This window comes from Tachypleus tridentatus, chromosome 8 (assembly GCF_004210375.1).
Source record: "Tachypleus tridentatus isolate NWPU-2018 chromosome 8, ASM421037v1, whole genome shotgun sequence".
Classification (NCBI taxonomy): Eukaryota; Metazoa; Arthropoda; class Merostomata; order Xiphosura; family Limulidae; genus Tachypleus; species Tachypleus tridentatus.
The window spans coordinates 34,957,834-35,008,369 of NC_134832.1; the positions used below are offsets into that span (position 1 = coordinate 34,957,834).

Here is a 50,536-nt window from a genome sequence, read left to right on the forward strand (position 1 = left end):
TTTAGAGTGCTTAAAACTGACATTTATTTAAGCTAACTTTCTATTTTTAGAAGGAATTTAAGGCACGAAGTTTATGAACATGATAAAACTTGTCAAAAACATGTAATGGAAATGTAATTGTAAACGAACTCTACAATGTCAAATATGCACAAAAAATAACATATGAAAATACCATGATGCATGATTTTTTTTACAGCTTACTATAAACTAAAATAATGAAAAATTAATTTAAGATAAAGATAAACTGGTATCACACAAAATAATAACGCTATATCAAATGTGGAAGAATTTGTATTGCTCTTTAAATTAAACTTTATACTTCTCCATTTCTCGAGCCAAGTAAATAAAGTACAAATCATTCGTTTAACTATAAAATATGAATGTACAAAACAAAACAAGAAATTGCTGCTGATTAGATACATTCGATCGTGTCTTCAAATAACTTCTGATGAATTAAATAAATTACTTTTTTTACAAATACCTTTCAAACTGGGTTGCAATTACGTGATCTAAGCCATCAGCTTATTATTACTTGTATCGGAACTATACATAAATATATACTATCGAGTTCTGCTGTTGTCTTAGCAATAAATTTGATTCTCAGAGCAAACATTAAATATTATACTGTAAATTCTGATAAAAAAGGAGTTAGTACACAGGACTACACACAAAAAGTACAATGAATTGTTAAAAAAAAGACACAAAACAAAAGCGCTTTCGAACAGTTGACTATTTTTCTCTCCTGAAGGAAAATAATGAGCTATTTAAAAGCGATCGAGTATTGGGTCGTTTTGAAAAATAAAAATATGATTGATCACCGTGACGGTCATTGTGATCTTGTCTATCGAATATAATTCTATTTTATGGGCAGGTAACATCCATTTGGCAATTATTTTCGGTTATTTCGTTGCCTGGCAAGCTTGTTTCGTTAGTACTAAAAAGAGTAACCGATTTCATCACACCTAGTTATTAAGATAATTAGAGGACATAATGTCAATATCTTAACTTTGTTTGTCAAAGCTTTTTTGAACTGTACATCGACTAATCCGCTCACAATCTCAGTCCTAGTAAGTAGAGATTTTCTTGTCGTATTCATTTGTAAATGTGGATAAAATAAGTAGTAAGGAATCTTTCTTTAGTGCGTTTTTATTTGCAGCTCGGAAAGATCAAAATCCTAGGTCAGAGGTCAATACTGATTACGGTTTATTGATTTCAAGGTTAAGTAGTTCTGTGTAATTAACTTAAACATGTGAGCTGTTGAAGAATTTATCATTCTCTAAATTAATATCACAAGTAGAGATTTATGTTGTTTTTTCTGTTTTGAATACATAGTTTAAAAAAGTGGAAAAACAATATTGTACGAAGTGTAGTTTGCAAAACCATATGTTTTGCTATGTGGGAATTACACAGATTCCAAAATATGCTGCAGTTAGAGTACGACCAGGCCGCTTTATCAAATACCGTCATCGAACACGTTCTTTCTTTCAGCCTTAGTGACAATATAATGTGACAGTTAATTCCACTTTTCGTTGGTATAAGAGTAGCTAAAAAGTTGACAGTGGATGCTGTTGACTAGTGGCTTTCCATCTAGTCTATCACTTCTATATTAGAGACGGCTAACTCATATGTTTACCTCGAGTAACTTTGCGTGAAGTTCAATAAATTAATAGAAGAATGTGAGATTTTGGCTGTAAAGAGAATTAACTCTTCCACAATTTTAAGTTATCATTCTATTATTCTACTCCAAAAATTATTACTTCTATATATATATGCGTTAGTACTGCAGTGGGAGGTCCAGAAATTTTAGGTGGATGGTTTACTGTCATCAGAAATTTTATTATGGACAATTAGAATTGCTAACCAGATATACAAACTGTATTTATAAACAAAATGCACTATTTAACATATATAATACAAAGCAGATATAATTTTTCAATAAAATTTGAATAAAATGATAAAATTACTATTTTACCTCTTGAAAAATACTTTGAAAGTTAAATATAAACTATGTATCACAGACAATGCACGCACATAAGACATGTATGATAAGGGGTTATTTTTATACTAGAAAATAATAAGCGATATATTTTAATAAAATATTAAATATGCTATGGATAACAGTGATAATGACCAAAGATTTCATAAAATCTTAAAAACACCTTTAAAAAGACAATACACCTGTATGTTTAAAAATACTGAAAAATAGTATTAAAACCATAAGGATATCATGAAAATAACCAAATCTAACAGAGCATTCATATAAACCATTTAACAACTCACTACACATAACAAACACTGATAATATCCCTTTATTCAACTTAAATCTAGAACATCAATTGTCCACAAAAACTGGTCATAACATTATTACAAAAATAGAAAAACTGTTCTAATACACGAATAAACCACCACGGAAAATTCAAGAGTCTGTCATTAGTATTAGTTCTGTATGTTCCCAAATAGCATTTTCCTTGGGTGTTTTCTTGTAAAGATCTTTATCATTATGCCAGTATATAACAGCCCCGAATAATGCGCACAAATAAGCCGAGTCCGTTTAAACGTTCCTTTTTCATTGTAGATTGCAACTATGTCTTCATGAGACCGGGTACACAGAGACTTCTCTTGTATTCACACCTTGTCACTCTCATACTTCAGTTATTTAGCATTACATAAAGATATGGAAAGCTTGGAATGCTCCTAATGTAGTGTTTAGTTTCTCTGTCCTTTCTTGTAGTTTCCTATTAGACCTTTAGTGTAACTCATGAAAAGTTTTACAGTCACCAAATAATTCAGGAGCTGGAACGACGTAACGATAACATAAAGTGTAGTAGCCGTATGAAGTTGTCTTCCTATTGTATTCTCTTGATTAAGACATACAGTTTTGGCTAAAATGTTTGTATACTGTACTATGTTAATGTTATTGTTTACATTGTATGGAGTAGTTACTGAGTAGTAACATAGAAGGTAGCGTATAATCAGATAAACATGTACTGGTAGTTATTTTGTTACTTGTAAGTTGTTTTGAGCAGTTGCTCATTAAAACACACATACACAGCTGTTTTGTATAAAACGGAGTACTTTTAGTGTGCTTTCTCAAAACAGGTTACACCTGTGTTCAGAAAATTTCTGTGTTCTTGGTGTAGTGTTAATGTTTTATCTCGTGTCAGAAGTTACAGGGCGTCAAAGTTTTCGACTCTGCAGAAATGGTATAAAGCAAAAAGACACAGTCAGAACAGTATGACTCCCCTCTCCCCCAGTGTACTTTATCCTGAATCCTCAACGTCGTCGGACTACCTGAAACGTTCTTCCAGAAAAGTCTACTAGTAGATGCAGAAAAACTACTGCCAGAGATGACCATTCTGATCTAATTAATAAAACATGTTTGAAGGAAGTTTTGCAACACCTTACAAAAGGAATGTCATGAACACATTCATTGCAGAGTGTCAAGAAGAACAGTGAAAAGGAAACTGACCAAACAAGGTTATTTAGTAAGAAAGAGAAGGTAACCGATACAAGGTAAAATACACCGCCATCACTATGTTACTTGGGCAAGCCAGCATTCTAACTTACAGTTAAGACACTGGCGACATGTCATCTTTTCAGATGATTCTGTGTTTGACTTGTTAAAACTGACAGTAGGGTTTGTTTCGTCGTTTACCTGGAGAACAGGTGTCTGATAAAATTGTTTGCTATTCTAATAAATCATTCAAGGTGTCCATATAACCTGTCTCATTATACATGTAGATGTTTAACGTAACATACATTTTCAGAGTCTATATATTCCATCTTAATAATAATGATCTTATTTGTTACAAAATATACAAACATTTTGGCTAAGACTGTATCGTAGAGTGAAGCGTTAATAGCAAAACATCTCAAAAACATTATGTTTCCCAATAGAATTTGTTCTATACTGTTCGATTAATTTATGCTTCCTCGTTTCAAAAATGCATGGAATCCATTTCATTAAGTTTTCATTGTGTTTGGAAGAACTGTCATTAAAGAGACAGACTTTCTAAGTTGTGTTCTTACAAGAATGTTACTGGCGCACCTACTTAATACTAGATTCAGACACCAGCTGTTGTAGTGTGTGTGTGTGTACAGAGGTTTAGTATAATTCTTAGACATTCTTGCTGCTGCTCCACTAATATGGACGGCTACATTTCTAATCCCATCACATGTCTGACCACGACATTCTTCTAAGTTCATGCCCAGATTCTGTAAAGTAAAAACTATCTCTGCCAGTTTCCTCTCAGTTGTATTTCTTCTTACATTTACAAACCCCATGAAAGCTTATTTTACCTGGTAAGCCGAATCACCGAATTTCAAACAAATATAGAACAACTTTTTTAAAAAAGCAGATACCGAATACTTCCTAATCCTTCCACAATTATTCCGTTATCACTTCATTTTGAATGGCTTGTGACTTGTAGATAGCATTTTTAAAGTATATTTTAAGCGCTTCTTAAGTTTTTCATTTTCAGATTCCATTCTGAAATATATCAAAGCTTGAAAGTTCTCTTGAAAGTTGTTGTTATCAATATTCCATCATCCCTATTGTGAGTGCTTAATGAAAGATCCAGTTTTCTACACATGACTACACATTGTACAACTAGTAACAATGATACTTGTGTAACTTTGCACGAAATTCCAAACAAACCAAACCATGCCTAATGTAAGAGTGGTGCTGAAAACGCCAAGATCAGTAGCATCAAAGAGGGCACAATATACACAAAAACATGGCCCGGCATGGCCAGGTGGGTTAAGGCGTTCGACTCGTAATCCAAGGGTCGTGGGTTCGAATCCCCGTCGCACCAAACATGCTTGCCCTTTCAACCGTGGGGGCGTTATAATGTGACAGTCAATCCCATTATTCGTTGGTAAAAGAGTAACCCAAAAGTTGGCGGTGAGTGGTGATGACTAGTTGCCTTCCCTCTTGTCTTACACTGCTAAATTAGGGACGGCTAGCGCAGATGGTCCTCAAGTAGCTTTGCGCAAAATTCAAAAAATAAACACAAAAACAACCATCGGCTACTGCTGAATAAACTAGTCCTTAATACCCTTCTAAGATCTCTAGAAAATTATGTTTCTACCACTGTACTTAGGTCTTACTAAGAATGTAATGCTTTCGCAGTAGAATATATTTTGTTTGATCTGGTAGTGTACATGGATATATGTTAACTGCATCAATGTATCTTGGTCTGTCTTTGACTATTGTGGATGTCGGAATTGACCTGCCAGATGAACAGCGAAGATTCTCCAACAATGATATCTCTCAGTCTCACATACCCTATTCTATAAGGCCAGAGCTCTGACGCTTCCAAGGAGGTCTAAACTCATTTGTTCTGGAAACTAATATTGCAAAATAATTTTAAACCATTTACAGTTATACTAACAATAAAAGATACCGAATTTTTCGTTATCTGAAAACAACTACAGTACACTTTTCAGGCACAAAAATCTTCTTACACATTAATATCTATGTATGTTCTCATTCCAGTACTTCCACACCCACTGTCTGGTCTACAGTATCCCGGTTTCGTGTTACAAAAATATAGGTAACAAATTAAATCCATTTAAAACAAATGGATATCAAATTTTTGTAAATTTAAGTTTTATTTTAAAATGACAATGTTAATATCTCGATACTATTATGTGTCTACTATTTTCTTTCCACCCAAATATTTTAATAATAAGATATATTCCAGCTTCTAATTAATTTTATTAATGTATCCGGACCGAATCTACACGTATTTTGCGAAAACGTAATTCTCATAAACTTAAAGATAGGGTTCAGTATTACTCGCCTTGTGAGCGAGAGGCTCTGTGTTCATATTAGACTACAATTTTCCCCTCTTTCTCGCAAAATGTGTAGTAATTCTTTCCCCATTTTCTGGTTTCTAAGAGCTAAGGACGTTTTTAATGGTATTTGTTCTAATAAAAAATGTTAGTTTTGACGGTTTTGCAGGCGATTTATTGTTGCTGAATGGAATACTTTATTCAGAATACTAGAAGCTACATTTTGAGGTGCATGCAGTTTCAAATTACAAAGAAGCTGGGTGTAAATTATCTCTAGTAGTTGACCTTAAGAAAGTATATTTTTGCAAGGACTACTTCCTTTAAATATTCAGCATCATATAGGTCTGCGATAGTTTTAATTTTCTTGAATTGTTTACATGTTATACACTAATTCCTGTACACCGAGCACAAAAACAATATTCATTTTGATCCATCTCGTACAGATTTTTCCAAAATTTCATAACGCAACACATAATAGAAACCCGTATTTTGAGACTAGAATACTTTTATGTCACATACACGCAAAATAAGGATGCATGAAGATGCATATTCATTTAACGTCAGTGTTCTTGCCTTTTCTTCAGTTTGTTTGAACTGTTGTTGGCAAACATAATAAAAATGTTCATTGTGGTAAAAGAAATAATAATTTGACCTAAGTAAGAGTTGTTTTTTTGTGATTCGCGATTTGTAAAAAATCCTTATGTGATAAAAAAATGAATATCATTTTCTATCTACATTTGCATAATTAAGTTATGGAAAACGCGTTATTAAAACCAAAATAATTTTTATGAAGTATAAATTCTCAGGCCTGTGTAATCAACCCATTATCCAAGGCGACTGATGCTGCCATCTGGTTGCCTAACCCTAAGGTAAGCAGTTCAACTATAAGGGTCTCTGACCGCTTGGTCCACCGTATGCGTAAAATATTGTTTAGATAAACAAAAAAAAAGCAGACAGTTAACCAGGAATTGTAGTTCAATAAATACACACCTTTGCATAACTATAGCAACCTGAAATGCCAAAAACCTAGTAAGGTAACGAGAACGCAAAAATGGCATATACATTAAACAGTACGTAAAGACTAATGAACTTCCCTGGTAATCGCATCTATTTTATAGTAATGTTAAGCAATCCAGATACTTGGAAGAAATAGTTTTTAAAGGAAAACAATTTCTTAACCGACAACACAAAATTAAAATTAATCAAGGTAGTTTGATACATTATAATATAACAACTGAAGCTTGTTTGAATCATATCTAAGTAAATCTACAGGTTTTCTTCCATTAGTGATTGCACTATTTACTAATGTTCAGTCCTCTTGTCTGTGAATAAATATTTTAAGATCCTCAACCACCTTCAATCATCGCATCTATAGATCTTCGACTGTTTTTAGATGGTAGATAGAAAACATCTATTACCATTATCTATAAACAAGACATATTGCTTTTGCGCAATATTCTTCCAGAAAATTCAAACATCTGCAACCATCTTTTGTTGGTCAGCCTATGCAATATTATAAATGTTATGTCATCCAGTCTATATAAATCAATATCCTCCAAGTATTTCTATAACATTTTGTTAATGTATCATTTCAGAAATTTCCGTTAATAATATTTGTAGGATTTTCTGTCGCACCTTTCTGCTATATATGTTCAACTATCCTCTGTGCATTTTACATTTAAATACTCAGCAGTGTTGGAGACTGTTCTTATTAAGATAAACCAAGTTAAATGTATAGTGAGGCCCAACATATGTAATATTAATTAAATTACTTTCTTAAGTGTACTTTGACAACAGAATATTTGAATGTTTAAAATACTATATGCATTTGATTGTGAAGGTGTTTATTTTTGTATATTTAATCTATGTAATTAAAAGAATAATGAGTGTCAGTTGCGTGAATGTGTGTTAGCTTGAATGGAAACCCAATATTCCTATTGGATAATTTTAAAGTGGTACTTTAACGTTTATACAATTCAAAACTATGAAGGTTATAACATTAACTTTGAATTCAATTACTTCAGTAATGTAAACAAACACGCAAAAAATCATATTAAGTTAGTTCTTTACAATTACATGTCAATACAATTTGAACAAGTGCCTACGAATCGACAATTAGGCCTAATTTTTAAATACCCTCTGTATGCGTAGGTTCAATAGCTACTGCCATAACTTCATTTATTCATTTTAGAAACTTAACAAATTTTGCTAAAGTAGATAATTACAGGTTTAAAATGATGTACAAATGTAATTTAGACACATATACACCCAAGAAATTTATAAAAAAGCAAAAGAAAAACATGATGACTTTTGATTTGGACACTTCTTGATACTGTATTTTAAAAATTCATTAGCTATAAATATTGTACGTTACCAAGTGTATTAAAACAAGCGCTTAAAAAATCGACAATTAGGCCTAAAGTTATTTGTGATAGTAAACTGGAATAAGTGAATAGGGACAAACTTTTTGATACCATAATTTTACAAATTCGCTGTTTAATAACGTCGCTTTATCGAATGTTCGACCAAGAAATAATCTCGAGATCTTATTCAAAAGTGACAATTATCCATAAAGACTAGATGTTTATATATAAAGACGTCTCCCGCTGGGACTGCGTTAAGTCTACGGATATACAACGCTAAAATCAGGGGTTCGATTCCCCCTCACGGGACACAGCAGGTAGACCGATGTGACTTTGCTATAATAAAACAACACACACACTCACATACAAAAAGAAAGAATGTGTACAGATGTATTTTGCTTACAGCCATCGTTTCACGTCTTTTCTATAAGTTTAAATACTGCACCTCAATAGTGTGCTTAGTAGTTTTCTATTTCATTCATGCCCAACTACATAATACAACAACAATATTATTAAATGATTTATCCATTTTAAGACATATGCCCTTCTTACATGTATAGTTTTACATTTAATAATATTTTTGGTTCATTCGGGGACACACGCTTCATATTCCGGAGGTCGAAGCTTTTATCTCGTCTATATCCGGCCCGGCATGGCCAAGCGTGTTAAGGCGCTTGACTCGTAATCCGAGGGTCGCGGGTTGGAATATCGGTCGCACCAAACATGCTCGCCCTCCAAGCCGTGGGGGCGTTATTATGTGACGGTCAATCCCACTATTCGTTGGTAAAAGAGTAACCCAAAAGTTGGCGGTGAGTGGTGATGACTTGCTGCCTTCCCTCTAGTCTTACACTGTTAAATTAGGGACGGCTAGAGCAGATAGCCCTCGAGTAGCTTTGCGCGAAATTAAAAAAACCAAAAACAATCGTCTATATCCCTTTTTCACTTCTTTTTTTCCAAAACAATGTTTCATTAGTTAATACTTTTACAACATACATCACATGCGAAACAGTTTATTTCCTACTAATGAAATAATAGTACCGTGTAAGTTTGTTTGTTTCTTGAATTTCACGCAAAGCTACACGAGGATTATCTGCGCTAGCCGTCCCTAATTTAGCAGTATAAGACTAGAGGGAAGGCAGCTAGTCATCCTCACCCACCGCCAACTCTTAGGCTACTTTTCACCAAAGAATAGTGGAATTGACCGTAACTTTATAACGCCTTCACGGCTGAAAGGGCGAGCATGTTTGGTACGACGAGGGTCCGAAGTCGCGTCCCTCAGATTACGCCTGGAACGCCTTAACCCACGTGGCCATGCCGCGCCGTAACTTTTACCCAACTGTCAATAGATCTACAGTTACGACAGAAAGTGTTCGTACCCCTGCGTCCCGAGTAGTTTTTTGCTCATAACTTAAAAAGTATCACGATTACTCTAATAGAAGTAAAATATATTATAAATATTATACCAACACAAATTTACATAAATTTTATGTAAATTAAACGACAAATAAACTGTTTATAAAAAAATAACCAAAAATAGGAGGAGCAGAAAGTGTTCGTACAGTTCAGAACGTTTGAAGAAACTTATATTCTCGTAAAAATGTTGTTTAGTTTGGCGAATAAAGTGCACTATACCATTCCAGAACTAGACACTGGGTTCATAATTATTGAAATTTAGCAGGCAAAAAATGTACTTCCTGCATTTTAGCGCCGTCTCCGTCATTATCTGCTTGGTCATCATGGCGAACAGGAAACAACTATCCAGTGATTAAAAAACCAAATTATTGTAAAATACAAGTCTCTTGTGTCTATTTCCGGTATTGCTACACAACTTTAATATGCCGAAATCTACTGTTCAAAGCATAATTGCCAAGTTTAAGCTTACAGGATCAAATGCTAACCTCCCTTGTTCCGGACGCCCCACCAAAATTCCAGAGAGAACCAAGAGGAAGGTTCTCAGAGAAGTTAGTAGGAACCCTTGTTTAACACGTAATGACATACAGAAACTGGTAAGAGAAACTGGGGTTGAAGTAAGCACCTCTATAGTTACGAACATGTTACGCTCTTTTGGGTTCAAAGCATGCCGTCCTCGTATAACTCCATATTTAAAGCCTGTTTATTTAGAAGCACGATTGAGGTATACAAGAAAGCATGTAGATAAACCCTTTACCTATTGGAAGAGTATTCTTTAGTCAGACGAGACTAAAATTGAGCTTTTAGGCCACAATGATGTTCGCTATATTTTCCGTAAGAAGGGGGAACGAAATCTTCCAAAGAACACCAAAGATCTTCTAACATCTGTTGCAATAGATCATCAAGTTGTCTTTTTCCTTCTCTTAACACCATATATATACTTTTTAACTTTCTTTTGTATATGTTAATACACACGCACACATACATATATTCAGGTGCTTTTTATATATCTATAAATAAATGAGGATTTGATGACATTATTACTCTAAAATTTGCAGTTTTAAAATATTTATTATTTTTCTACAACTAATTTAGTGTTTGATGTATGGAAATAGTTTTGAGTTATCCGTTTATTCATTTTTTATCAATCGTTAGTTTGGAGTTATAAACGTATTTTTATCTGTACTAGGTTTTCATTAATTTCATTAAGTGTGAAGTCAAAGCTCTTCCAGACAGACAGATATTGCTCATTGAGTGTTTGTAGTACTCCACTTCATGGAGCCAATGGAAAACATAGATTTCCATAAAGCACAAATATTATTGTAGAGGAGATATATTGATAAATAATTATTATGAAAGTCTATATTTTTTGTAATTACATGTTTACTGTCTGTAGCTAAAATATGATAAAATCAATCTTTCCAACGAATCAAGATGTAAGTTTAAGCTCATCTTCAGAAATTATTTCAATCTGCTAGTAGTTAGGGCATTTATCCTGTGCCTAAAAATCCTACTTCTGTAGGGGATCGCCAAGCAGTAGGGGCAGGGAAGGGATAGAGACGATGATGTAACCAGAGACACTGAAGTCAAAGTTGCACAAAGTGTCACCAGAGAACATATTAATAGGCATAATACAGAAAAAGCACTGCTAGGCGTGATGGCATAATTCCACAAAGTGGAACCATATGGCGCCGTTGCTATGACAGGAGAACATGACAACGTAAGTTGTCAAAAAATGTGTTACTATGACCATGTTGTTAGGAAGACATAACAGGCGGAAGTTATTCAGAAAGTGGAAGCATTGATATAATACAAATCAACATAACATTATAGAAACATAGTCTTAAAACTAATAATTTTATCTACTTTCATAACCATGTGATCATTGTTTCGCTTTATAAGTAAATCATTAAATATAACTTACAAAGACTGACAGTCTTATAGGGCTGCAAACAGGTCTCAACAATTGTTTGTGTTTTGATTAATTAATTTATTTGTATTAAATGGGATTTACAAGGTAGGGAATGTTATCAAGAAGTGTATATAGATTTAAACTTGCATTTAATTTTGTACATTTTACAAAGTTTCCGCACTTTCATTGGATAGCATGCAAATTTCACCATTCTTAAATATAGAATGTGTGTGTTTTTCGTATAGCAAAGCCACAAAGGGCTATCTGCTCAGCCCACCAAGGGGAATCGAACCCCTGATTTTAGCGTTGTTTAAATATAGAAGCTAAAACTATAATAAGTATACATTAAATGTGTACTAAGTCATGCAAAAGCAATTGGCTGTTTTATTCAATATTTATAAACATATTAAGTATGATAAAACTTTCAGGAGTGCATTAAAAATGTTAGTAGCGTTATTATCCTATAGAAACATAAGTAATTGAAACTTAAGATGAGACAGAGGGATAATTTAACGTATGATAGTGAACTTTAAGTAAAAGGTAGTAAGAAATATTTCATCAATAGCACGTAAAAATGAAGATTATAATACAACAAGAAGCACTTATATAGACTTAAAATTGAAAGAAGGTAAAATTTATTTAAAGGAAGATCTGATATTTATATCAAAACAGTTATTATACAAAGCAAGATATTTAAAAAATAATAATCAAATTTCAAATTCGTATTTGTAAAAGGAATATTTTTATGAGAAAGTCACAAAAGAATGAAATAAGTAGTGAAAAAGATTTAAATAAATCAATAGAATTAAACGAAAAAAGTGAAATGCAATATACTTATCAAAGAGAATTAAAAGGAGCTTAAACAGAAATAAACATTTTCTGAAAGTTAATCACCACTGCTTACTATCTTCTCTGTGTTAGAGTGCTTGACTCGCAATTTGAGAGTCGCGGATTTGAATCCCCGTCACACTAAACATGTTCGCCCTTTCAGCCGTGGGGATTCTTCTAGATCACAAGTTATTGTAGATATACAGCTAATAAAAATTACACTTTAAAATAGCGTACAAAATTTTGAAAATATTATTTTATTTCTAAACAACGCAGAATGTTTTGTGAGTAAACCTTATAGACGCTATTACCAAATACGAGAATAGGGTTCAACAACGTTGATGTGTAACGGCCTTCTCTTCTTTTCTTTTTTTGTTTAGTAATCTGTAACGTATTTAATTACGATGGTTACGGAAACTGATATACTTGGGGCTGCAGCTTGTAGTAAATAAATAGTTGTTTCAAAAGTAAGCTCAACTACCTTGTATTAATCAAACAAGTTATCAAGTAAGGTATATCATTTCAAGTAAATTTACAGCAACGTATGCACGATAATGACTAATAAGGGTAGGTATGCTAAAGTACACAAGCCTGACAGGATGTGGACTCTTGCACAATAAGATAAACAAGAGTCATTGTTATGGAAACCTGTTCTAAGCAGTTAGCTTGTCAGAATCAGTTTCATATATTTCATTTTATATTTATATATTTGAAGGCAAATAAATAATTATAGGAAATACAATAACAGAAAATGAGATTGTCTGAATTATTATAAAAGTGACTACCAGAGAGCGATAACATATAAAGAAAATTTGGTATAAATTGACGAGGTTTGCTTGTGAAGAAAGAACCGCTAGTGTTTGAAGAATCAAACGTTTAACTTTGAGGTAAGAAAACATTTTTTGCATTAATTGATCCTTTTATTACTTATTCATTTGTTTGATTAATATTTAAAAGCTTAAAACACTTTCATATTCTGTTTTAATAACTGTTTCTTGTTGTTTCTTTCAATAGAAATTAGTTTGAAGCCTCATTACAAGAAAGATATAAATACTAGTAGAAGTTGTTATTAAGCTGCTAAACCTGCATTTCATACATTGTGCAACTGCCAAATTAAAAAAGAAAAATCTGTCTCTACCAATTCTGTATGTTTTATACTGTTTAACGTCTTAAACTTGTTGGAATACAACAGAAAAAGCAACCAGTTAACATTAGAAGACGTTGCTTTCTGGCTTAATCTTAAACCATTAGTCTGTTATAGTAAATAATCTCAAAGAGAAACTATTACTTTTAAGCTATGCTGTTACTTGCAAACCAGTTGTTGTAACGTGTTCTAACATTGGGTGGGTTATTTAAGATAACTTAATAAAAATTAATGCCAAGTTCAGTCTACGAAATAATAACTAATTGATTTATTTTTTCAGTGATCTAAATTCTACGCATCAGTTCACAACAACATTTTGACAGAAGTTCTGAAATTAAAGATATGCCTAACTTATAAATAAATCTGCTTACAGAATTTCCTCGCTAATCGAGCGGGTGAATATACGTTATAACGCTCACTACCAACAGTGAGTTGAACTAATCATTGAATGTTCGTACTTATAATGTGCCTTTATTTCTACATGCTTCAAAACATTTCTAAGTAATTGCATCGTCATCTCCTTTAGTTCCTTCAAGCAACTATCTAAAATAAAATATTAAAAATGTAGCTTGCACTAATATGTAACCAAATTGATTAAGTTAATACAACTCTGTACTACATTTCCAAGAGGTTTTTCTTTATAAAGTAATATATGGTAATCAGGTTTTAGTTGAAATCGTAATATTAAAATAACGTACGACGAAACTAGTCTTGAACAGTAAGAGGGGAAAGCCTCTCGATTCTCTTTACTTAATGACAAATATACAGTTCAAAGAATATTTGCCAAATACAGTCTTCTTTGAACTATATTACTGTACAACTCGGAAAAAGACTTTCAGTAAACCTTTACATAGATAATAAAAGATGACATAACAGATTTTATGTTAATCATTGACCTTTATTAAGATCTTAAAATAATTTGAATGGACAACCACATTACATTTATCTAGTGAGTGGTCAAATAAACTCTATCTGTTTGGCGTTCCTAAATTTGCATGTTTTTTCACTTATTTCACCACTTTTCGTATCGTGTAATAAATGTGACCACTCTTGCAAAAGGATACATAAACATTAAGTTTTAAAAAAATGTTGCAATGGTGCAAGTAGGTTAGGTAGTTGTTTCTCAATATGGAAGAAATACAGCGTGCGGTCTACTTGGTTACTATCATCATCACAGTTTTAACTTTCATGTCTGTTAAACTAACACATGACAAAGGTTGAAAAATCGAATAACTTAATTATTCTGTTTTACATCGCAAAGAACATACACAATAGATATAATGAAATTGATTGTTTTACAGCATATTTTATCACAAAGCAGTACCCGAAGATGACCGTGGTGGACAATTGTTCTAAAACACTTCTATGTGATATGTTATTAATTTTATTAAAACTGTCTTTTTTATTTAATTTTCAGAAAAGAGACTCGCTAAATGAGAAATCTTACCGCAGTCTGTCTGTACCCAAAAGTAATGGTCCTACTTATAGGACTAATGACCAACGTAAGTTATTGTGACAGAGACTGGGTGTTAATATTTGGCAGTTGTATTCAAAAACATATGGGTGTTCTATCCATCCTAGATGAAGATGTTCGTTGTGCTGGTTGGAATATGTTTCACAGTATTTCAGAAATGAAGTCGAAAGGATGTGTTCACTGTGATAAGTAATAAAATCTTTATATTCTGTATTATAAGCTAGTTCCTTTAACTTACCACGTAACAGTACGTATTGTTTAATTAACAGTAACTTATTATTTGATACTTAAGCTTTGTGATTAAGTTTAGTTAGTAAATTTTATTGTTTAATGTTTGGTTGATTGTTTTGTTTGTTTGTTTTGGAATTTCGCACAAAGCTACTCGAGGGCTATCTGTGCTAGCCGTCCCTAATTTAGCAGTGTAAGACTAGAGGGAAGGCAGCTAGTCATCACCACCCACCGCCAACTCTTGGGCTACTCTTTTACCAACGAATAGTGGGATTGACCGTCACATTATAACGCCCCCACGGCTGGGAGGGCGAGCATGTTTGGCGCGATGCGGGCGCGAACCCGCGACCCTCAGATTACGAGTCGCACGCCTTACGCGCTAGGCCATGCCAGGCCTGTTTGGTTGAAAAGCGTGAACCCTGAGAAGCTATATTAACGAATACTGTTATAATTAAGCTCGTCAGTCATAATTAAAACATAAATCGTGATTGTGAAAATAAGAGATGCCTTGATAGTCGTTAATTAAGTACTCAATTAACTCGACTGTAAGCGATCGTCTTACTTATCGTACGAAGTATAGTTACTTATCCAGTGTAAGATGAAAAATAAGTCCTGATAGAACCGTCATTTCTTTAATGTGTATAATCATTATTTAGAAAAATTAAGCTTTAGCATTTTGTTAAGTTAAATTTAAGAATTCTTAATCGATTATGTTAAGACTTAATTATTCGTATTGTTCGAGAACTAAATTGTAAATTATTTCTTAACGTGCCAACTGTCTATAGTAGTATACTGATAGGAGTGGATTAGCAGTTCGAAATGCTGTACGAACACACTTCGAGAATAATTTGTAGATATTTCAGTTATGGCTCGAAGTATCTTGAAACAACATGAATCTCAGCATCATCGGAGATCTAGAAAGCTCCTAGAACACGCTACAAAAAAATAAAAGTATATCATAGATGAATGGGAGAAAAATATTGACTTGGTGTTGGAAAAGGTCATTAACATGAATGTTGCCATATCAAAGTGTCAAAAAACAAAACAAAAAATCCTCCTTGATGTAAAGACAGCAACAGAAATTTAAAATGAAATTAGAATGATAAAATCAGCGATCTAAAAATTAAATTAATAGTTAGGTACAGTAGGCTTTTAATTACTAGCAAGATTACCATTAAAGAGGTTATGATTTAAGGTACCATTGAAATAAAAGCAGCTAAAATATGATAAATCTTTTAGTTAGTACGTTTGAAGTTGAAAAAGGCTACAAGATCTTGAGACACAGAATGAACTAACTGTTCGATGAAATATGTTAAACCTCAAACATTTGATCTATTTAATGAGATTTGCTTTTGTTTGTTTGTTGAGCATGATGGTACACACTGGGTTATCTGTGCTTTTCTTATATGCGACTGTGAAAATCTAACTTTTATCGTTATAAGCTTTCATAGTTACTTCTGAGCTATCGAAGACTTCATAACTTGGAATTATATAATTATTCTAGAATCATTACTCTTGGTAATTTTCAGACAAAAGCAACTAAAACTGAAACACTTATACTTGAATAATTTGTAAGTTATGTAAATAATGGAACTACGCTACTACTGTCGCAAGACAGTATCACAGAATATCATTCTCGAAGCCCTACTATGATAGAAATGGGAGAAAGGGAGCATTGGTGATGCCAGCAATGAACAATCGACCAAGGAACGTGGATTATTTTAACCTGAGACAAAACTTTGTTCCGCAGTTTATAGAACCAAATTAGAGAAACCACGAAACATGTTAATGATGTATGTATAACCTGCAATGTCTCAATAGTTGGCAATATATCTTGTTAACATTATCATCAATCTTTACAGCACCTTTAACCTTCCTAACACTTGTGCAATTTGCAGCCTACACTGCAGCTACAATTTACACAACACTTACAGCTTACATAGTATCTGTAATGTTTATAATATATTCTAAGCTTACATAGTATCTGTAATGTTTATAATATATTTTAAGCTTACATAATATATACAGCCGACACAGTATCTTCACATTCTATAACTAACATTAAGTTTAACGTCAAAGGAAGTTCAACGTTCAAAGTTACCACCAAAGATGTTTTCGTTATCCTTTCATAGCAAGTTAACAGGCAATTAGTAGCATGAAAAAAATAACAAGTCGTATCTTTAGGATAAATCTACTGAAGACGTAAAGATTTTTCTCAGTTTCCAAACATTAAAACCTGAATGCACAGTTTCCACACCTACATATGTAGTTATGTTTGAAAGGTAGCGACATACATACATATAGGTTTCTACACCTACATGTGTGTATGTCAGTGCCAGGAAAAGTTCCAGTGTCAGTGAAGAATGATGCTGCCGATATGACCAGAAATATCTTTATCTCACAGTCAAATACTCTAAAAAACAAATTTTTATATGCTCGAATTAGAGACTTAAATAAACACAGTAATAAATGAATTAACGAAGAAGACCGATGGCAGATAGTGCAGTCCATATTGCTGTCGGTGGGTTGTAGTGTAGAACAGTATCCTTGAAAAAAAATCGAAAGGAATGATGCAACAGTCAATGATGAACGGTCACTTTTAGTAGAACAAAAATCGCTTTACCTAGAATGCTTTTTTTCATCATTCTATAATCTTTCGACATTTGTACATTTAAGATATTTAAAGGGATTATATGAAATTGTTATACGGAATTTAATGTCGCGTAGAATAATGACGCCTAAGCTGTGACTAATACTGCGGAAAGAAAAAAAAAGTTACTGTTTACAGGCTAAAGTTTTTGTAAGTTTGTTTTTGACTTTATTTTTATGGTTCTCAGTAGAACGGAAGACCGTTACCACTTGAACTCACAGTAGGTTGTGTGTTTGAACCCACTTACTGGGATTTTGTAGCTCGTGCAAAGCTTGAACCGCAACCAGCTGCCGGGTTGGTGGTACCCTGACCTCTTTCAATTAGGCTTAGACAAACTACCATCCCATGCGATGTTCATCGGACGATTTTCTTCAGGTAACGATAAAGATCCTGAAAATATATCCTACTGCTCCTTTCTATTTTTATTTTCACTGACAAAGTCGTTAGATACCTTATTGCCACGAAAACAGTATACACTGCTGGCCAAAATCTTAAGGCCAATGAACATAAAGAAAAACTATGCATTTTGCTTTATTAGACTCAACCATTTATTTGAGTAAAGCTTCAAAAGATCAAAATAAGAAAAGGGAAAATAAAAATAAAAAACTTTTTTAGCATTGGCTTTAAGATTTTGGCCAGAAGTGTATTTCATGGAGTGTATTTGCATCTTTTCTGAAAGTTACTTCTAGACCTCACCATTTGTATGAAACCAGACCCTGAGTCCATCGTACAGTCGAACCATAGATAACGATACGGTAACCAAAATAACTATTAATTTCGATTTTTGATCACCCTGTTAATGAATAAAAGTGCGAAAAAGAACAACAAGAAAAATATCTTTGGGTTTACAAATTCCATTAATACTGCCTGCAATCTCATTCGGTAGGTTTGGTGTTTGCACAAAGCTACACGAGGGCTATCAGCGTTGTCCATCCCTAATTTAGTAATGAAAGACTAAATGGAAAGCAGCTAATTAGTATAACCCATCGCCACCCCTTGGGCTACTCTTTCACCAACGAATAGGAGGATTAACCATACTTACAACGCCCCCACAGTTGAAAGGGCGAGCATGTTTATTAGAATATGAATTCAAAACCGCGACTCTCAGATTACGAGTCGAGTGTCCTAACCATGATGATTTGGAAAAACCTGAGGTTAAATATTATGACTGTATGATATCATAAATTTGTATCCAGTGTAGTTGTAGTATATTAATATATTTCCAATAATTCGTTAATTCTAGGAAAATCAATTTTAAATCGTAATGGGGAAGAAGTTGGTCATTAATATAACTTTTAAAACCGCTCGAAAGCAGTTAATGCATGAATTTACCGTAAAATACGAAGCAAGTTAAAAATACGAGTCGACAGAAAGCTTAGAGTAGTGTTTCTTCTGATAACGATAAAATATCACAGTTTAGGAAATTAAAGGTCGCAGAATTGAGCTCTAAAATATCACATTCTCTTTTTGTAAGTCTTTTGATTAAAACATGTTAAATTGTTTTCCAAGAATTAGCACTTTTGTTACCGTGTGGCTATGGCATTTTGGTTATACAGGTTTATTTTGTTTAATTAATAACTTGAAGCCCACACATTGCTAAATCTTTGTGTTGAAAACACTATCGCATTTTCTCGAATAAAAACTTTTAACTTTTAAGCGTTGTACGCAAGCAACTTTAAATAGTTATTAATAATTGTAATTTCTTGAGCAAAGAATTTTAGTGTATTTGTTTTATAACTTGTAGACATAATATTAGTGAAGAAATGTGCAGTATTTTCGTATAAAGAAAAACATTTTATGGGGCTTCTGTCAATTTCAAAGCTATTTAGTTGTAAACGTGAGTTTTATATCAGGAGAAACTGATATTAAGTAGCTACATAAAAACTTGCGTACGCTTTAATGTAACAGTTGAATTGGTGCTATCAAATTATTAGTTAATACATAAAAATTTATGTTTGAAAGGTAGTAGAAGTGATGTTGCGAAACTACTAGGCTATTGTACATAAAACTGTCTGTGTTTGTATTATGGCAGGAAAAGTGATGTTGTCAAACTGTCAGATTAATAAATAAAATTGTGTGTTTGAAAAGTAATAGGGAAAGTTGCTTTATGGAAATGTCAGGCTAATGAACAAAACTGTATGTATTTTAAAGGTAAAAGAACTTGTGTAATTACCGAATGAATATCCAGAACTGTGAATGTACTTGTTATGCAACAGAATTAGGTTAGCAGTTAAATCTGTTTGTTTACATTCACTTAAAGAATCGTTATATTGAACACTACTTATTTTCTTTTTTAAGATATTTTTACTGTCGAGCCAACTATGACACTGTACAAAACTGTGGTAATAAACCTTTGGTAATGGAAGCAGCTGAAACTATCAGTAACTGTGCCAAATTATCACGTGGAGCATCCGACAGCATAGTCGACCAAGAAACAGTCAAATATGGAAGGAACGGTGGTAACTGTGCTAAAAAGTATCTTTGTAAGGTGAAATGCAATTATAACCCAAGAAACAACACTTGTTTGCCATCAAACTGTTAAGTTAATATTTGTATTATTTCTCTTGGTGAGGGATTAAAAGCACCTGTCTGGTTTTTTAATTCAGTGTTGGTAACAAATAAATACACACACACGCACGCACACACTGAAAAACTGAGTTTTTATACTTTAAACCACTTTATAAAAAGTAGCAAAAATAGGTTATTTTTGCCTCTTTTTTCATTATGCATCAAAATTAAATAAACATTCAATAGCTATTACAAATTGCGAGCTTTGCATAATTTATTTCATTATTTGAAAATATTCTATTTTCTCCTTATACGTATTTTTAAAGTGTTTCAAAAATGAGATACAAAAGACTTTTGTCCTTTATAACAATTCTCTATATAACAAAAAACAAAAACATGTATTTATATATTACCGTGTTATAAAGTGATAAGTAAGGAACTTCATAAAATTTTCAATTTGATGACCAGAAACCCTAAGAACATAGACGTTTGGAGATGATTTCAACGGGTAATGTTTGTTTGTTTTCTTGGGCTACTCTTTTACCAACTAAGATTGGGATTGACCGTCACATTATAACTTCCCCACGGCTGAAAGAGCGAGCATATTTTAGGCGATGGGTACTCGAACCAGTGACTCTCAGATTACAAGTCGAATGCCTTAACCCGCCTGACCATGCCGGGCGCGTTTGGATAAGTAAATTGTTACTTGAGCAATGAAAACTTTTTATTTTAAATTTGAACTCGCATGGAATCCAAGTATTCATATTGGCTACTTGTACAGTGGTACTTTTAACTTAATACAAGTGCAAAAGTAAACGACGTTTAACGTACGTTATTCTATATGAGTGCAGAACTACGACATTTATAGCAGTTACTTCAACAACATTAACATAAACAAATGCACAAAAATAACATTATGCTAATTCTTTAATTGTTTGTAGCGTCTAAATAACCCAATACTATAATATCTCAATACAAGTTGCAACAATTAGACCCAAAATTAAAATACACTTTGTACACGAAGCACGAGTTCACTCGTTGCATAACACTAGAAAACCAAAAATTTGCTACTGGAGAAAAGTCAAGTCCTCTAGGGTAATTCGATGGTACACGATCATAAATTGTTTGTTTGTTTTTGAATTTCACGCAAAGCTACACGACGGCTATCTGCGCTATCCTTCTCTAATTTAGCAGTGTAAGACTAGAGGGAAGGCAGCTAGTCATCACCACCCACCACCATCTCTTGGGCTACTTTTTTACCAACGAATAGTGGGACTGACCCTAACATTACAACGCTCCCACGGCTAAAAGGGCGAGCATGTTTGGTGTGACGGGGATTCGAGCCCGCGACTCTCAGATTACGAGTCGAACGCCTTAACCCACCTGGCCATGCCGGAGCCCGGTCATAAAACTGTAGTCAGAATTTTCCCCTCACTTCTACGTCTTGAGTTAATGTAATATATTAGTATCTTATTTGCACTGTGTTACATACCATGTAACCAATATAGTACAACAGATTTGTGCTGTGAAATTAAGTTTATTGGATAGTTTAATGGGTAAAAGACATACATTTTTGATAACTTCGAACATTTATTGTATTATATTGGCGCAAAATGCCCAACATATTGTTCACATATGCTATTTATTTGTTCTCGATATAATTGTAGTTAATTGAGCCACTCTTTCTTCCCGTCCACACTTACCTTCTCCGCCCGTGGATCACGAATTTCTCACGCGCTCAGTTTGCTAAAACATTCGAAAAGTCCATCGAATTAATATAAACAGGACAACGTCAAATGTCTCTCTCTCACTCAGTTGAACCCTTTGCTTCACTCCATGCACAATCAAAATAAAGTACGATCTTCCTTACATCATACCCGCGATGTATCAAAGAAACATTGGAACGTCTTGACTCTCGTTTACAACAATGAAATTTATTATCTGTCAGAAAAAAAAGTTTCAATTTACCGAAGTCACCATCAAAGTACTTCTCACTACAGCATAAAAGATACTTTACGTTTCTATAGAAATGTTAATTCACCAACAGAGGAATTAGGCACTGAGTATCATTCCAACGGAGAGTTTTTTTATAAACTCATCTAAAATTAATCTAAAACTGCACTTTTGCACTGAGCCATCAATTCCTGTTGTTCATGCTAAAAGCATAAAACTTATAAAATCATGTAGATCACCCTTGAGACCATGAAATATGGTTGAACATATATGGTGATTTAAAGGTCATTGCACTTTCGCTAGGCTTGCAGAGTGGGTATACCAAACATTGCTAATTTTTGTGTCTCTTGGACAGCCGAGATGATAAAAATCATTTTGTAAAGAAAAAATTCTCAGTAAGAGAAATTTACATTGCAAGGAAACGAAATATCGAGTATCAACCTTTAGTGCTCCTCGAAGTGTGTTTCTGCCTTTCTTTACATTAAATTGGGACTCGTGAAGAATTTTGTAAAACGAATGAACAAAGATGGTAATGGTTTCAAATATTTGTCTAACAAATTTCCAATAATCAGTGAAGTGAAATGAAAGGAGTTATCTTTGTTGGACCACAGATTTGGGAAGTGCTGATGGGTGATTATTTTGAAACACTACTCACTTAGAAAGAATTTGCTGCCTGAAAATCATTCAAACTTAGTGTCAACATTTTCTTAGGAAATCACAAAGATTAAAATTTTGTTGTAATGACTGATGAAACGCTCGAAAAGAAAAGGAAAATAGAGTCAAGGATGTCAATAAACACGCACTTCTCACACTCCCATTCAGACTTGTTTCCAAATGATCTAGGTACAATAAACAATAGGCATGGTGAGCACTTCCAGCAAGATATTTCTACAGTAAAACGGTGATACTAAGAATAAAAAAATCCTGTAATGATGGGAAATTACTCTTGGTTCTTACAACGTAAAACTGGAAAAATACATAAAAGTTGGAACAATGTCACGTAGATATTTTGTTATACAAAATAAAAAATAATACCATGATGAAAATTTTAAAAGTAGCCTGAATGAATTTTCGGTGTGTAATTTTATTTTACTCATTGCTGGTTTATTATTTGTTGTTTTGAAATATTATTAAATGTAATTATCAGTGAATAAATTAAATTATTAAAGATAATATTGTTATTTTTATTAAAATATTTTAATAAATCTACCATAACTCGAAAACTAGAGATGCTTAGTAATTTTCAACATGATTTTTAGAATAAGTATAGTTAAATTAATCAGAAACTGTTGCATTTTCTATAGTAGCAGAGAAAAAAATTTGTTAGTGAATGTAATCTACGGCAATTGTTCTTAATAATCACTGCCACAACCTTATTCGTTAATTTTCAAAGATGCACAGCTAACACATTGCGAGAAAGAAGGTAATTAGAGATTTCAGATGATAAACAAATAGAATTTGTACACATGTACACACAAGAAATTAACAAATTACGATGACAGCTAGTTTTTACATTTCTTGATACAATGATTTTAAAAATTTACTAATATATATATGTTTCTAATTATAGATATCCTTCGATTTACGAAAGTTTGGTTTGCGTTTTTTCGCTAAAACATTTTTCGGCGTGAATTTCGACTTGTGTTCGCATTTTTAGTTATAACAAAAATTTACGTAAAAATCATAAGAAAATTTGGCCTATCATGAAACAATTCTCCACTATTACAAAATTTAAATAACTAAAAAACTAGTTTTCTCTGTTATGATATCGAAATACCTCTAGTTACTAAGCTATTTTTCTATACCATATACTTCAAATTTATTTCTGATCTCTGGTCGTTCTTTTGGTCAAGTGACCTTCGAGGACTAGATACGTCCTGTACCTATATTCCAACACAGAGAGAGACATGGTTTTTCTTATATGGTGTATAAAGGTTGTGGCTTGAGCGAGGCTGAGGAATAAACAAAGCAAATTCTTTTCATTCATTCTACCCCTAACTACAGTTACTACGTAAGTCATCAGGTGGTTAAATATAGAGATCCATACACAAGGATTGAGTTATAACTAGTCAAACTTAACTCCTTTCAAATGGAAGGCTTAATAGTGAATTTGTATTTTTTAAGAGGAAAAATGTGAAGTACTACAATAATATTGGCAGTAATGTTATGTTAAACGAATATTTGGATTATTTAATGGCATACATGCTTAGACCTGGCATGGTATAGTTTTTAGGTATGGGTGGCGGTTTCGAATCCCTATTCAACTGGAGGGGCGTTATAAGGTTCGATCAATCCCACTATTCGGAGGTAAAAGAGTAGCCCAAGAGTTGGTGGATGACTAGTTTTCTTCCCTCTAGTCTTTCACTCCCAAGTTAGGGCTGGCTAGCGCAGCTAGCACTCGTGTAGCTTAGCGCAAAATTAATAAGAAACTAAACAAACCATACTTACACGATGAAGAGGACAATATTAATTACACTTCCCTGTGAAACACGTGCCTTGGAAGTATAATACTCCAGTATGTGCCTTTTAGGTTTACTATGCGTTTCCTATTTTCTAAAATGTGAGACAACAAGCAAATAGCACCCGTTGTTAATTTTAGTTGTTTCAATTTGTATCTTATATCGAGAAAGCAGGCGATATTGCATTTCTTATAATTAAAGCTGTCCATTATGGTTTCACTTGACCTAACAAAATTACTTTTTGTTAGCAGAAATATTCTGAAACCATTTTCAACTTTGTGAAGTTTTGATTCAATCTTTAATTTTTTTTCTAAAATTTTGCATGCACAACTAGTCAAATTGATTGGTTGGTAGCTTCATGGTTCCTTAGCTTGTTTTCTTTATTTTACAAACATAAGAATATTCGCGTGCTTTAAAGAAGTTGGAATGTATGCGGAATTGAACACCAAATTATATAATGGTGTTAAATGGTCAAACAACTTCTGAGTACCTTTATTTAGGAAAATGGCTAGTATTCTATCGTCGCGTGAGGCTTTATTTTTGGTTTGATATACAGATATAATTACTTCTGTTTTTGTTATCGCCTGTGTTATTTTACTTGCATTGTCATTATTGTTCACAATTTTGTGGATTTATTGTAGTTACTGGGAAACACGTTGTGTATATTTGTTCTATATATTCATTAAGTAAGTAAAAGTGGACGGCTTGACTGGATAATGAAAAACTATTATAATTTACGACGTTTCGACAACATTATGCAATCTTCAGTCATTACCCAGTCAAGCCGTCTTAAAACTTTTATTTTCTAAAAAAGTTGGTTTCTGCTAATCAAGTTTTAATTCGTTAATTATGTTAACATGGTGTGTTTACATGTTTATTTCCTTCTGTGTTTTAAAGGTTTTTCTTTAATTGCTCATTAATACAAATATCCAATATTAATACAATATCATTACTCAAATATCTAAAATGTATGCAATATTATCATACAAATATCTAAAGTGTATACAATATCATTAATACAAATATCAAAGGTATGTATAAGCCAAGGTGTATACAATTTCATTAATACAAATATCCAAAGTATGTACAATATCAGTATGCAAATATACAAGGTGTATATCAGAACGGCTGGTATGGTTATTAACACTTTTATTGAAAAGCAGAGAAACAACGTTTCGACCTTCCAAGGTCATCTTCAGGTTAACAAAGAGAGTTTGCAACTGACCGTTGCCGGACACGTCTCAGGGACGAGAGTAAAAAGGAGATACGGGATTGTAGGAGGCGTTGCAGTTGGATGTTAGGTTATTAATTAGTATAGGCATAAAGGTGTTTCTTTATATTGGTTAAATTTTGGTTTTAGTTGCTGTATAAGTAGGCTTCTTTGATTTTGCGTTCGTTTATATTTATTTCCCTACTTAGTATTTAGGAGTTTTTCTATGGTTATGTTGTGTTTATTTGATTTGCAGTGTTCAAAAACGTGTGAAGGTTTTATTTTTTTGTTCCTTGAACCTAGTTTCATTTTTCTGCTTATTTCTTCAATATAGAAGTCGTGGCAATTGTTGCATTGTATTTTATAAATTTGTCTGTTTGAATTTCGCGCAAAGCTACTCGAGAGTTATCTGCTTTAGTCGTCCCTAATTTAGCAGTGTAAGACTAGCGGGAAGGCAGCTAGTCATCACCACCCACCGCCAACTCTTGGGCTACTCTTTTATCAACAAATAGTGGGATTGACCGTAACATTATAACGCCCCCAGAACTGAAAGGGCGAGCATGTTTGGTGCGACCGGGATTCAAACCCGTGACCCTCGGATTACGATTCGAACGCCTTAACACGCTTGGCCATGCTGGGCCCTATTTTATAAATAATGTTACTGTTGTGTTTGCCAGTGAAGTTTTTACATAGTATTTCCTAGAAAAAAACTCTAGCGGGAGACCTCACTTTTATAAAACTTGTTATGCGCGTCAGTTGGCTGGAAAATGTAATAAGAAAATTACTGTTAGTGCTCTGAAACCTGTCACAGCATTCGAAGAACACCTCAGTCGTGTGATTATTGTTTGTGTTAAGCCAAAAAGATAACATTTGTTTAGGCACTTTTACATGCTATGTAATTTTATTATCATAAGGTTATTTGTATTAATTGTGTTATATATTGTCATAATTTTGTAAATTGTATAATTCTTTCACAATATATTGTATTTAATGTATTGTTGTCCATGTATTTATATATATATGTAATATCTTAGTTTAAAATTGTTTAACGTCAATTTTTAATTCTCTAAGGAGAGAGGTGTAACAGATTTACAATTATACATTTAGTTTAATACGTACGCTTGTTTCAGTGTAGTTTTCTCTTTTGCATGTGGCTGTATTCTTGACTGTGTGTTGCGCCAGTCCTGCCTTTTCTCGAAATTTGTAGCATATTCTTGAGAGTAAGAATCAACAATATTTGTTTTACTAAAAGGCAAGAACATTGTTGAAACTTCAAGAAACTCGCTTGATTCGTATAAATACAGCTAAGCGAGAGACAGTAACAGAGTATCATGAGTCTGCTACAGTCAGTATACTATAGGCTTCGGAAGCCATGATTGTGATTAACGCCTATTAATCGGAAAACTACAGAATTGGACTAGGAACGTTTGTAGATTTCGAACATTATAAAGCATTTAACTCCAGTGAATTAACTTAGGACATTAGTATTTCCACGAAGACATCTGATGTTGTCGCCGGTGAAACTAACAGGTACTTCAAGCTTAGCCAGCTCTCGAAAGAAGTGTGCATGTGTATCAAGAAAGAATTAATTTGCTCTTTATGAACGTTAATAAAAGATATAGTTCCAGACCAGATATAAGACTCAGTATTATTTATAATTTTGTAAAACGCTTGTATATAAACCATCATTTGTGATAACTACTAATAATAACCATTATCATAAATTGGATTTTTTTTATTGTATAACAAAATATATTTGTGTTAAAAAGAAAATTGTGTGTATCAACCTTGTTGGCAAATGTCATAAATTTAATATATATTGACATTTAATTAACTTCTAAATTAAAATTAAAATTTACTGCTGCTTGAAATCTTAATATATATTATACGTAACACAATAAACCAGAGACTTGTTTGAAATAAACAGTGATACGTAACAGAGGATTGTGCTTAGAATATTTGTTTCATACTTGCATAGAAGTATTTTTTACTACAACAAAATTCTTCAATTTTCTCTAAGAGTGAAAGACTAGTTATGAGTTTAGGTATCATGATGACAACACATGTTCAGTCGTCATTCCTGGTGTTGTGTGTAATACAAAATACAACTTTTATCTCATTTTATTTCATGCATTTTAATTTAGTAAATGTATAATCGCAATCTCACTGCAAACTCAAATCTTGAACTCTCATATTCACAGTTTAGGGCACTCTTTACCCTATGGAAAAAAAAAACTACGTCAAAAATTATACCCAATATGAATTTCTGAATTTTACTGATTAACATTGATAAGTTCTAATAAAAAAATATTAAATCTAATTTAAGCAAAAGAAGAGCTGTTTATGGTGAAATGTTGAAATATCTGCCGCTGTTGTCACAGGGAAAGTAAACTGTTTTATACCTTTTATATATACTATTATCAGCTGAACTGACCTAATACTTAACTGACTAATCCATTCTAAACTTTATCGTATTCCCAAGTTTGGTTATGGTAAACAATCTCTGATTTGGAATTGTATGATATTCTTCACTGTTCTTTATTTTCATTGCACCATATGGTGCTTTCGTGTGAACTACACTTTGTAAGTATATTTTTCTTAATTTACAGGTTATATCACCATGATGAAAACGAGAGTTGTTGAATAACTAGTTTACTCAATAACTAGATGTGTTGTTGCTCCCTTGCTTGGTAAGATAAATAGCACCTCTTATTAAGTTTCACCTCTTACTCAGATACGTTCTTAGAAAAATGTTGAAGTAATACTTGAAAGAGTTACTACCTGAAGAAAAGCGTTTCCAGATTCTGGTGAATCAGTTTTTTCTATTGACTAGTGTTCGCATACAATTTGTCACTGCAAAACATTTTAACAGCCTCGTTTCGCCAACGCGTATTTGATCAAAGCAAAGCTTTATAATTTATCTGTACAAACATATTTACAAGACTAGGAGCCAGTTTCAGCTTTTGATTTAGTACAGTAGGTATTCATTGAATACTCCGTTAATGAAGACATCAACAGCTATTCTTTCAAGTGGTATTCCAACATCATTCTTTTGTAGTTCATCACATTGTTTTCACAACACATCACATGGTCATTATCTTCTTGCTGGAATTATTTTTTGTATCTATTCGTTTCCTGAACAGAGTATTATCAGGTAGTTTATTTTTGTTTATTCTTCTGCGTATATATCTTAACCGCTCACAATACCTATAAGTATTATGCTAACTTTTCTCAAGGTCAATAACCAGTATGTTAAACCGATTTAAAAAACTATGTTAATCTAAGTAACCATGTTAATCTCTCACAATACTTATGAGCATCTTCACTAGAAGGCCTACTGGACGAATTGTGAACAACTTTACAGTTTTTATCACGAAAACTTCATTTTTAGAAAAAAAAATCACTTTTATTTTTAGTTTCTGGAGTAGCGTTTTGTTCCATCACGAAAATGAATTATACTCGTTTGTCTTTAAGAAAATCTTGCTGTTCCGTACAGTTTCTGGCGTATCTGTTTCTCCATACTTAAAGGTTGAAGACTCCTTACATAGAGTAACACTATTTCCTTGAAATTCAACTTGTTGTCCATCTATGTAAATCTTGTTCTTCGACCATTATGAATGAGATGTAAAAGTCTGTGCACAGCTAATTACTTCAAGCGATGTGAGTGAGGAGCTACAACAGTTCTCATGACACTTGTTTCTTCTAGACGTAAGAGGGTGGATTTAGTTCACGTTAACAACTAAGAGTCTAAGTCTGTTGGCTGATACAGAAACTGATTAAATTCATCTGTCTCGCTGGTATTGCAGGTGGTCCAGTTTAGCAGTCTTTATTTAGTCGATTTCAGTAGTTTGAATTTTAAGCCTACGGTTGCGACTTCTAAATAGTTTCTCGTTCTTTAGCAACATTCCTGTTATTATTGCATGAAAACATCTTTAGCCACAGCAGTTTCCTAATCAGTAAATTGTATTTATTGAATAATATTAGTGTTATCACTTTCATCCACTTCTACAGCCTTCAGTATATTTCTAACTATTACTTCAATGTCTCCTTTTTGTCTTTTTACTTGTTATTCATGTTCTTGTCCTTCAGTATTTATCTATTGAATTTTAAACTTTATTTTTACTTTAACTAACATTTTAATTGTTCTGTTCCACACTTCCTAAGATTTGATGTCACGTTACTCTCATATGTGCTGATTTTAAATGGAAGATTAGTGTTTATTCCCAAGTATACATAACCACACGAACACTCTTTTGTTCTTTATATATTTTTGTGTGTATGTGTATATATACTTGGTACATATATATGTACGTGTGTATATAAATGTTCTTGTTTATTTATTAATAATAATAAAAACAATACCTTGCCGGTGAGTTTACCAAATTAGTTGGAGAAGCTAGCAGTAGTAGACTATTGAGAAAAAACTGAAGTTTTCCAGATATAAGCATTATGAGCTAAACTCGTTTAATTCAGAACAAAATTACATTACAGCTAGGTGACCTTGGATTCGAATTACAGTTTCGAAATGAATGTCATATTATCAATCAGTCATCGTTTATTTTCCACTCTTTAGCATCCGTTGTTTAAGAAAAGCCAAATTGGGGAAACCCTCTTTGTAGTGGAAGATGTAGTCCGGAAGATCAACCCCTACGGCTCCTACAACACGTTAAACATTTATTCTGTCATCATTGTATAAATATATTTTTCATTATTTAAAACTGCTTTAGAAACTATTATTAAAATTTACCCTCTTTCACACCCAACTGTAAGATATTACGTTAAAAATGAATTATTCAAACAATATAAATATAATTTTTAAAACTTACCTGTTCTCTTGATAGGTTGGTTCAATCTTAGGCTGCTTGGGTAAAACATAAAATCTTCAAAACTTCCATCATTGTTGGTCCAAGAATCACGACCTTGGGCAGGAGGATAGCCAGTAACATAGTTCCAAGATAGGATGACGAAAGTCAAGCAAAACACAAACTGTATTGGGGAAAGTTTCATTTCTCTATTGGAATAAAGTGAAGGAAGTTCATTATTTTATTAAAAGTGCTATGAAAACTTCATGCTACTTAAAAGTGTTCTATTTCATTCTTGCTACTGTAGCGTAAAGTTTTTTGCTGATCATTCGAAACCATGAATAACAAAATTAACAGTTTAAAATAACTCTTTTTTTTTGTTGTTCTTTTGAAATCTCCTGTAAACAGCAAGAAATTAATATGGTTTTCCCTAGATTGTTTAAAACGCAAATAAACGAAATGAGATATCTGCATTGTGTCCACATCGAAGGTAAAAGATCCCGGATTTAAGTGTTATAGGTCTCACAAGTTATTGTGTAGCGACCAAAAACTTTAAGGATAGTGTGTTTAGTGAGATAAATGCTGTAAAACTAAATTAAAATGCTACAGTCTTCCGCTATCTATAACACCTAGCTAGAGTATTCTAGTAAATATTTCTGTAAAATTAAATTAAGAGTGCTCCTGTTTTCGGGTATTTCTGTAACACTAAACCAAATTGTTCAGTCAGTCTTTTGGTATTTCTATAAAACTAAGCTAGTGTGTTCCAGTAATTCCGTATTTTTATAAAATTAGATTACAGTGTTCAGCAAGAATTTTGGTAGTTTTTATAAAATTAAACTAGTGTGTTTCAGCTAGTATTTCTATGAAACTAAGCTAGAATATTCCAACCGGTCTTCCAATATTTTTGTAAAACTAAACAAGCATGTTTTAGTCTTCAAATAAAATTAAACTAGAATTTTCAGTCAGTTTTTCAGTACTACTAGTTGTTCAATGTGCAAAAACATCCAAAATCTGGGTCAGCTTTAGTAAATAATTGAAATGAAAAAAGCTTACTTACCAGGTTTTAGAAGCGTCTCAGAAACAAGAACCCAAATTGTCGGAAAGATTTGTATGAACAGATGCTTCGAAAAGGAATTGATAACTTTTTATGAAACAGATCCTATAGTTCTGAAACTTCTATTTCTAAAGATGAGCAACAACATTATTTATAGTTAACTGTTCTGTCAAATCACCCCATATTCCCCTTATCAGTGTTCATGTAATCGCTTGAAAGCTTTGACCAATCACAGTTTCGCTAAGGTTTTACGTCATGATGACAAAATAGTTTAGCGAATACTGTATTTTCCATTATACTTAAGATAAAAGTTTTTTGATGACGGAAGAGATGGGTAAATTGTCTGATATACAACTGCTGAAGTAACAGAATTATAGTTATTTTATCGAATTACGAGAGTCTTCACTAAAGTGCTTTGTCGCCACTCAGGTAAAGATAGTGAAACTGAATTTATAAACTATCACATTTTACCTAATCTTAAGTTTTTAAAATGCAGACTAAACAGAAATACATGAAACAAAGAAATAGTGAAATAACAAGTTTTTTTTTTGGTCTTGAAACCAAAACCAAACATATGTATAACTTGGATAATCTTAACACTATATCTAGTAGTTACAACATACAACTTCTCTATTTTTGTCATAAATGTCTTTGAAATTACGTAATGATTAATACATTGTTTTATAAGTGAAATAATTAGGCAATGCAAGTTGAATATATATAGCTCCTTTAAACTGTAATAACACCAAGTTCAAATAACGTGAATTTTTGAGACTTTATAAATTCTAAACAAAATTTATCAACAGTAGTGACTAATATAAAAACATATCATGTTTTCATGTTTTATTTATATATTTTCAACTGGTGTGCTTTATAACAAAGTCAGTCAGTTCTACCATTCTTTTAATAGTGGAATGTTCGGGTGGTGTTTCTGCCAACTAATCGTTTTCTTTCTCGTCCACAGTTGAAAATTAGAAGCAGTTATGTATGAACCATAGATATCTGTATTCTGGTCATTCAGTCCATTGTGTCCAGATGGTTCAAATAAACAATTTTTTGGGAATTTTAAAGAATCCTAACGAAATCTGAAACTACATTTACGTAATACTATTATCATTGTTTGTTGTAGAAAGAACAAAACAGAATGGTAAGTTATTTTCAAAAGTGCACGAAAGAAGTATTGTCTAATTCTCTTGAACACTTAGTTTTGTATCAATTCAATTTTAAAGCAGAAAATATTTTCATTAGGAACTGAAAATCTCTTTGTGACTAGCAGTCGTTTCTTTCTATTTTATTATTTGTAAGCTGAGAAGAAATATTGATTTTGTAAAGCAATTTGACTTCGTATAAAGCATATTACGTATTTGAAGAAGTATAGTGATCCTAATCCATTATGAAACAATATGTGAAAATAAAGTATCTATCAAATTATGATGCTCCAATTTTATATATAAAACGATAAACAAGTGTAACATATTTATAGAATTATGATTATCCCACCTTACGTGAAATAATACGTACTTATAATCCAATTCTATATCGAACAGAAAACCTAAACAATAGTTTTGCTTCCTCACTCTGCATTAAACAATAAATGCGAAAAATATATTTATAAAGTTTTAGAGTTTCACTTCATTTATAACACTAAACGTATGAATTGCATTTATGGAATTATACTTGCCCAACTCCACATACATTACTATTCAAAAGTGTTAGGAAAAAAGAATATTTTGTAATTCTTCCATTTCATTACAGAATGTAAATTTCAACACTATGCTAATGTTTCAATCTCTATTGATAATTGAATGAGCCATAGTGAGAACACTTATAGTCATGTGAAAAAGTTAGGACACCATATGAAAGCCTGTGTATTTGTGTAACATTTTTGGATATATAGATATTTTATCTCAATCTAAACAATACTGAGAGATTATAGGAATATAACTAAACAATTAAAACTGAAGAAAAGACTTTTCAAGATCTTCTGATGTTAAGTATCTTCGTTTTTCCAACCTTTGCAAGAGAAGAAGAACTGCCACTGATCTCAAGCATGAGATAAACGATCATATACCAAATACCAGAAAAAGGTCCAGATCTACAGTCACAAGAAGACTTAACGAGAATGGAATGTTTGGTTGCGTAGAAATTTAAAAACATTTACTTAGAGTTTAAAATATTGTCAAGAGACTGAAATCTACTAAAAAGTACAAAACTGAAATTTTGATGAAGGGTATTCTGGATTAAATAAAAGTTTGAACTATTTGGTTCAAAGTATAGGGTTACATTCGGTGCAAGAAAGGTGAAAGATATTTACCTCAATATATATTTAGCTCCTACCATGAAACATGGGAAGGCAGTATGATGGATTGGGGTGTTGTTTTTCTGTTGAGGCGACAAAAGATGTTTGCAAAATAGATGGAATAATAGACCAGCATAAGTATCAACAAATACTAAACCGTTATAGTTTGCGTATTATTAATAAAGAATTCTACTACCAAGAAGACAGTGATCCCCAACACTTATACAACCTTTGCAATAATTACTTATCTAAGAAAGAAACTGCTGAAATCATTCAAATGATGCAATTGCACTCGCAGAGACCCGGTCTCAACCCAGTTCAGCAGATTTGGGATTTGACAGATCAGAAACTTGACAAATCAAATGTTACTTCCAAAGAAACTTTGTGGGAATATATTAGAGACATTTGGAGTAAAATCCCATAGGACACTTTTATTAAATATGTTGCAATAATGCCTGAAAGACTCTTGCAGTTATTAAACCACAAGAGAAACACACAAAATATTAACTTTTTGGTGAACTAACTTACTTCCGTAGCTCTAAAATAAAAGTCAATTTGGGGAAACTGCAGGACAGGAGTGGACGCCTTTTCAAATAGCTGTTATTTGATGAAACAAGATATATAAAAATATTGATACGCTTTCAGTCCTCGTTAAGAAAGCAAGTAGACCATGATGTCTGGAAAACGTACGGTTTTAGAACTGATAGATGTACTTAATAATAATTTATAAAAATAAAGTGTAAATGACCTCTTATAGTCGAGAACTGTCATTAGAGTTTGACGATATTTATTGTGGTATCTTGAACACATAAACAGAAGTGTAACTACAAAAGTGGGCCTCCCGCATAAAATATACTTGGGATTCCTAGATTTATTCTACTTGTCAGAAAGTACTAAGTTTACTAAATCCTTCGAACCCTCTTTTAGGCTGCCGAGGCATACTTACACCATTAAACATAAATCATTCGGCAAAATAAAATTCATTTTTGTACGCAATAATTTCCTTTTATTAATACTTAATAATTGCCCTTTATTAATACTTAATAATTGCCCTTTATTGATATTTAATAATTGCCCTTTACTGATATGTTATCATATTTTTGCAGTAAATATATACATCGAAAATCAAATAATTTTTACATAATAATATATATTGGTGAAAACAAGTTTCTAATGTTTACGTGATAAATGTTTGTTTATTTGAAGTTAAGCACAATGTCACACAAACTGCTGTCTGTGCTCTGCCCACCACGGGTATCGAAAACCACTTTCTAGCCCTACAAGTTCGCAAACATTTTTTCATAGTTCTGTTTTTATTACCATATTTATATTTGCTACATTTGTCTTATTTATCTTTTAGGCTCTGATGATCGTTTTTCGATATGTCTTTTTTATTACATAACCCTTGTTTTAGACATTTTAATACTCTACTCTGAATACTCTAACAGATTTTAATATTCCACTTTGAATGCTCTAAGAAAAGCATCAAACATTCCAAAATATCGACAAAATAAAATTGTACAGTTAAATTGTTCTTCAACCCAAGTAACATCAGAAATGAAATTATTGCCTTGTCTAGAAGCTCCGTTTATTCATTAATACAGTCGATAAGTCATTTGTTGGCTAGTGTAGTGTTTCCTTCGATAAAGTAAACTGTTTAGCGTCGACAGCGTAACTTGACAATGACTTATTTTTTGCCTCTCAGTAGGTCAGCAATAAGTCTGAAGGCTTGTAACTGTTGTTTTCATGGTAAACACAACACAGATAGTCTATTGTGCTTAACTGCAAAGATCTCTTGATAAATATCAACGTTGAGTAAAACCCTTAATAGTGAATATTCATGAAATGTTTTCTCATCCAAGTTATTAGTCTAAAAAATGAACTATCCCTTTTGATAGCATATTGCTAGTTTCAACCCATGCATAAGTATTCTCAAACTCAAGGCTGTCAGATGTAAGGTCTCATTAAAATAAATTTTTCTGACAGGATGATATTGAACAAAGAAATTAGTTACGGGTAAATCATACAGTCCTTGCAGACTATGTTTTAGAAGATTGTTGTCTTATTCCTCATAATTCATCACTAAACGTAAAGTTTTTAGACGTTGCATGACTTGTAAACACATTGGAAGAGCACCCTATCAAGAAGTTCCGGAATATTCTATAGGTTTTAGACTAGAACATAATCATTAATATTTTTCGTTTAAAATAGTTCATTTCCATCTTAGTATTATGAAACAATGTATCAATGTTCTCTATCAGGTCAGCGTCTGATCCACTTGCACCGTGAAATTAAGTCCAACTCCACATCAATATTTAACCAAGCAGTAAATTCGCTGCTCAGAATTACTCTGAGGTCTATTTATTTATTTATACTAACCTTGTAACTGAATTGAAACAGCTACATATAACAGTGTCGCACTCCATACGATGCCTTTTCACATCATAACCACATCGCTATCGAAACATCCAACAGCTATGATTTCTGACTTTTCAAGCACAAACATAACTACCATTCAAAATTTCTTGTGAGAAATATAGGGACACCTAGTAACATTACTTTTAATTATTTTGACAAATGACCACATGGGCCGTATGATAAACTATATGATTGAAGCAGATCTTCTAAATCTTGTGATTCATAAATCTGTTTCTTAACGTTTGTCTCTTATGATCGTTCCAGTTTTTGCCGTAAAGTACATATTGAGATTCATTAGCATCCATTAATGACTATATTATGCAGTTAGAGGTCATTACATGTCGTAGTTGACCTTGCGGTAGTTTGAATCGTAAAAACGTGTAACAACTACTTGTGGGTTTCCTCTACCTCAGTTGATAGACTACCCGCTTGGCACACAAGAAATTCTAAGTTCAACCTTGTCCTAAAAATTGGGTTATCACAATAAAAACTATAAATCAACACAAGAGTGTTCTATAAGTTTTATAAGAGGAATCATTCGCTGTCGATTAGATACTTGAAACAACTGTTTGAAACCTACCACAAACATCTAGCAACTTGCTCTAATTCTTCTAAAAACAGACTCAAACACCTGGAAATTTGTTGCAAATGGTCGGAAAAAACCTGTAACAACCGATTGAATTTCTATTCCATTTGAAAGGAAACCTGTCACAAATTTTTAATGGATTTGATTTCTAGTTGCTATTTCTTTTTGTCTAAATACTCGTTAAAAATCTACAGTAAATCCGAAGATTATTCAGAAAATTATCGTAGTAACAAAGAAAAACAACAAAAAAATTCAGCTAAAATATTTTAAAAATACGTTCATATTATATATTCTTATTCAACTAACTTATGGCTGATTTATTGTTATTTGACATTGGAGCGAATGATAGCAAAAATTCTAGAAAGTTACTAAAGTATATGTACAAATATGGATTAACGTAGATGCATAAAGAAAAGAATTCGCATTATTTTCCGTGTTGAAAAACTTTAAATGTAACCACCATCAACTTTAATAACTAGTAATGTAACATTTACTTCACTAAAATGTTCACACTGAAAACACCTACGTACATATTTTAACTGTAACAAAAGTATTAATCCTAAGTATGATGCATCTCATACAGAATATTTTACACTTTTAGTTATATGAATATCTCGCAACTAAAACCTTCTCAAGAATATTTATCGCAAAAATTCATGCATAACTTAGGATCTTATCTTGCAAGTTTAGCAACTTTGGTGGGGGAGGAAAGTTATCTCTAAAATAAGTGAGGGTTTGTGTAAGTGGCTGTGAAGACCTTTTCGAACGTACAAGCTTTTATTTTATTAAGGGACAACAATTATCAGTTTTCTTATCATTTGCAGAAGAGCATAGAAACGATAAAGTTTTATTTATTCTTATAAAAACAACAGAACAAATATGTTACACCGGTGTCGCACTCAGTTCTACTATACAGGCCCCAACATGACCAGGTGGTTAAGGCACTTGACTCGTAATCAGGGAGTCGCGGATTCGTATTCTCGTCACACCAAACATGCTCGTCCTTTCAGCCGTGGGAGCATTATAATGTTACAGCCAATCCTACCATTTGTTGGTAGAAGAGTTGGCGGTGAATGGTGATGACTAGTTGCCTTCCTTCTAGTCTTACACTGCTAAATTAGGGACGGCTAGTGCAGATAGCCCTCGTGTAGCTTTGCACAAAATTCGCAAACAAATAATCAATCTACTATACAGAAATATAACTTATTTATAACATACGTTTGTGTACATTTAAAATAAGGACGAATTAACAAACTATAACTCATTCGCTAAATAACTATATTCTTGGTAAGCAGTTACAATGTTAATAGAATGTGTAAAAAACACACAAAAACCGTCGCATTACAGGGAGTTTACTTGTTTTATAATTTACTTAAAATACAGTTATCCAGAACTCTAAGCTTATTCATTAGAGGGATAGTAGTTAAATGACAGAATCCACTATTAACTCTTTCACTAATGTTGTCTGACCAAATAGTGGGATTTGGGCTAACTTTTACTGACCACACACATCCTTAAAGTGCGAAACGAGTGTTTTCGGCAGTAGGACAATAGATTTTTTGTCCTATCACTCTAATATTGGGATTCAACTTTGAGAAAAGTTGTGCATAGCTATTATTAAAATCTTCGCATTCTTTAAATGAAAAATAGAAAGAATTAGCAATATTCTAACTCAAAAATACTAAATTTGTGATAGTAGAAAAAGCTTTTCTTTGGGGTATTAAGACAAACTTTTAATATTAAAAACCAATAAAACTTACAAAGAAAGAGCAACATTTGTTAATATTTTAAATATAAAAAACTAAAAAACAAGTAAAAACTCGTTAATGATTTGATAAAAACGCCTCATAAAGAAAGTACGAAACTGCTAGTTTGTGTAGATTATGTTTTCAGAAAAATGAAAAAGGTGTTACCGTTCAGGTAAGAAAACACAATGAATAGTACGTGATAACTTATTATCAATTTATCAATTTGACTAATGAAGTTAATAATTACGCCTTTTAACAATATGGTGCGCAAACGCAGAACATGTAAATGCATTAAAGTGTAAGCCTTTAGCATTAAAGTATGTATACAATGACTCTTCGTTAATTCAAACGCATTTTTAATGAAATAGCTCTTCTGGATCATGTAGATTCAGATAGTAGGATACTGGAACCAGTTCCGTGGAACAAAATAGTATACGTTATAGACCGATAAAGATGAGGGTGAGAACATGATTAGCCAACAAAAAGCAATAGCATTTACAATATATTTATCAGTTTAGTGTTTTATGTCGTAAATAACAATACATATTGCATGAACAGAGCGGCATATGTCATTATTTTCTCATAAATCACCATCTTGTTCAAATCAGTGACTTACAGAATACAAAATACAAATACATATATTGCTTTCTTGTTTAAACAAACATGAACTTTCAATTAGTGTGTTGGTGTGTTTTCTTATAACAAAGCTACATCGAGCTATCTGCTGAGTCCACCGAGGGGAATCGAACCGCTGATTTTAGTGTTGTAAATCCATAGACTTACCGTTCTACTAGTAGAGGACAACTTTTAATGACGCTGATATTTCAATACGTCTGCGTTTCGGAAAACTAGGACTTGACATAAATTATTCTTGATGACGAGAAACCCACTTGAAATAAAAAATGTATCTCAGAACGGCTATTACGGGTATTAACACTTTTATTGATGAGGAGAGAACAACGTTTCGATCTTTCTATGTTAGCTTCAAGTTAAGTAAGAGAGAATTTAATGTGATGGACACATGTCTTAGGGACGAGGGTATAAATGGGTACGGGATTGTAGGGGGTGTTGCAGATGGATGTTAGGTTATTAATTAGTATAGGTAAAAAGGTGTTCCTTTACATTGGTTTAATTTTGGTTTTAGTTGCTGTATAAGTAGGGCTTCTTTGATTTTGCGTTTGTTTATATCTGTTTCCCTACTTAATATCTGGGTGTTTTCTATGGTTATATTGTGTTTATTTGATTTGCAGTGTTCAAAAACGTGTGAAGGTGTTTTTTCAAATTATTTGAATCTAGTTTCCATTTTTTGCTTGTTTTTTCCAATATAGAAGTTGTGGCAACTGTTGCATTGTATTCTATAAATTATGTTTGTGTTTTGTTTGTCAGAGTAGTTTTTACATAGTATGGCCTTCTACCTTGGTGAAAGAGCTTGACTCGTAAAGTGACTGTGGTGTGCGAGTAAGAAATAGAAAAATCTAAAGACTTAAAATGATGCAAAAAACGCGTAAATGGATGGAAAAAAAGAAAATTTAAATAACTTGGTAAAATGCAAATTTATACAAATGTAGCAAAGGAGAAAACAAAGAAAATATAAACTGTATGAATGTCACGGAATAAAGTAGAAACCATTTAATACGATAGGAAGAGAGAAAAAAAATGCAAATAACACAACAAAATAGGGTCCCGAGCATAGCCACGTGGTAATCGCGCTCTACTAATGATTTTATTAATGTGGATTCAATTCTCCATCAGACTTCAGAAAATTATTATTGTTAATAAATATAATACGTTTTACGTTTACTCTTACAGTAAACACGTCACTAACGTAGCAAACGCTTCTATCGATGTAAAGAATAGAAAATCTTAAATAATACGGTAGAATAATAAGTGAGAAACGAAAAAATCTAAAAATGTAGCAACAGATCGCAAATAACGTAGACGACGCGAAAAATAGATTCATTGAGAAATTAAACCGAAAAAACAACTGTAAAACAGGGAACAGTAGCAATATCGCGACATAACGTAGAAACAACTGAAATGAGCGCTAAGAGAATAACATAACAGAATGAAACACAGTGACAAACTAGGCCATACTGTCAAGGGATTTTAGTGTGTTCGAAATAGAAAAACCTGAAGACTTCAATTTATGTAGGGAACGTGTAAATTGATAGAAAGAGAGGGAAAATTAAAATGTCGCAATAAAAAACAAATTTATCAAAATGAAGCAAACTTCCCAGAATAAAGGAGAAAATATAAAACTGTAGGATATGGTGACGAAATATTCAGCCAACTTATGTTAGTTAAACCTGCACGTAAAGTATAGTGTTACATATAGCTAAAATATGTCGTTATAATGTGTTGGTTAAATTTACATTGAAGAATATTTTTAGAATACGTTGGTTAATCTACAGCTGAAGTTTGTAACTAGATATGATAATAAAATCTACAGGTGAAGCATGTACTTAGATATGTTGGTTAAATCTACCTCTAAAACCTGTTATTGGAATTTATTGGTAAAATCTGTACTTAAAGTCTGTTATAAGAATGTGTTGATGATATCTTCGGCTAAAGTGTGTAGTAAGATATTTTTGTTAAATTTACTGTTAAAACTTGTTGATAGAAAAAACACATTGATGAAATCTACAGCTAAAGTATGTTTTAGAATAATTTGATGAAATCTACAGCTTTCGTATGTATTTAGATACGTTGGTTAAATCTACAAGCAATGAATGTGTTTAGGATACGGTGGTTAAATCTACCTCTAAACTACGCTGTTAGAATATGTTAATGAAATCTACATATAAAGTATCTAGTTTGATATGTTTGTTAAATCTACATTCAAAGTCTGTTGTTACAATATGTTAATGATGTCTGGAGCTAAAGTATATAGCAAAATATATTTCTTCAATATACAGTTAAAGATATGTTGGTTAAGTTTACAACAAAGAATATTGTTAGAATATGTTGGTTAAATCTACAACAAAGAATATTGTTAGAATATGTTGGTTAAATCTACAACAAAGATTATTGTTAGAATATGTTGGTTAAATCTACATCTAAAGTATTCTGTGAGGATATGTTAATGATATATACAGATAAAGTATATAGCTAGATATGTTTATTAATTACATTATGTAACACAAATTTTGTTCTTGGATAGTATGTGTTATTTTTTAATTGCTTCTGTTGTAAAAGTACAGAAAATGGTCATTATTCCCTTCAAACTTTGCTTTTGTGACCTGGATAATGAAATTTAGAAATTAACCTATTTTCTATGTAAAAACGGGTAAATTTGCACATTTTCATTCACATAAGGTCTGAATAAAACAACATATAAATCAAGATTTACAAGTACTTATACTAAAGTCATGCAAAAATCAACAAAAATGTTTAGAAGCAGTAGTTTTTTTTAGATTTGCGACTGTAATGAAAATCATTTTCAAGTATCAGCTCCCAGATATAGTCTTGGCATTCCATTCTGTTAGACCAAGATCTCTGATCAAGTCATTGAGGTCTCTTTGGTTGGGGTAGTATTGGTGTCTCTCACCAGCTGCACCTCTGAAATTGTAATCTGGATCCTCAACGTCTACCTCCTCTTCTAATTTGCTGCTCTATTCTTAGGATGGCTGCTTTCTCTCTGGCGGAGTGGGTACAGGGAGCTCAGGGCAGTGTGGCACTGGGACGATGGATGATGGAAGGTCCGGACACATAATAGCAAATGCATTCTTGCCAGCCCGACGTTTGAAAAAGTCCAACATACAGAATTAGCAATTGCTTGAGTGGTCAGTGAGCTCACGCCAAGTTCTTGGAATAGTGAACTTCATGGCTCTCTCTTCCCCTCTGTACCATCCTGCAAAAGAACAAAATAAAATTATTATGAAGAATAAATTTATTTCATCCACAACTAATGTGTAAGAGGTTCGTGCAAAATATTTTATATGTTATTTTTTCTATACTACTGGAAATTAGATAAAAAAGATATTTAAATTTCAAAAGGTCTAAAATTTGTATAGAATAAAATTTTACTATTCAAGCAAGCATAAATTGTCCGTATTACCTTCTAGAGTTTTTTTGCAGTACTCGCAGGTAAAATGAGGTGCCTAGGATTTTTCTTGATCCCCGACATGCATGCAGAAATATGCCTTGTTGGCTTCACACATTTTAGCAAATGCTGTCACAGAGTATTTTGTCCCCCGCTAGTACAGCGGTAAGAGTACAGATTTACAACGCTAAAATCAGGTGTTCGATTCCCTTCGGTGGGCTCCTCAGATAGCCTAATGTGGCTTTGCTATAAGAAAACACACACACACACACACAGAGAGTGCTTTTTAGCTTTTGTCTTAATAAATTGGCCACATACATTGCAGAATGCGTCTGGAGAATGCTTGCAGCTTTTTGCTGCCATCTTTGATAAAATCACATAGGTCTATGTGTTCACTTAGGCAGCTAGAATTAAACTGAAGTAGTAAGAGGTGAGCCTCTGTATATATACTACTATAGAAAGTTCTAAAAATTTCTTAAAGGTTCTTGAAAATTCTTGTAAGTTCTTCAAAGCTCATGTAAGTTCGAGAACAGTCTACCTAGAATGTTCTGGAAAATGTGTAAATTTGAAAATTTCATTACCCAGGTCACAAAAGCAAAGTTTGAAGAGAAAAATAAGTCTTTTCCATTTACTTTAGGCATAAACAATTGGGAAATAACACTTTCTGCCCAGGAACAAGAAAAAGTAAAAATTTGGTTACATAGTGTAATCGTTCTTGAAGTCATCCACAGAAGTGTACTAATAGATACAGCCATTCTGTTAAATAATTATTATTTTGCGACATCTTTTGCAAGTGAGATAAAAGACACTTTTTCAATACGCGTGGTAGTCGATAAACTTAAGTCTTTATTCGAAATGTTATCAACACTTTTTTAATGTGAATACTGTTTGTCTAGCAGTCTTTAGTAATTATCAACTTCACATAGGCATAAGAAATTGGGAAATAGCACTTTCTGCCCAGGAACAAAAAAGAATAAAAATTTTGTTACATAGTGTTATAAAGCTAAATTTTGTATTTAGATTTATATAAAATATGAGGTTAGATTACGTATGTATTAACACTTTTATTGATATGGGGATCACAATGTTTCGACCTGCCTAAGTCATTTTCAGATTAAGAAAAACAGTTATAATGTATGTAATTAAAGATGGCTAAAATTTTGTTAGAATATGTTGGTTAAATCTACAAGTAAGAACATTGTTAGTTAAATCTACAGCTAACCTCTAATTTAAGAATATGTTAATAAATTTAGAGCTGACGTATGTACCAAGATGTATTGGTTAATTCCCCAGCTAAAGTATATAGTCAAAAATGTTCGTTAAATCAACAGGTATAGTATGTTGTAAAAATATGTTGATAAATTCTGCAACTAAAGATTGCTGTCAGAAAATATTGGTTAAATCTACGTCTGAAGTATGCTACTAGGCACTGTTAATGAAATATAAATATAAAGGATGTAGTTAGATATGTTGGTTATACTAGAGATAAAGAATGAAATTAGATGTGTTGGTTAAACTAGAGATAAAGAATGAACTTAGATGTGTTTCTCAAATCTACTGTTGATAGAATATGGTGGTGAAATATACCGCTAATGTATGTAGTTTGATATGGTGGTTAAGTCTACAGCTAAAGTGTGTTGTTAGAATATATTAATGTATATATTAAAGGTGGAGAATGTGCTTAGATATGTTGCTTAAATCCACAGATAAAGTATGTAGTTAGATACCTTGTTTAAATATAGAGATAAATATAGTGTTTACACCTACAACTTAAGTCTGTAGTTGTGTATGTTACTTAAGTCTACACCTAAAGTACGTTGTAAGAATAATTTGACGGAATATACAGCTAAAATATGATATTAGATATGTTGGTTAAACATATAGCTAAAATGTATTTTTAAATATAGCTAATATTTATTGTTAGAATTTGTTTGAATATATTGATAAAATCTATAATCTAACGTATGCAGGAAGATATGATTGTCAACTATGTTGTCAAATATGTTCGTTAAATCTAAAGTTAGAATACGTTGATGAAATATACAATTAAAGAATTTTGTTAAAATATGTTGTTTAAATTTACATCTCAAGATTGTTGTTATAAACTGTCAGAGAAATCTACAGATGAGGTATGTAGTTAGATATGTTGGTTAAATATACAGTTAAAGTATATTGTTAGAAAATGTTGATTAAATATACAGTTAAAGTATATTGTTAGAAAATGTTGATGAAATATACAACTGAAGTCTGAATTTATACATGTTGGTTATATCTACAACTAAACAACGTTATTAGAATAGGTTACTTTAATCTATAGCTAAAGTGTTGTTACCATATTTTGAGGAAATCTACAGCTAAAGTATGTTGTTCAAATCTACATCTAAACTACGCTGTTAGAATATGCTGATGTAATATACAGTTAAAGTGTGTAGTTATATATGATTGTTGATTCTACAGCTAAAGTATATTTTCAGATATCTTGCTTAAATCTACATCTAATGTATGTTGTTAGAATATGTTGATGAAATATACAACTAAAGTGTGTTGTTAGATTATCTTTATGAAATCTAATAGTACAGTATGTACTTAGGTATATTGCTTAAATCTACTGATAAAGCATGTAGTTAGATATGTTGATTAAATCTACATTTAAAGTACGTTGTAAGAATAATTTGATGAAATATAGCTAAAATATGCAGTTAGATATGTTGGTTAAAGGTACAGCTAAAGTATTAGTTAAATACATCAAAATGCGTTATTAGAATATGATGGTTACATCTGCAATAAAGAGTATTGTTAGTTAAATCTACAGCTAATCACTGTTGTTATAATCTCTTGATAAAGTTTAGAGCTATCGTATGTGGTTAAATATGTCGGTTAACTCTAGAGCTAAAATGTGGAGTCAAAAATGTTCGTGAAATCTATAGGTAAAATATGTTGTTATAATATGTCGATAAAATCTACAACTAAGATTGTTGTTAGAATCTGCTGTTTAAATCTATATCTCAAGTATGATGTTAGCATCTGTTAATGAAATGTAGAAATACTGGATTATGTTTTAAAATCTAAAGGTAAAGAATGTATTATATATTTTTCTTATATCTACAGCTAAACTATATTGTTAGAATATGTTGATAAAATCTATAGCTAATGTATGTATTTATATATGTTAGATAAATCTATAGTATGTAGTTAGTTGGTTAAGTCTACATCTCAAGTATGATGTTAGTATTTATATGATGTTATATGCATTTTCTTTCTTTTACATTGTTTTTTACGTTATTTTGTGATATTTTCACAGTTTCATGTTTTACAGGGGCTATTTGGATTTATATATGTAAAAACGGCTCGTTTGGGTTGAGAAAATATTTTACAAACTTTTTACAAGTCGAGCGACTTCACCACATGGCAATGCTTAGCACTGTGTTTCATTCTGTTATATGCATTTTGTTTCTCTTATGGTTCATGCCCCCCAGTGGCTCAGCGGTATGTCTTACAACACTAAAATCCGGGTTTCGATACCCGTGGTGGGCAGAGCACAGATAGCCCATTGTGTAGCTTTGTGCTTAATTCAAACACAACAACTTATTTATTGTTCATTTAAATTGTTTCTATGTTATTTCGTTATATTTCCACAGTTTCATCTTTTACAGGAGTTATTTGGATTTAGTTTCTTTATGTATCGATTTACGCTTTTTTACGTTATTTGAAATCTTTGCTACATTTTTAGATTTCTTTATCTGATACTTATTATTTGGTATTTGAGTTTTGCTTCTCTTACCCTCGATTTACACGCTTTGTCTGGAAGTGATGTGTTTATTTTAAGACTAGTGGAAACTCTGGGAATATGACGAAATAGCGTATAAACAACTTAAATGAACACTAAGAGAAAGATTATGCAAGTTACAGAAAGAAAATCAGTGCGAATTTGGCTCTCGAGTCGTAAAATGATCGTATTGAGTTGGAATCCATTTCACAAGTTTCTTATCACAATTGATTAAGAAATACAAAAATCCAAATATTTCGTAAAGAATCTAAATTATAAAGGAAACATTAAAAAGAGAAGACAAATTCAAATAAAAATGTTTCATAGATCTATTATAAAAGTGAAAACGTGTAAATCGCTACTTAGAGAAAGAAAATTCATATATCACGGTAAACAATGAGAAACGGAAAGAAATGATGAAATTGTAGAAATATGAAGAAATAATGTACAAACCACTTTAATGGACACTAAGAGAAAAAATATGCATATGATATATATAGTGTCGAGCATGGCCAGATGATTAAGGAGCTCGACTAGTAAACTGATTGCACATAACAGTGGGTAAGAAATAGAAAAATCAAATTTTCTAGGAAAAGCGAAAAATCGATGAAAAATTAAATTAACGCATTTAAAACATGAAATTCTAGCAAAGTCACAAAATAACATAGAAATTAGATCGATAGTTAGAGAAAGAAAATACACATAATACAACTTACTAGAGCGCTGATCCTGGGAAAGAAACAGAAACACCTAAAAGTATTAATATTTTATATAAGTTTTACCATTAGTCTTATAGTAAAGATTCCAGTTATGGTGAAAACGTGTAAATCGTGGGAAAGTGAAGGAAGATTCAGATAACAATGTAAAATAATAATTAACAGATGAGGAAATCTAAACATGTAGGAAAGGTCTCAAATAATGTAAAAAAAAGCGTAACTCGATACATAGAGAATTTAAATCCAAATAATACTTGTAAAACATGAAACTATGGGAATATCACGAAATAACGTAGAAATAACTTATATGAACACTAAGAGAAAAAAAGTGCATATAACAGAATGAAACACAGTGCTAAGCATGGCTATGTGGGGAAGTCACTCTACTCATAAAAAGATTGTAGTGTGTTCGAATTATTCTCAGAAATGAGTAATAAATAGGGAAACCTAAATATACAGTAAAGACTTTAAATGTATAAATGGATGGAAAGAGAAAAACTATTAAAATAACAGTGAGTCACAAAGAGAAAAACCTAAATGTATTGTAAAGACAGAGAATTGTGTAGAAAACGATGGAAAGAGAAGCAAAATTCAAATAACACAGCAAAATAATAAGTACAAATACAAGTATCAAAATATAAAGCAAAATTCCCACGTAAAGGCGAAAACGTGTAAATCGACATTTAGAGTAAGAACACGGCAAATAGTCAGAAACGGAGAGAAAATACGAAACTGTGGGAATATCACGAATTAAAATAGAAACAACTTTAGTGGACAGGAAAAGAAAGAAAATTGTTAAGGCGCTCGACTGATTATTTTATTGACGTGGGTTTGATTCCCCATCACAGCAATCTATGTGTAAAAAACATAAAAATCTAATATATGGTTAAGATAGCAAATATTAATGGGAAGAGAAGGAAAATTAAAATAACGTGGTAAATTACAAAAAGGCAAAGTTCCTAAATAAAGGAGTAAACGTCTAAATCGATATTTGGAGAAATAAAACCCGTATAACTAGGTAAACAGTCAGAAACAGAGAAGAAATATAAAACTCTAAAATATTCACGGAATAACGTAGAAACCATTTATATCGATAGTAAGAAAAAAAATGCAAATAATCAACGAATTAAGGTACGAGCGTGGCAGTAGCCCAAAATGAGCCAAGCCCCCCTCAGCGCCCCATATTGTTACCTACATATATTAATAAAATATGGAAAACACAACCGTCGTTGTTGCTTAACAATTAACATCAAAGAGACATAGATCTGTAGAACTCAACGTCTTCATTAAGACGGACGTATGTGTCATGCGTCTTATAGCAACGTACTGACTGCACTAAAACTCATGTGCTGTATTGCCACTTCCTGTGTAATGCCATTCTATCTTGAGCTTTGACGAAGTTAGACAACCACGTTGATTTCAAGTTACAACAGATCATCAGGGATTTTACTTGACAAACAAAAGGTTTCACAGGTATTTACCTAATAATTTCATTTATCTTTTATTGAAAAGTAAAACATTGCATGCATGTATAAGTGTATTGTGTATAGGTCAAAACTATGAAGCATTTAGCCAGTATTGTGTCCTCTGTGAGATCATTTTGCATCGTGTATCAGCCATCCAAAATTGTACTGATGATTGTGGCATACACTTAAAATTGTGAGTTACAATCCAATTAATGTTATACTTATGATTAGATAATAACCTTACATGTTATCTAACCAAATAATATTTCTAAATAATTCTAGAATGAATTTTGAAATTGTCATTGGGCTACTATTTAGACGTGCCTAATTTAATGTAATGTAGTAGTTACATTATTGTAACAGGTGCTTGTCACACTTATGATAATAAGAACAATATCATAATCACAGTTTGGCCTGTATGAATAATGTGAACTTATGAAGAAACCAGCCTTTCTGTGAAGGTCAACCGCAATTTAGACATTTTGTTTTGGTGCTACTATGACCATTCAATATCCAGGCTGCGGGTTTGTTTTGTTCAAGCGGACGATTCCCGTGTCGAACGCCTTAAGCGTGTGATCACCGAGCCGATGACCATGGTGTACGCCAGCCGCACGCCACCCCCCACCCCGGTCACTCTCATTAGCTGCCCACAGTTTTACAACCTGCCCTATCAAAGCTGTGTTTATGTTTCATAATTAGACCTGTAATTTTACATTATCACTACCCTCTAATTAAGTACTTGTGCTATATGGTTAAAGATAAACACTTTTTCTAACAGTATTTCACGGATATGTTCTGGATTTTCATGTGCTATTAATATAATTTGGTGATTTCAATGCCGCAGAGCAGTTGTTCGTAATGTTGAACTATGTTTAGTTGTTATTTGTTCCTTATTTATGAAATGACCCAATAGTACGTATGTCATATCTTTTTCCTTAGATTTCGATGTTTAAAATGAATATACTTTGTAAGCCCTAATACCAATATAAGGAGAAAAATTCCCATTCGTTTCATATAAACTAATACAACTTGGAAGTAAGAAGTGGCACTAGCAGTCAGCCGGCTCAGGGGTCACTTTGACGTTTGCGCACTCTGTATAAAAGGGAGTTATGTTTGTTTACGTGGCTCTCGCTCTCTCTGGTACTCGGCCTCACACTGGAACACACGCTTAGTTTGGATTAATAAAAGGAAATCAAAATCAGCGAATCGTTTTCAAACAAGGGCACCAACACACAAGACAAGAGTCAGACATCATCCACCAAAACATAAACTGGTCATACTACACATAGGGTTGATTATGCAACACTACCTGCAACCCAAGAAGAGGCAGCGAGTAGATGGTCCTCCGAACACATGTGGTGCAAGTGAGGAGGACAGTAGTGATCGTGATGGTGAGAATGCAAACACAACTAGTGCGGGACCCAGCCGCAAGAGGGCACCACTCACACCCAGAGTGAAAAACTACCAGCAGGAACGAAGGACCTGAGCCAGCTTCCAGATAGTGGTTCTACCTGTTCAGACTTGAAGAGATACCCAGCCACAGAATACAGTGGCCAGTCAAGGTCATTCAACAAGAATTGGCGTGATCAGCACTCGTGGTTGGAGTACTCTGTGACCTAAGATGTTGAATTCTGCTTTGCATGTGGTCTTTTCAGTCACACACACTTCAGTAAAACTGAGAAGCCCTTCACCCATGAAGACTTC

The 50,536-nt window shown here is 32.5% G+C and overlaps 2 long non-coding RNA genes across 2 annotated transcripts; one reads left to right on the forward strand and one right to left on the reverse strand.

The window, feature by feature from the left end:
• Window positions 1-12,784: 12,784 nt before the first annotated feature.
• LOC143222154 (uncharacterized) lies at window positions 12,785-20,406 on the forward strand. The gene is made up of 3 exons (XR_013012041.1): window positions 12,785-13,196; window positions 14,871-15,116; window positions 20,104-20,406. It is a non-coding gene; the product is annotated as an uncharacterized LOC143222154 (long non-coding RNA).
• Window positions 20,407-30,376: 9,970 nt separating this feature from the next.
• Window positions 30,377-31,952, reverse strand: LOC143224126 (uncharacterized). Its single transcript, XR_013013225.1, has 3 exons — window positions 31,795-31,952; window positions 30,762-30,946; window positions 30,377-30,591 (listed from the first exon to the last, which is right to left on the reverse strand). It is a non-coding gene; the product is annotated as an uncharacterized LOC143224126 (long non-coding RNA).
• Between the last annotated feature and the right edge of the window lie 18,584 nt (window positions 31,953-50,536).